Source organism: Varanus komodoensis, unplaced genomic scaffold, assembly GCF_004798865.1.
Source record: "Varanus komodoensis strain SLA01 unplaced genomic scaffold, ASM479886v1 scaffold7_1, whole genome shotgun sequence".
Lineage (NCBI taxonomy): Eukaryota > Metazoa > Chordata > Lepidosauria > Squamata > Varanidae > Varanus > Varanus komodoensis.
Genome location: NW_025336479.1, coordinates 9,227,992 through 9,299,219, shown reverse-complemented (window position 1 = coordinate 9,299,219; position 71,228 = coordinate 9,227,992). Strand labels below are relative to the sequence as shown.

At 46.1% G+C, this 71,228-nt stretch overlaps 3 protein-coding genes across 3 annotated transcripts in view; all 3 read right to left on the bottom strand.

Annotated features, from left to right (window-relative positions):
- Positions 1-2,604, bottom strand: part of CCDC42 (coiled-coil domain containing 42) — an 8,085-nt gene extending 5,481 nt beyond the window's left edge. The window contains exons 1-4 of the mRNA XM_044454083.1: positions 2,528-2,604; positions 1,506-1,611; positions 758-862; positions 1-186 (exon numbers count right to left, since the gene is read on the bottom strand). The exon at positions 1-186 is cut by the window's left edge and continues 12 nt beyond it. Coding sequence (XP_044310018.1) covers positions 1-186; positions 758-862; positions 1,506-1,611; positions 2,528-2,604 — 474 coding nt within the window. The remainder of the gene's footprint in view (positions 187-757; positions 863-1,505; positions 1,612-2,527) is intronic.
- A 21,542-nt stretch (positions 2,605-24,146) lies between these two features.
- On the bottom strand, positions 24,147-53,742 carry LOC123035482 (bMERB domain-containing protein 1-like). The gene is made up of 7 exons (XM_044453725.1): positions 53,557-53,742; positions 49,846-49,966; positions 39,747-39,820; positions 38,237-38,351; positions 37,191-37,264; positions 35,235-35,392; positions 24,147-24,235 (listed from the first exon to the last, which is right to left on the bottom strand). Exons 1-6 carry the CDS (start codon positions 53,633-53,635, stop codon positions 35,274-35,276), a joined length of 582 nt encoding a protein of 193 aa, XP_044309660.1. The 5' UTR covers positions 53,636-53,742; the 3' UTR covers positions 24,147-24,235; positions 35,235-35,273.
- A 6,801-nt stretch (positions 53,743-60,543) lies between these two features.
- Positions 60,544-68,209, bottom strand: MFSD6L (major facilitator superfamily domain containing 6 like). The gene is made up of 2 exons (XM_044453716.1): positions 68,173-68,209; positions 60,544-62,651 (listed from the first exon to the last, which is right to left on the bottom strand). Exon 2 carries the CDS (start codon positions 62,615-62,617, stop codon positions 60,683-60,685), a length of 1,935 nt encoding a protein of 644 aa, XP_044309651.1. The 5' UTR covers positions 62,618-62,651; positions 68,173-68,209; the 3' UTR covers positions 60,544-60,682.
- Positions 68,210-71,228: the final 3,019 nt, after the last annotated feature.

Sequence of the window (71,228 nt, the reverse complement as noted above, 5' to 3'; positions counted from 1 at the left end):
AACCACCCTCTCCAGGTACTTGTTGAAGATGGAGTAGCGCTGCAGCTTGTTGTACAGCTTCTGATGCTGCTGCTTCAGAGTTGCCATCTCCAACTTGGCCTTGGCCAGCTCCTTCACTCGCTGCTTCTTCAGTTCCCGCTCCTTGTTGGCTTTCTTCAACGCTCTGATCCTTTTCTGGTCATTCTCCTAATGCCCACCGGGTTGAAGCCCCCATTCCCAGCAGAGCAAATGGAAGGAAACAATGAGAGGAGGCAAATAGTGCTTGCCAGGTGCGGCTGCCCATGCAGACTCTGCGGGCTCCCTCCCTGGAGAGCTTATGTGAGAGGTGCACTGCACTCTGGTCTCTTATGCCAGGTCAGACAATTTGCCTGTGGAGCCCAGGATTGTCTGCACTGACTGGCAGCAACCCTCCAGGGTCTCAGGCAGAGAAGGGTTTTTCCAGTGGTGCAGTGGTTAATCTCGATGTGCAGGTGCTTCTCATGGCAGTCCCCATGGCAAGCAGGGAGCCCAAAATGCAGTGTTGAGCTACATTAACAAAGAGCAGGTCTTTAGTAAAGCTGGTTCTCATTCAAGGTCCAGCCTGACCTATTTTGTGCCCTCATCCAGGATATACCTGGGGGCAGATACCCTATCACCCCACCTTAATGATACTACTGAATGGAGAAAAGCCGCCCTGTGCGCATGTTTGGCTTCAGGGAGAGCCAGTGAGGATCTGTAAAGACAAAAGAGGATGTGGGCATTGGGCTTAGGAGCGTACCTGTATGAATTGCTCAAATTTCCGGATATATGCTTTCAACTGGACCTCCTTTGCGCCAAGTTCCTCCCAACGATTGTTCAGAGATTCCATTCGAGTCTTAAATGCCTGGCAAGGGAGCAGACCAACCTGTCGTTAGGTTACAGCAGACATTTCACCTCTGTAGGGGGTGGGAAGACTGGTTATCCCAAAATGCAGACACGGTCCCACATGGGGCAAATGATCAAAGAGGGTGATGCATTGGCCAGATCAGCCAGGAGGTATTTTGGTGCCAGTGCATAAACCAAGTGGTGTGTGATTTACTGGCAACAAAATGCCAGCTATGAGGTGTCTTGATCTGGAATTAGTAATGTCAGAAAAATCTGGGATTCATGCAAATGGGTTTGGATTTCTACCACTCTGATCTGCAGTTGCTGCAGGAGACCAGCTTTTTCTGGGTCCTGAAGATGTTTCCAGATTACTTGGACTTGAACTGTTTGTCTCTTTCAGTGGGAGATTTACAGTAATGCACACCAGTGCTAATGGGAATTAGTGCTATTAGGCAAATTTCTTGTTTGAAAAACCAGATACCACAAACCAGAAGAGAACAGAACAAAAGACCATGGCGCAGCCATGAAATGCAGGTGGAGCAGATTCAGCAAAATCCTCCCGTCCCTTCTTGGCACTGGCTGGTAATAAAGTATGCTAGAACTGGCCAGCTGGGATACAAAGGCAAACAACCAGGGCATCTCCTCCAATTGAAGAATCTCACCTCCTTTTGGGCCTCCATGGCCTGGTGCACCAACTTGGCTTCCTTCTTCTTCTCTAGGAGCCGAATGGAGGGAGATGGTGACTGCTCCTCTGATACTGGGAATTTCCTAATTAAAGAAGGGAGTCATGTTCCCATGATCAATACAGAGACATTAACACATTGTAGGACCCATAGGACGGGAATGTTTTATGCTATACACCCCCTGCCACACACACACACACACACACACACACACGCGCGCGCGCGCGAAAAGGATCAGATGACTGAAAAAATCTTCCTGTAGAAAGTTGAGGTCTTGCCTAAATGATAAAATTATGGATCTGTCAGTCCATGCACTGATAAACTGGTAAAAAAAATCTAGTTTTAACCATGCCTTTCAACACACAGAAGAAAAGACTTGCTGAGGAAGTATCAGCATGCCTTCTGCAAAGGGAAGGGTGTTTTGTTTTTGTTTTTGCCTTGCCAGCCTGTTAGTATTCCCAGACAGTGATGGGGTGATACATTAAAAAGTGGGAAGCGCTTTACAAAAGTCCTCATTAAAGCTCCTTAAGGCCATATTAGGTGCGACATAGTGATCCTTGATCAGGATACATCACATTTTAAAAAGAATTAATAATAGCATACAGAGGGGTGAATTATAGTAGGCCAGAGAGCTAGGGGAGAGGGTTAACCCCCTTCACACACTCACTCCATCTCCCCATTCTGCAGGGGAACACAACTGCCCTACTTGCAGGCTTCTCCAAGGAAACCTGGTTGGCTATTACTGGAAATAGGATGCTGGTCTAGATGAACTGATCCAGCGGGGTGTTTGCTGTGAAAAATGGGTGGAAAAGGGATCAGTACAGAAAACAGAAGGAGGGAGAAGTGGAAGATACCAAAAATGGGGAAGCAAGGAAGAGAAGCTAGGGGGGATGAATGGTAGAGGAGAGGGAGCCCAGGTCAAGGTCTCGCTGTGAGGGAAGATGCTGAAGGGCACAGCACAAGGGATAGGCAAGACATTAAAATAGGCATGTCTAACTCACATCAGCAGTTTCAGTAGCTTCTGTCCATATTGCATGCGGAAATACTCCTTCAGGTCCTCTTCATCCATGGTCGTCATGATGCCTGCGAACTTCTGAGCCCACCACTTTTCACAGACCTTGAGATGCCCCTTGTCACCTCCCTTGGCTATGGGTCACGAGAGGGAAAGCAAACACCTGCACAGCTGTCAAAGCCCAGATGCAGTTGGGCCCCCGGAATCTTCAGGTGCAAATATGGAAGATGCAAATAGTTGCTTAGCAACCACAGGGATGCTAAGGATGTCTAAGAATGATGAGGGCCCTATAGAAAACTATTGTTCCCTTCCCATGTGATGGGAACTGGTAAATCCAACTGCAGCCAGGTGTGCGCATGCGTGTGCACGCATACACACGCGCACACACTGTTGTTTCCTTTGAGGGCTGGACAATCAGAGAAAGTGTGTGAAGTGGTTGACCAAATGGCCCATGTCCTGGTATGCATATGGCCAAAATACACAACAGGGGAAGGTTTTCTTTTAGAGGATTTATTCTTGAGAATAGCTGGCTACCAACAAATTGTTCCAGGTGGTGCACCTGAGAAGTCCTCAGTTGGCCCTTTCACACACTGATCATTAAAGGGTTACTCATAACACAGTTAGCACTTTCCAATAGGTTACAGAAGTAAAAAGTGACGATGGAGTGATCTTTCCCACTTGCATACCAAAGAAGATGCTCCAAAGGAGTAAGGAGGATGGAGTCCTCGTACATAGAAGAGGAGCAGGATGGGGTGGGCTGATGCAAATTGCCCTTTGTTTGAGTTGCTGTGATCTGTCAAGTGCCAACTAGCTTTCTCTGGCCTGGTGCCTGGTTAGTGTCAGCCATGTTTCAAGGATGCACACATGCTGATTTCTAGAAAAGAGGGTTTTTCTCTGGCCCAGTTGTGTGTGAATGATGGCATGATTATACCTGTGTAGGTTGTACCTATTGATTTGTACATCAATTTCCCCCCTTCGGAGCTAAGCCACACATGTGGCTTTTGCGTCGCACTTTTCCAGCTTGCATTTCATAGTATTCTTTATATACTTCATGCAAGTTTGGTTTAAAGCAGTCCCTAAGGACTTGTAGTAAAGGGGTCCACTGGACACAACAACAGTGGAAACGAGCGCAGCTGCAATTGCAGGAACATAGGCCAAGGCCCGCCACAGCCACGCAAAATTAGGAAGCCATGAAGGTAGCCAGTCCCAGGCATCACCTGAAGACTGAATTTGTGTGGGGGGCTTGATGCTGGCCGTGGCCAGCCAGTCTCCTCACTAAGTCCCCGTTGTCATCAACCTTAAAACAGCAATCAATCCAGTTAAAGACTCCATAGAGACCACTCCAGCTCCCCAGGCCAGGGTGCAGTCTATTCCCAGACTATTTGTGGTGGAGGGGGGGACAGCCCTCCTTAGTTGGGAGACTTCACTGATAGTCACCTCAAGGCCTCAGAGGTGTCATTTGCTAAGATTTCAACCACAGCCTGGAGTCTAGTTACAGCCCAGGCTATTCTGCCCATATCGTAGATCGGAAAATCCATCCCTCCAAGTATTTGATCCTCTTGAAGGGCTGCGGTTTTCTGCCCAATTTTCTCTGACCCTGTAGCCCTGTCTGGGCAACTGTGTGGCAGCTCCACAAAGCCTGGGTGATAAACAGGGTGCGTACGTTTGAGAATTTTGAAAGGGGCATAAATCCTCCCTACATATCAAGTCCTATACCAGCTTGGGGGCAGAGTGTGATAAGCTCTCGTTCCACAAATAAAATAGTGTCCCACCTTTGCTCTCTTCCCATTTGCGAAACCTCTGGGAAGTTAGTCCTGGTTGCCCTCCATCCTATCCCCGTGTGGAAGTGGCCTCCACTGAATGGGTCCTAGTCAAGGCAGTTTGGGCAAGTCTGGCCCAGAGCAGTTTGGGTTTGCTTCTGCACAGCAAGGACAGTGCAGTGTTGCACCCAACCAAGCATGCGGGCCATGTCCGTTTGCTGAAACCCTGTGACAAAAGCTCCATTCTTGTGTCACCAGCCTGTGCCGGGATGCCCTGGTCCCCAGGCCCTGTCCAGGTGCAACATGCTCTTCCCACGTCTAGGCCAGTCTTGGCAGATTTCTGTCTTTTGCAACACAGCTCTCCCTCCTTCCATTCCGCATCCCACCCTTCCCCATCTGTCTGTCTGATATCCAGCATCCTGTCAGGTCTGATTAGCTCTCTCAGCATCTCTGGAGAGCGCCAGAGGGCTGGCTAACTCTTCAGCTGTCAGTGGATGGACCTGAAGAGGGAACACTGATCCTCTCCATCCTCTGCTGCTATCAGACACAACCAACGTTTTGTTAGATTCAGTGACAAGGTTAAAGCCCTTGAAAGAGATTCAACAGTGCTTTCATAGCAGTCTATATTCAAATTTGTACTCCATCCATTTTCATTGATTTGGAGGGGCGTTAGGGCTCCTGTTCTTATGGCAATTATGAAAAACCTGTAGCGGCCAAAGAGGTAGGCTCCCACCCATTTTGTGACCCCCACATTTCCTCCCCTTTCCTGATTTATTTAGATAAGATATGTATTGAGTGTGTTAAAGAAGCAGAGACAAGAACATCAGAAACAGGATAACAGGATAGGGTCATTAGGCACTCGTGTCTCAGTCTGTCTTTCTGACAGAAAACAAAGATCTTCAATCAGCTCTCAGGACCACGTTTGCTCCTGAGGACGTCTTGATGGTCAGGAGCTCCTGTGGCGGCTTGTGGCAGCTTCTGGAGCAATGCTTGCCATTCAGATCACCCTGCACAGTCCTCTTGGGTCTCTGGTGCAGCTTTAACCCTCATATGGGGGACCCAAGATTTTACGCCCTCAACTTTCACTGCCATTTCTGTAGTGAGAAGCACTAAGAAGTGACATTCCACAAGGGCTACAAAGGCCTAGTCTTCCACTTTCTCAGCCTTGCACTTGTAGCTACTTCAGAACTGCCAGGCTACTAAGAAGTAGCTGGCATTTGGGAGAGGAGGTCCAATTAACTTCTTCCGAGACTAAGACAGCAAAAGAATTAAACATGCATTTTTTTTTTTCAAAATTCAGAGTCAGGCAATCCCTTTCTTAGGAACAGTTAGATGCTCACAGCATTGTTTGGGAATAGTATTTGCCATTTTATTATTATGGATCAACATGTCTTAATTTTAATGTTGCAATACAGACTGAATCCTGTCCATAGATGAAGCCCTCTCAGGAATAACCTTGGGCATTTCTTTGAGAAACGGTGCTGATTAAAAAGAGGAAAAGGGGGGCTGTGTTATCCCCAAGGTAGGTTGCTTCACCCAGCTTCCGAATATTACCTGGGAAACACTACATTATACAGATATCAGTAGTATGAAGACAAAACTAAACAAGCTATAACAGCGCTGGACACTCAACATGCAGATTTTAAAACTTCCACTAGTGGTTGTTGGAGTAAATGGAGATACTGACCAATATGGCTTTGAAGTTTGGTCTGATTCTCAAAGTTCTGGGCAAATGCTGTACTTATTGGTGTGAACAAGGCCATGCTGATTATTTACTGTGAAAATCAAACAGAAAAAACATGTTTTGTGAATTCACAGTCCATAGCAAATGGTTTTTACACTGTGTTTTCTTCTCCCCCGCAAAAGCCCTCCTGTAAGCTACCCCTGTAAGACAATACTTTTTAGAAGAGATAATAGAATCTCTTTCCCCCACAAGTTCCCTTCTCCTCCTATCATCCTTTTCTCAGGTACACATGTCCATTATCTTTCATATAGTGCCTATTATATAGCATATGTATATTCATGCATATTTAATTTTCTCTTGACCAACATTTGTATGGATTCCTTCTGTCTTCATGTCTCCATATTTGTTCGTGCCTCCATATTTGTGCTGCCCATTTCCCCAAGTGGTGTAAGCTCAGGGGCAGCAGTAGGTGGGTTTCGGCTCCCTTTACAGGAGAGAACATCCCTTTCTGTAGTATTTGGCATACTTACAAAATACAGAGCACAGGGGATGGCAGGTAGAATATGCACCTTGTGTCAGATCCTTGGAGACAAGTGGGGAATGTTGAGATGCAGGCATCCGTCAGGACCATCTCCGTGGCCACACCCTGGAGGAGATGCAAACCTCCAGGCGGCTGTGCTGACTCACCTCAAGAGACAATTTCGATGAGCTTCCATCTGATGGGCATTGGTGAAAGAGTAAATTTGAGCAAAGTTTCCAGAGTTTCCCCAGCATTACATGCAGACTGCTCTGCAAACAAACCGATCTTTGGAATCTGCACTGCTCAGAAAAGCTGGTCTGCTGCAGCGTTCCTATGTCAGATCCACAGATCTGAGGCCGCTGCAAATTCCTCAGCCGTCCCTGCTCATAACTTGCTCCCCATTCCCTAAATGTGTTGCCAAGTAAAACTGATCTTCTGTTTCACAGGATCAGAGATGAGGCATTTGTCCGGCAAAGAAGATTAGAAATCAACATCATGAAAACTTGGCTTCAGTTACTCTGCAGCCCAGTTTCTTTATTTCCAGCCCGAGCTAACGCTCTTCCCACTTCCCAAGGAGCTGTTGAAGGGCTTGTCAGTGCTTGTTTAGAAAGGGTTGCCAAGACATTCAGAGAACCTGTATCCATGAAACTCCGAGAGGGATTTTTAAAAAGGAAAGAGGTGGATCTGCTTTTACCAAGGGAAGCCTTGAAAAAACTACTTTTCAACCGCTCTTGCTTGTGCTGCAATTCTCCACGGCAGGGCGGGAAGAGCGGGAGCAGGCGCTTTCTGCTCCTCCCCTGCTTTCCAGCCACCACGGCTCTGTGCTGAGGGTACAAAGGGCAGCCTGCCAGAGGAGCAGGGCTCAGGGACAGCCTTGTCAAGATGTGCCACAGGAAGGCATCATTCCCAGCCCCGCATCTCTTCAAACCGCTCCGTGCAGCAGGCTGTGCTCAGAAGACGTGGCTGTGCGCAGTTTTGCTAGGATCAGAGCTTCCCTTTGAGCAAACCTGCACCGATGGCATCAGCACATGGCTCCCTTTACATGGGAAGCTAAATGTCCGTCTGCTTGACAGAGCCCACTAGGGCTGCTTGCCCCTGATGTGAGTCTAGATCACTGCTAGGGACCTTCTTTCCAGCTGGGGGCCAGAGGCAATTCTGAAGAAACTCTCTGGGGCCAGATTCTGTTGGTGGGCAGAACTGAGGGCAAAGCCAGAGGGAGTGGGGACAAGGGCAAGGAAGCCCCAGAAGCCGCATTTAAGAATGAGAGGAAAGCCGCCCAAAGCCGCCCTCGGGTCAGTGACTGGGACAGAGGAGGCGGGGGCCAGGGCTCCCGCTAAGACGAATCCGCATCTCTCCGTTGCTTCCCGGGGAAGAGAGACACTTGCCAGTCAGTGCCAAAGGCAGCTTGTCGTCTCTTCCACATCCTGCTGAAAAATCGGTTCAAGTGTCAGTGCTCTGCTAGCTCAAAGCATTGATTTGTCTGATTGGAACACAGCCCAGTGGACAGACCCTTGCACACACGTGTGCATCCTCGCACACCGCACCACCTCCACGAGAGCCAGCGTTCGCGTCTTGCTGCACTGCTCAGCCCTTTGGCCCTCCTCACGGTGCCGCCTGAAGCAGTTCGCTTTGTCCCGCTGCTTGACCTGGGCAAGGGGCTGCGGGGACGGGGGGCCTCGGGGCCCTTTGGCTCCTGTGGCTGCCATGGCACGCAGCCGCTGAGAGTCCTGGAGCAGCAAGCAGAGCATGGCTGGTTCTGAAAGGGGGGCGTGTAATGCGCTTTCTAGACGTGCTCTTTCCTGTCTCCTGACTGCGTGCCACTCGCGTGGCAGAGTCAGGTTTGCTCCCTGAGGGCCGGGGGGTGGGGGCTTGCGGGCTCCGAAATCTGAACCTCCTGGAAAAATCCCTGCCCAATAAATATCCTCCTCAGAGGGAGCCCATGTCTCAAGCAGTGCTCTTGTGCCTCTGTGAGTTATGCAGGAGAGGAAATGATTCACGGTCCTGCTCATTACCTGCGGAAATTCCTCTTTCCACATAACGATGAAGTCAGAGCAGTCCTGCTTTGGTCTACATTCCAGAGACAGCGCCAGTTTTCTGCCTGCCGTCTTGGATACTACTTAATGTGAACTCCAGCGCGGGGAAAGGAGGGGTGAGGATGGGGTTCGATTGCTATGGCCCTTGCAAACCTGGGCCCAGACATCTCTTAGCCACCATGATACATCTTGGTTCATTAGTAGTTGCAGGTTTTCCTATGGCTAGCTTGCATTTTATCAGTAACATGAAGCCAGCTATTCCCTCCATTGATCAATATCTCAGTCTTTTATTATAGTTCTCACTTTCCGTCCTGCAAAGGCTCTAAATAGGACCAGGAACAATGGGTCTGACACTTATTCCGTAATTTCCAGAATGAAAGGAGAGTTGCCAGTGACTAAATAAGATAATTACAATTTCAAAAGACCTGCTGGTTGGCCAGACAAGGCTGTGGTGCTAAAGGCTCGTAAAATACCACTTACATTTTCCTCTAAGAAGAGAAAACCTGTGTTGCATCTACTGTATATCTATTGGATTGAAGTTCCCTGGTATTATCTGCTGGGGCTGGGGATAAGATGCACATGTCCTGTACATTGTAAAAAAACGGTGCTGATTCTTTCTTTTAAAATAAAGTCAACCATACTTTATTGTAATACTTTAATAGTAGTATAAAATTAAAGTAATACTTTCTCTAATAGAGTAAATACAACAAATAATTCTTTATTTTAAAATAAATATTTATTTGAATATGTTTTATTGTAGCAGCAGCCAAGAGCCTGCAGCCTGGTCAACACTGCTCTGCAGCTCCTTCTGGCATAGTTGTCTGGTAGGCGGGGTACAAAACCCGAATTTCAGGTGCTACTGTGAAACCCAAGCAGTCTGTTTTAGTTCTTCTGCATTTGAGGTCATGGGTGCATTTCATGTACCTCCTGGAAAGTTCCATTAATCGCAGCCAGAGATGCATGAATTCCATGAAATCAATTCCATTTTCTGGATGGTCAGATGTTTTTGATTCCTTCATCCACTCATGGATGGTAGTGGATTTTCTTTTTAGGACTATATGAGAATATTCTTCCACATTTACACATTTGCATTAATGTGCAAGTACAAATTTGCATAAACCCCCTTAAGAGTAAAACAAATATACTGATCCGCAATCTGTAGAATGCATGAGATTCAGAGAAAGCCAGTTCCCCACAAAGTCCACAGGTTTGCATAGCTGCCGTTGAAACCACTGCAGTTTTCTCTGACAATCCCAACTTGCAGAAGGCCTTACTTTTGCAGGCTTGCGTATGATTTGTGCTGCCAGTTACCCCAACGCATCTGCGTATGAGAAATGACTTGTGGCAGGCTAGGTTTCACGCAGCCTTAAACTCATTTGCCTCAAAGACTTTCAGGACATTGGGGTGCTCATAGAGTCAGATCAGTCCACTGCATTTCCCCAAAGCTTCTTGGGGGAATAGTAAAAGTTTAGTGCTGTCCAACAGGTCAGTGGGTCAAACGCTTTTGCAAGTCCGGGTTGCCTGAAGAAAGCACACGAATGGCTCCCATGGCGGCAGCTCTGAAGTAGTGTCATTGTGACTCTGTTTGCGCTCAGAGAGCAATCCCAGCCGGATCTCACAGGTCCCCAAGACATCAGTGAGCGGCTCATGACAGACAAGTCGCTGCTCTGCAACAGAAGCTGACTCTCCAGATTGGAGCGACCTCAGTCCGCCTGGAATAGCTCCTGTCCTAGGCTGAGGTAGAACAAAGGCCTCTCGGACTGGTGTGGCCCTGCTAAGAACGCCGGTCTTTCCGCTGGTCCGCGATCAAGCCAGCCGCTTCTTCGCCCTTTCTCCAGCACTAAATGTCAATTCCCCATGTCCCGTAGCTGATACCTCCACGGTGCTCTTGGCTGCTCTTTATTTACTTTTTCTTTTTTTAAACTGGGGCTCTTTGTGCTAGAGGAGTGGCAAATCCTTCCAAGCCACGTGTGGATTTGCCACGTGCCGAGGAGTGTGGCCGCCAGCTGCTGAAGAGGCCCTGGAAAGCAGCTGCCATGCCACCCATCGACCTTCTCCATGCCCCCCTCTGCACACCCGCTCTGGGCACACACCATCAGTGGGGAAAGCATGCTGCGCCTCCCAACCTGGCCTGAGTACTTTGGACTTCAGCTCCCATCAGCCCTGGCCAACATGGCCAATGGGGAGGGATGCTGGGAGTTGCAGTCAACACTGCCCGGAGGACTCCAGGCTGGGGAATGCTGCTCTAGAGACTGCCTGAGCACCCCCGGCTGAACTCCAGCTTCCGGTACCAGGTTACTTGTGCTGTGGCCTCACTGGCCATGCTGACTGGGGCCGAGGGGAGCCGAAGCCCAGGGCCGCAGGCTGCCTCAGCGTGGGGAAGGTTGCTCTCCAGGGCTCACTGGGGCTGGTCCAGCCTGGGCCTTCCTGTGGCTGCGTGGGGCTCCCTGCAAATACCTTCACAGGCAGGCTTGGTTTGCTCTCCTTGCATTTCCCAAAGTCAGTGGTGGAATGGATTTTGGACTGGCTGCTCCCCCCTCCATTCAGTTCCTGACCTCAAGATGAAGAAGAAACCACTTGCGGATCATTTTAATTGATCACTCTCTGCTTCTCCTTTCTCTTGCAATATCCTTTATTCCTCCCCGAACACCAGCCTCCTCCTCCTCCTCCATACATTCATTGTCCGCTTCAAAAGCTCAGCTCCCCCCTCCTTTCTCCCTGACATTCTCCATGGCAACTGCATCAGCCACCATGAATAAATTACCCCCGACACACCGTCACTTATTAGAATAGAGAAAATGCCATTTCTGAGTCACATCTTCCTGACGGGGATGCTTCACCCACACCCCGCTCGGTCCTCCCGCCTGCCCAGTCCTCCATCTGCGTGAAGAGGCTGCCAGTGCGGCATTCGCATGGCAGGCCCGGGAAGAAGGCGCCTCTGGGGCCAAGGCAACTTGGGGGGCCGAGGGGGTGTTCCTGTCCTGCCCTCTGGGGGCTGCCAGAGACGGAGCAGGCTGCCAGGGGCTTGCTTGGCAGGGGCCCCTTTCTTATACCAATGTGCAGCAGCTGCCATTCCCCCCCCACCTGCCCCCTGCCCTCCCACAGTGGTCTCGGTGAATCCCATCCAAATCCCTCTCCGGTGCTGGCCTGCCACAGCGGATGAGCTCAGACAAAATGATAACTCGCACTCAGAGCTGAGCACGGGTAGCCAATGAACTGCAGATCCTCATGCAGTCTGAGCCCAGCCGAGATAACAAACCGTGGCGAACAACTCGCAGTTGATACCCCAACAAGAAATCATGCAGCCTCTTCATGGATTGTTCATGGTTCACAAGCCAAGGCTTATTAGAACTGCTGGATTCAGACAACACAATGACCCACAGTCCAACAAGTAGCACCCGTGGTTCAGCCCTTGAATCAGCTCTGGGGCACAGGCAGCAGGAGTCTGGGGCCGTCGCGGCAGGACCGGGGCTGATGGAGCACTTGTAAGGCCAGAGGCAAAAATGAAGTAGGAAAGCAGGGTCAGTTACTGACTGGACATGGCAGGGCCAGAAATAAAGGCCAGGTCAGGAACAGGCAAGGGCAGATGCATGGCATGAACAGCCACAAAGGCGCCGTCAGGAACACAAAGCCGTGGCCACAACATCGCTGTGGCTAAACTGGGCAGGATTGAGAAGCTGTGGCTCCCACCTGGTCTTCACGATTGCACAGTTCCTCAACCTGCAAGTACCTACAAGTACCTCTGATGCACATCCTGCTAATACTTGCGGGGTGGACCAGGTGCCTTCCCTGTCAGGCCACCGGGAGATTCCCTTCAGAGTTAATTGCATTGCTGGCTGATCTTGTTTGGCCACCTGTTCTCCTGGGGATGCTTTCAGACATTCCATCCTGTGAGTTCAGCAAAAGCAAAGAACACTTTCCTGGGAACCGATTCAGCATCTTCTTCTGGGTTTTTGGCTCCGGCTCCCCCGTGGCCTCCAGCAGCACCTGCTCCCCTTCAGAGGCAGAGCTTTCTGAAGAGGATGTGCTTGTGTGGCTGCTTCTGTCGGCCTGTGGGAAAGGGACTGCAGACATGCACCTTCTGAATAGGTTTTTGATCTGACAGCATCTTCCTAGCAATCTTCCACAGCACCCCATGACTCACTTGTCCTGCCAGACCACACTGGAATGGTGAACGATCATGCTTACATCCAGTGCCCCACTTGTGAGGAGGGTGGTGGTGGAGCTCTGGGTTCAGTCTGGAAGTCCCCCTGTCCCACCACCTAGTTTCAGCCAAGGTCCTCCTGCTGCTACCTGAGAAAGATTAGTCGCAGCAGGCACCAGGACAGATCCAGCCACTGAACCCCCTTTACCCGGCCTGGGCTTTGAGCACTACCCAGCTCTGAGCCCAGGTTCCCCCAGATCCCAGCCTGGAGGGCATGCAAAGTGGCTGGGAGGGGAAGCCTGGTGCGGCCAGGCACCTTGGTTTGTGCCAGGTGTGGCTTCTGGGGCTGCCTGCCCATTGCAGGAGCTGGCACTGCAATTCAGAGAAGTTCCCAGAGGAAGGGGAAGCCTCATCAGGCACCTCTCCCTCATGCCGGTGCTGCTGAGGCTGTGGGGAAGCTGGGAGGAAGCAGAAGCCCTCCCCTCTGCCTGTGTCCTGCTGAGTCTTTCACCTGGATTTGCTTTACTCCTCCTCCCTCCCAATTCCTTTTCCTTTTGTGTCAATTCTTTTAGAATGCAAGCCTTTAGGCAGGGACTATCTTGTTTCTTATCTTTGTAAGCTGATGTGGCAACTTTTGGTTCTAGGGCAAGATAAAAGTCCTGTAAATAATGGACCTATACAAAGGATCCTGATTCTCTTCTGTTCCTAAAGATGACCCCAAAGTCTGAAATCACACAACCCTGGGTAGTTCACCAAGGTAGGCCACAGCCTCAGACCCCCCAGCACTGAGTTCAGATCCTGGGTGGAAATCCACTGCAGGGTGGCCAAGGGCCCTCCTTTGCGGTTGTCAAGGAACACTCACCTGTCTGAAGGAGTCTGGCTGGAAGGCAACAAAGTGTAAGGAAGAAGAGCAAGCCTCCCCCACCCCCACCCCGGGGCGGGTGGGGGGAGATCTCCTGTATTTGGAATTTCAGTACACTGGTTTCTGCATTTGCATCTACAATATATGCAAATCTGAATAGCTTCTCTCTCTTTTTGACCCTGGCCACCTCCCTCACTTGGGCACCCAGCAGAAACACTTGGCACCTTCCTTTCTTTCCAGGGTAGCGCCCTGCCCATCATTTTCTCCTTATGGACCCTTTTATTCAGATGGGGGGTTAATCTTCCATGAAGCAGCACCCTGCTGGGGGCAGTGTGTGGTGTGCGGGTTGCTGCGCACACGCATGGACTGGCACAGCGGCTGCTGCCTGGGGGCTTCCTCGGGAGAGGAGGAGGGGTGGCCCCTGCTCCAGCCTCTCCCGCTGGGTGGCTAAGCCCGGGAGCCTCCAGCCGCAGGAGCTCAGCTGCACGTTTGCCCCAGAGCCTGAAGCGAGGGGTCGCGCTTCGAGGAGGGCGACTAGCGTGGCATCAGGCAGCAGCCTGCACAACCAGGCAAGAGAGCTGGGCAAAGAAGGCGCAGCATCAGTTGGTTTGCTGCCCACCTCAGTCAAGGGCCCGGCGGTCCAGGAGGCAGCCCACCCCCACGAGGTGCCCCCCGGCCAGCCACGAGCCTTTTCCCACCATGGTCAGGCAGATGCATTCCTGGGTGCAAACCTATGGCCTATGGCCCGGGCTGGGACGACTCCGAAACGTCACTGAGAAACTCTGCACCGAGAATGGTCTTCACGGAAGAAACAGTTGTCTGTAGAAAGAACAATTTCTTTCCAGATCCAAAGCTCCTGCCAACGCCGAAGAGGAACAGGAAATGGGGAGACGAATCCTGCAATTCTGCGGATTAAATGTCACAAGCAGCACTTCAGTGACTCAGCCTAATTGTCTGATCAGCATCTGGGGCCATTAGCTGCTGGGGGGTTTGGGGGGGGTGGCTTGAGTCTTAGTCATCACCATGGAAGAGCCATTTGTTTAAAGAGAGTCTGCCCTGCTTACATATACAGAGGAGTGAGGAGGAGTGAGGAGAGGAAAGCACTGCAGTGGCTCCAGGCAGTCCATTCACTGCTGGCATGTCCTCAGTCTGCCCCTCATCCCCCAGGCCAGGCCCCAACCCCAGGAGAAAGCCTGCCGACCCGGGGCAGGGCGCCAGCAGGAGATGAGCTGGAGATCCCTCCTCCCTTCCTTGCGTGTGCATCTGTTCTGCAGTCCATATCAGTGATCAGGCTATGGGAAGAAAGGCGGGCGATTCCTGAATGGGAAGCAGGAGCCTGACCTCTGATGCCCCACCTGCCCTCCTATGAAGGGTAGCCAACAGTGGCTGGTGACCCCAGTGTCTGTGGGGTGCTGCCTCCACCCCAGGTTTCAGTCCAGCCTTTATGGGTGCTGTCAGGTGCTGAAGCTATTATAAGCTTTAAGCAGCTGGGGATAGCTCCTTAAAGTTCAGGCTGAAATCTAGAGTGGATACATCTCCCCACTGAGACTGGAGCTATAAGCAATTTAAAGGGGCAAGTCCAGACCCCCTCTAGAGACCCTGCCATTTACCCTCCCCCCAAAAAGAGAGCCAGTGTGGTGCAGTGGTTAAGAGCCTGGGACTGGGACTCAGACGATCTGGGTTCTGGTCCCCGTTCAGCCATGGAGCCAACTGGGTGGCTTTGGGCCAGTCACAGCCTCTCAGCCCAACCTACCTCACAGGGTTGTTGTTGTGGGGACAAGATGGAGGAGGAGAATGATGTAAGCTGCCTTGAGCCCTTTGTAGGAAAAAGGCAGGATATAAATCGGAAAAAAAAAAAAAAAGGTCCCACCCCCTGATTGGTGCAGGGCAGGATTTAAATAAAGAGTGCCCTGCTGTCATGTGTAGTTTGAGCCTTGGATTCATCTCTGTGGGAAATGACTAAGCAGCCTGGATGGCCTCCTGCAATTATCCTCGGGCAGACTGGTGAGAAGGAAGGCATTTGGACCTTTGATCTCTGCCCCTGACTCAGATTCAAGAAGATGGTAGCAGAGGAGAGAATGCCAGGAAAGCTCTTTCCGCTACGACATTATGCCTATCAAAAGAGTCCTCTAGGCCTGACTCAGAGCATTTAGACTGGTGGGTTTATCTTTGCTTCTGTCCGCAGTTCTTTTCATGCTCTGCATTGCATTCCTTACAATTTTGCACCATGATACCTCGGACAATGGGTTGGATCCAAAACTGTGGGAGAAAAAGGGGATGTGCTGTTAATTGCTGGTGGCTGTGTTGGGATATGACGCTTCATTCAGGACGTTTGGTGGAGCTCGCCACCCCTGAAATGACCGGGCTCCTGGAATTCCTGAACGCCAAGCCAGGGCTGCATTTGTTCCACAGTTTCACAGAAGCAGGCAAAAAGGAGATGACGAAGTGAGTGGTGAGTTGCCTAGATTTAGAAATCAGTGGAATGTGACAGCGAAACTCTCTGCAGCTATTGCAGGTGCTCCCTTGGTGCGCTATGTTAAAGGCTAGAAGTCAGAGCTTAGAGGGAAAGACGCCGGGGGGGCAGAGACAAACGGTTCAAGCTCTAGTAATGTGCAGGGAGTAAATAACCACGAGGAGCAGGGAGCCCAGGAGGGCTTCTTTTATCGTTCCTTTAGAGCCTGCACTGCCCAAGGGTCCCCCAAGCCTCTGCGTCCCCCAGTGCCCCTCAGACTCCCGCTGCACACTTTGTAGGTGGGGACCTTGCCAAACCCACTGGGCTACGCAAGACTGGAGCGAGGCTAGACTTTGGAGTTGCCCAGCGAATTACCCAACATGGAAGAAACACTAAGGACCACCGGAACTGGGTTGTGGACAACCTATTTCAACCTAACCCAACCTGCTGCCTTCCAGATCTGTTGGACTACAGTTCCTATAATCCATGCTTGAAGGGCTTCCCATGCCCACTGAAAATCCAGACTAACTAGCATTTGGTCTGATCCATCACAGCTTTGCCTCTGTTCCTGTCTTTCCAACTGGCGTTGTATTTGGATTACCAATTGTTTAGAGCACTCTTTCTTTAAAAGTAGTTGGGAAAAAATCGGGAAAGGTTTAATTTTCACTGGTGAGCAGTTCAGTCTTCCATTATTTTTGCTTCAAAAGGACAAGGCAAGAGGCCATTCAGGGGGCCTAGCTCCTATCTCCAAGAGAGACGGGAAATTTCAGACATCAACCCCATGGCAAAGCACCTTTCTTACTAATCGGGGCTTCATCTGCACAAAGGCCACATGGTGGAGCTGTTGCAAGGCAGGGGATGATGGGCTGAGACAGGCACTTCAGGCTTTTCGCTCAGCATGTGTGGAGTGGGGTCGGGATCTTCAGCGATGGGGGGGAGGGAGGGGGGAGGGGGAGGGATTCTGGGGATGCTTTATGTGATGTGACATTTTCAAGCTCTCAACCTCGAGCTCCAAGCAGCAACAGGAAGCCCGAGTGAAGGAGTGAAGAGGAATACTCTTGCATTAGGAGAGGGGGGTGGGATCCCTAGCGAGGGCCTTCTGTGCTGGAGGTGGGCTGCAGAGCCCCCGAGACCTGCAGAGTCCTGCCAGCCAAACACATCAGCTCTGCCTTGGCTAATCCCCACCCAGGATCCCTAAGGGGGGGGGGGGCATGAATCCGGTGTGAGAAAATGTCCCCAGCCCCCCACATTCATGCAGGGAGGGTGTCAGGAGCCACTCTGACCAGGAACACAGAGGGACCTTATCTGAAGAAGGCTTGCGATTTCACAGAAAGCCCCAGTGCAGCCGCTGAAGCCGTCAGGCAGCCCAGCCCTCCTGACCACTAGGACCCCTTACACAGGGCTTGGCAACTCTCGCAACACTTTCACCTCCTTCCCCTCCCAGCCCCATGGACCAAGACCAGGTGGCCCCGGTGGGAAGCACCGAATGGGGAAGCGGCACCCACCCGGCTGCAAGGAGGCTGCAGGCCAGAGTCTACGAATCAGGAGGAGGCCCCAGACCCTTCCTATCTGGTTGGAGGAGCGTAAAACCCCTCCATGGCTGGTTCGCACATCACACTAAGCCACCCAGAGGGCTCACTGTGGGATGCTGCCCCCTTCCTCCTCCCTTCGTCCTCTTGTTTGCTCCAGCACTGCCCCAGTTCTCTGCACATCTTGCCTTCCTCCCCTGCTCCAGTCACAACCAACTACGTATAGTAGGGGCCCTTTCCCCCGAGAGGCACATCATCCCTTGCAGCTGTGCACAAATGAGCTTTTATGCTTTGTACCAAAAAACTAGAAGTGCATATCAGCACAGCTCCAAAGGACTGGGTAGTATCCATGTATGTAAGATGCACAATTTTCAGAGACTGATTTTTTTTTTTTTTTAAATGAGCCCAACTGCAATTCCTCTGCTCTAAAAATTAGAAAAAGGACAAGAACAAGTGTTTGGCACTGGGGGAAGGGCAGTCACTGCCAGGCTCATAAAAGTGAGTGGCAAAGGCTTTACCACCCTTGCTGAGTGACTTTATAGCCGTTCCCGACAACCCATGATCAAATTGCCCTGCCTGGCTCAGATGACACAATAACCCATCATGGGCTGAACAACTAGAAGAGAATGACTTGTTTCTGAAAAGCGGACTACCCTGTAGGCCCTTCTCGCCCCTGCCCTGCCACTGGGCCTGGATTACATGGCAACCTACCACCCCTGGTTATCCATGGTGGCTGTTGTGCCGCGAGAACCGGGGCGATCTCTGCTTGGCCCTTGATGGTACAGAAGCTCTGCCACAGCGCGGACAGCCCTCCCTCCAGCGGCCGTCTCCCTTGCCTTGGCTCCTCTCTGTCTTCACGCCCAGCTTTTGTGCCCAATCCCGGCTGAATCTCCTTCAGTAGCTTTCATACCCTGTAAGCTTTCTTGGCCTCAGATCGCTTGGCCCCTGCTATGAGGAACCAACCTCAGATGGAGGGACTAGCCAACCTGCAGGCTTCGTACTCCCCGCGAAGCTAGGGGCCGATCAGGCCCGCCCTTCCCTCCCTTCTCTCCTGTAGCCAGAGCGGGACTTGAAGCATGAGCAGAAGAACCCAGGGAACCCACTAGGGGGCGGCACAGCCTGAGGCGCTGAGGCTGCCCCCAGTACAGCCTGGCGTGCCTCACCCGGGAGCATTCCCATGGCAGCACTGCCTGGCTCACCCTCCAGATACTTCAGAAGCAACGGTGGGCAGCCCTTGAGACTGGTGGAAGCATGAAGCTGGGGGGTTGGCAAGGCCTGCTATAAAGAGCCGGGGACGCATCTTCTGCATGCTGTACTCCTGGCCAGAACTTTTGACCTCAGGGACCCTGCACTGAAGAGACAGACACCCCTGGACTGGATTCAGAATGGGATCTAGGCACCCTTGGCGGAAGGCACCATGGTCTCTTTGTAGCTGCTAGAAATCATACCTAAAAGCAGCCCTCAGTTATATGTCATTTTCCTCCACCGACTTCAGAATGCTATATACCATATTGCTGTCCCCCAGATGTTTTGCACTATAGCTCCTATGAGCCTTGGCCAGTGTGGGACAGAACATCTGGCGGCACCACACTGCAAACGGCTGCTGTATAGGCCTAGTTAGCAAGTTACAGCTCAGGTCCCTGGATCCTGTTGCGAAGGCCTTTAGCCGGGCGAATGCAGTAAAAGTTACCTGAGGTTAATCAGCCTAGATGTTGTAGAGAAACCTCATAAAGAGCTGGTCTGCAGCTCACAAAAACTCACCCTGTGAATAAGCCGGGCAGTGTGGGTTGCTCGTGAAGCAGCCCATCGCATGCCCAGCAGAGGAGCAGGCTCACCGTGGGTGGCCCCTCCGTCCTTTCCCACTTGGTCCCCAGTCATATCCCAGGGGACTCGGCTGCCCCGTCTCCTCTCCCTGGTGTGACTGGGAGCCAATCCGCCTGCCTGCCTGCCTGCCTGCCTTCGATCATTTCTCTTGAACTCCAAGCTGAACACCAGCCACAGTTCCTTTGGCTTGCCCAACACTTTTTGTTTTGCACTCTGGGTGAGAGCAAACATGTTCTTTTCTCGTGTACTGTCTGTCGTCAGATTTACACAAGCGCACGCTTGCCCTTTCAGGAGCAGCCTCACCCAGGTGAAGTCCTGGCTGGAGCTGGCTATCACAGTCACTCAGGAGACTGGCCTCGAATGTGAGAAAACCTGCTGCATTTGATGCCCTAGCTCCTTCTGACACCGATTCTCACAGGCACGTTGTCCCTTCTTAGCAATCCTGGCAGATATCAGTATAAAAGCCCTGCAATGATTGGCAGTTCTTTGCTGCTATTACAAACGTGCTACTTCATCCTTTGCTTACCTTTCTATCAATCCGGCACCTCACCTCCTTCTTGTGCACCCCAGGAAGATCAGTGATAAGCTCCACAAAGATCCCCAGCTCCAGGTTGCTGAGAAGACGCACAGGGCACCTGCATCAGAGGGAAGCGCTGCTGCCAAGATGTGCATTCGTGGCAAACAGGCCTAGTTTGCTTTAATGACAGCCTGGCTCTTGTCACAGCATCAAAGGGGCGAGGCAGGGAAAGTGTTTGCTGCCTCTTCCCTTTATACTGCTGCAACATGGGAGGCTCTCAGGGTTCAGGAGCCTGCAATCATTATTTCCCTTACCATAAAAGCTCTGAAGCTTTTCACACAAATATTGTGAGACCTCTGACCTTTCAGAGCACTGGCACTGACTTCATTCTTCCTGCCCCAGCTGTTTCCTGCAGCAGACAGTGAAGCTGCTGGAGGCCCGGCGGCTCCTTTTGTTGGCATTAACAGCACGTATCCTCTTTATCCCCGATCAGGTGGAGTTAAAATAGCTCATAAGAAAACAGCGAGTGTGTGTGTGTGTTTGTGTGTGTGTTTTATTGGAGGCAATGAGCAAGGTCCTTGCCAGAAGGAAACAGTTCAGCTGTAGTAGAATCAATGGATTTTCTTTGTTTACACTAGCCACAGATCCAGCTGTGAGTGGATAAGCCATGGTGCATCCAAATAAAAAGGAAGAGTGAGAGTTCATCTTTGTTTTGAAAATAGATCCACTACATGGGTTTTACAAGGCACCGTTCTTAAAAAAATATTATACCGAGATCACATAGTCAAGGTGTTGTTTGCATAGCAGCTGCCTGTGTCTCCAGTTTGCCTGACTGCCACCGGAAGACTTCTTTTCCGCTGTGACAGATCCCCTTGCAACTACGGGGGTGAGTGCAGTTCCACAATGACCACCGTGGGCCCCGAAGCTGCAGGACAGCTGAGGAGGCAGGCAGGGACCATTGGAAGCACAGGCACGCCTGGCCTGCGAACAATGCATCCAAGCAACCCTACGCCAGCCCAGCGGAGAGGCATGTGCTAGGGTGGAAGAGCTGCTGAGAGCGCAACGTGGCCTGGTGTCCTACTTTACAGAGGGCAGTCCCCTAGTCAAGGGCTGCCCAAGCCAAGCCCAGTTTAGAGATGTAGAAGATGAGGAGGAGGAGGAGAAAGAGGCTCGGAGAGCTGGTGCATGTGCACCTGTGCAGCAGAATGACCAGGTGGTGCACGGGGCACCTGGGCACAGTCTTCCACATGATTGTGAAACAGTGTCCTTCTATTTAGGTTATAAAAATAATGTCTGAAATTGCATCTATCATTTAGCATATGCACATTTTATGCTAGTGGATGTCCTCTTTTGTTTTCTTTTTTGGTAATGCCTATCATCCTTCAATTCTCAGTTCAGTGGCAAACAAACAAGTTGGTTTAATAAATGCAAACACCTTAACTGGTCTTTGTTTCTTTCATGGAAAGTTTTTGGTTTTGTTGTTTAATGAACAGCAAGCTTTGCTGCCTGCTCACTGATAAGACGCTCCATGGCTTGCAGTGACACATCTTTGAGGCTGCTTCAGGCAAGACTCTCTGTGGTTCCCAGCCTCTGGAAGGTGGTCTCTGCGATGTCACCTCTGCTGACCAGACGCCTGCTCACCCACAAGCCGTGGAGCCCTTTATCTGCTGAGCCAATCCCAGCCTCCTTCATGACCTTCACAGGCTCCGATCTTATATATATTCAGCACAAACCCGAAAGCCACCCAACTGCAATTTCCCTGTAGGACTGATTTCATGAAGAAGCAGTTAGTGGGCTGGATCTTGACTTAATCAAACTTAGAGTTGTAAACCAGCTGAAATCAATTTAGTGGTGAAAACTTAAATCTCATTCATTTCAATGGGTTTACTATAAGCATGACTGAGTCTGGGTATAACTCAAAGAAGAATGATTGAGTGATGGATTGTAATGATTTTAATACTGTCCTAGACTAGACATTTGCAGGACTGCTAGATTTAGAGAGAAAAGGGGGTAATGGTTGCACTAGATTCCATTCCAGCTTTCTGAATTTTGTGACCTGAAAAAGATGATCCTTTCTCTGGCATGCAGCCTGATCCTCTGTATGTTTCCTCAAAAGTAAGACCCACTGTGCTTCACTAGGCTTACTCTCAAGTCCACCTGTGCAAATCTATGCACACTTCTGTAGAAACAGACCCAAATGAGCCTTACAGAGAGCAACAAATTCCTCCAAGCAGCACAAAGCAAGGCAGCTTTGATTTCTGATTCTGTATCCAGAATCATTCACAGATGTGGCCCTGGTCAAGAATGCAAGCAAGCTGCCAGGTGTTTGCTTCCAGTGGGCATTAGGCATTGCCGGAGGTCCATGTGCATGGCCAAGCATGCATCAGGTGTGCCCGGACTCCAGACATGGATGTTGCAGCACTGAACAATGTTGTCACATAGCGCAGGGGTGGGGTGGCATGTTCAACACATTTTGAAGTTACAGAGCGAGAGCACATAGTTCTTGGCATGGCAGAGTTACGAGTGGGCACCACTGCCTTAGAGAAGCAATAACGACATTGGATCAGATCAATGCCCATTTAATCAGTGCTCTGTCTCCCACACTGCCCAGTCAGATTCTTCTGGGAAGTCCTTGGAGCGGCCATGACGTTGATTGTCCTACTTCACGAACATGGGGGATTCACTGGGAGGAGGCGCTGGTGGCTGTTACAGTGCTGACCATCGCCTGTGAGGCCCTGTGCAGGGTGGGAGTGGGATACCCAAAGGTGGCCTGTCTATTCACTAGGATATTTTCAGGTGCCATCCTTGTGGCATGGGGTGGGCATGCTGTGGTGCTGCTCTGCCTCTGCCTCCCAACAAGGAATGCACACTGCTGCCATGCTGCTTCCTCCACTCTTTCCAGGAGGTGGAGCAGAGTGCCAAGAGCGGGTGCTCAATTTTAAATGGAGGAAGGGAGGGAAAGGGAGGCCGAAGTGCCCAGAGGTCCAGAGACCAGGCTGCTCACCTGGAGTGAAGATGGGCCTGAAAAAACTTGAACAGTAGAATGTTTGTGTTGTGTTTTCTATGGTTTATATAAGCTGCCTTGAAATTTTAGAGAAAGCAGAGGATATATGTTTTCACAGAAAGAAAAACATCTTATTTTCAGACTGGTTCTTCTCACTTTCCTCATCACAGAATAATGAGAGCTGCAGCCAGTTATATATTGCAAAATGCACAAAAAGAAAAGAGGAAATGCATCACCACAGAAGACAAAAGAAGGCCCTGCTTTGCAGTTTTCATAATCTCATAGATATGCATGGATGCAAATTTAGAAATGCTTGTTATAATTTCAAAAGGAATGCAGTGCATGTCCTGTAGTGCAGAAGCCCATGGCCAAGGGAGCTGTGTGCCTACCTGTCCAGTCAGCTGCCCAGGCGCTCACTGATGATGGGCAGCTTCAGGGTCACTGTTCTCCCTTCTTACAGTTCTTTAGTTTTACTCTGAACTTAGACAGAGCAGCCTTTCAAACAGCGGACACCATCAAAACAGAAGTCAGTCTTCTGAATACAGGCATATCCTCTGCAAAAGAGGGTGCTTGGCCATCCTAGTCAAAACTCTACAATAAGATGCTGGAGGGAGGCTGGACTATCGACCTCACTATAACACCATGTGAGATTCTGGAGAGGGTGCCATATTCCTGTATTCACTCTCCATCTTTATGCTACTCAAAAAGAGCAGAAGATAGGAGATGCTTTGGCATTTCATTTTTGGTGTGAAAATGTCTGAGATCAGCCTCAGGCACTAGTTCTTGGGATCTTGGGATCCTCATGTGATCCATTACGAAATCTAATCCCTTCCATAATCACAAAATGAATCTTGACCTCCCTATAAAAGATCGACAATTTCCAGAAAAATAACATCAGAGTCCTGACTCCATGACAACAAAACCTGGGTGTGGGGGGCAGTTGCTTTGACACCCACCAGAAACATTAGTTTCCTTTCTTTTTTAATGTCAGAGGGATGAGAGAGGTGGTGAGAATGTTAAAATACTCCTACAGTTTGTTTTGCCTTGTGCCAAATGAAAGACTGCAAGCACAATATTTTGAAATGCCGTTTATTGGCTAAATCAAGAACCTGACAACATTTATTCCAAAGTTCTTTGTGACTAAATAAGCACGTGGGAGTGGAATGGCAATTAATATATTTTCTGTCAGCTGATACAGAGTATAGCTCTCTCACGCCTCTTCTGCCAAGCCTGCCTTGTTGGAACAGGCCATAGCATCTTGCAGCCAGTCTGGGTACAAAGCAACGTAGACTGAATTCTTCAGCACTTGTGAGCTCCTTGTGGGAACCACGGCCTATTCAAAACTACACTGGTGGTCTCTAGCTGCATCTGTGAATTCAACGCATAGCAAAACGACATGTCATCCATACTAATGGTGAAGAGGAAGCAGTACCGTGCTTGTGTCGTCTTCATAATATGGACAGAAAAGTTTATCCTGCCGAACATCTCTGAACACACATTATATTTTGACCAGCAACCAGCTTACATTACCTTATGAAACTTCACATTGTATGGTCAGTTAATCCAGACTGATTTTTGGTATGGAGAGTCTGGGGGTTCGGTCCAAAACTAGCCTTCTTGAAAAGTGGGAGCTCTGTCTGCAGAAGGCACTTCCTCCTGATTTTGGCAGATTCCCCCTTCTGTCCCCACTCCCTGCACAACCACAGATTATCCCATTCAGTACAGTCTTCTCAGCCTAGGTAGCACTCTCAGGGGGCAGGAGGGACTGCAAAGGAGAGGAGGGCTGGGGAAGTCCATTTCTGCCAGCGTCAGTCGAGATGTCATGTCACTCTGGATGCCACCCGTGAGCCTGCTACAAATAGCCCAAAGCCCCCTGAGTCCCCTGAAGGAATGTGTGGAGAGTGATTCAGAGGATTATTATTATTACATCACATTTCTATCATTCCCATGGCTGAAGCTCTCTGTGCAGTTTAGAACATTTAAGTCAACCATCCAGACTTCAAGCAAGCCTGACCCTGCTTAGTTTTCAAGATTAGGCAGGATCAAGCACTTCAGGCCATACAGAAGCATTGCTTAATTTTAGCCAGCTTTTCCTGGGTATGTCAGTAAGACAAGGATTGTCTTTTTCTGTCGTGCCTGACTATGAGAAGAGAACATGAAGCTGGGAATCTATTTCCTGTTTCCACGAAAAGCAGCCAAATCGCACAGCAACGTCTGAATGGATCAATGGGTTGAATGCACTGGGCGGTGCAAACAGGTTTACCATTGTCATGGGGCTGGCATTCTCTTGCTCCCAGACCCCATAAGATCCTTTGTCCTGCTTGTGCCAGAAATGAGACACCAGCAGTATCTGGTGAGCTTTTCCTGTTCCGATTTCTACACCAGGCATTTATTGAGCACTTACAAATCCTTGCTCACAGTGTTCTGTGGATGCTTTATGCCATGCTGTCACCCTCCAGAGCCTTTCCCGTGTTTTGCAACCATGATAGCTCCCCCCCCACCCCATGAAGACAGGTTGATAATCTCTGTGGAACAGGGGCATGAAACCCTGGTGCATGAGTGCAGTTCAGCTATACCACAGCGCCACCTACTGGTTGTGTAATGGACCATAGAGAAAGGCAAAGGGAGAAAATCCATGGGGGGGAAGACCCATGCAACTGGAGCTGCTCTTAATCTCACAGAACATCTGGAAACAGAAGCCCTGGTAACATGGCAGGTTAAAAGTCTCTTATGGAACAGCCCTAATACTGGGTGTGATGACTGCTGAAAAGGGACCCTAAGTATGCCTTCTTCATAGTGCTGTTACTAACCATGTTCCTGCAATGGGAACGATGATGCTCAAGAGTAGCGCTGAAGAGGCAAGGAGGCGGAGCACTGCCAGTGCTGCAACCACTGCTGGGGTGTTGCAATGCTCCCACTCCCATTTTTTAGAGGGGCCCTATGCCTCCTTCCACTGGGTAAAATTACATATTCTCTCACTTTTCCTGTTTAGAGCTGGCCAAACTTGCCTGTACCCATTTTGGAATTAGTTTGGATGAAGTCAATTATTTACCAGGATGTCCACCTAATTTCCAGCATGAAATGGCAGGCATGGGGCTGGTGTGGCACAGTGGATGGTGTGCAGGGCTGGGATGCAGGAGATCCGGGCTCCAGTCTCCGCTCACCCATGAAGCTCACTGGGTGACTCTGGGCCAGACATAGACTTTTAGCTTAACTGACCTCACAGTTTTGTTGTGAGGGTAAATGGAGAGGAGAGGGACCTTGTTAGCCACCTTGCATATCCTACAAGAGGAAGAAAGGCAGCATATGCAAGGGTTTAATGATAATCCAAAAGTCCATTCCTGCTAAAAGCACATCAAGACAAAGAATTGCCCTGCTGGATCAGAGCAAGGGTCCATCTAGTCCTACTTTCTGTTCCCATGATGGCCAAGCAGCTGCTCACAGGATCCCACAAGCAGGGCATGCATGCAACTGCAGCCATGGTTCTGCCGCTTACTGATCCTAGGAGAGTTGGAAGGGGCCTATAAGGCGATCAAGTCTGACTCTCAGCTCAGTGCGGGACTCCAGTTAAAGCATCCCTGACAGATGGCTGTCCAACTGCCCCTTGAATGCCTCCAGTGCGGGAGAGCCCACAACCTCCCTAGGTAATTGATTCCCTTGCTGTACTGCTTTAAGAGGAAGTTTTTCCTAGTGCCTGGCCAGCATCTGGCTTCCTGTAACTTGCGCCTATTATTCCATGACCTACACCCTGGCATGACTTAGAAGAGATCATGGCCCTTTTGTGTGTGATAGCCCTACTGATGTTTGAAAGGTGCTATCGAATCTGAATCTCCCCCCAGTCTCCTCTTCACAATGCTTAACATGCCAAGCTCTTTCAATCTCTCTTCATACGTAGGGCTTTTTGGTTTCAAGACCCTTGATCATCCTTGTCACTCTCCTCTACACCCCTTCAGCTTGTCCACATCCTTCCTGAAGTGTGTTGCCCAGAACTGGATGCAACTGATAACTGCTCCTATAAAACAACTTCCAATAGAGAGAAAGAGACTTTGGGGAAGGACTGTATGGCATCAGCTTGAAATACCAGACACTGTCCTTTCGATGCTGGGACTGCACAGATATCCGCTGCCCTGGGCCATGGTGTGGATTGCAATTTGTGTTGAATTCCTCTGCTCAGAGGACCATGGTGAAGCCTTTTGTGGTGTGAGTGCATCTGGTTATGGCCAAGGTTTCTGCTGAGAAACAGCCCCATATGCTTCCCATTGCTACTTTAAGACCCAAACAGCTGTATATCTCCATGTTCATGCCCAGCAATTAGTACCCCTTTGGAATAATAGGCTTTATTTATAGGCTTGATTGAGAAAGCTGTTCATCAAAATGTGTCACCCTGCTTTAGGGTGCAGTAAGCGTAGATGCAGAAATATATAACAGATGGAATGGCATGAAAGAGGCAGCATTGCATTCTTCCTGGAGAGCTGTACAGTCCAATGTGTGCTAAGCAACACAGAAACAAAAATAACAAACAGGCTGCTTCACTTTCATCATGAACCTCACAGAGATATGCTTGAAAGCAGTCTCTGGCAGCAGTTAAGTCGCATCACTTTCCTCTTTCAGAGAATAATCAGATAAAAACAGCAGCCTCCTTACCTAAAACAGGATCTTCCACCAGGAACCCTTGGCCAATTGCAGCAAGCAGGGTTGGCCTGTCCATGGAGCAGAGTGAGGCCTCTGCTCAGCTGGTGGGCTGGGGAGAGGGGCAGACTGAGCCAGAAATGCTGTCTCCTGCAGCACCTTCCCATTAGGCCACTGCACCTCCCCTTCCAAACTGACCGCAGCAGGCGCGTCTCAAGGAGCAGCTGCTGCTCCTTTTGGTCTTGGAGCTGTGTGAATGCTGCCTGTTGCTGCCTGCTTCCCTGGCCTGTCCCCCACGACCCCCACCACAGGTTCCTTCTGCCTGCCTCTGATCTCTCCAGTCTGCCTCCTGCCTTCTCTGCTGCCCTGGCTGGGGGTAAACACTGGTGCGTGTGTCTCATTGCTCAGGTTGCCATTGCTGGGTTGAGGGGCAGGGGCAATTCTGTGCAAGCAGAGGGGCCCTGCTCACTTTTCAATGGGTGTGTCTAATTCACAAGGCGAGACTACGAACAGGATATTAACAGGGTGATCCTATGCTTGCCTTATCTTGTTTCATCATTCCCAGGTAAATGGGCAGAGGCAGACTTAGGGAGTGGTCCACTAGGGCTGGAGCCCCAAACCTTTCACCTGGAGCACCAGGAGGCCCTCTGCCCAGACTCCTCTGTCCACGGGCACTTGCTGAACTAAGCACACGGGCCCCCCAGTGATCTCTGTGGAATCTCATCCCCCTGGATTAGCCAGGTTTTTGCCCACATGTGCTTTGCCTCCTGCTGCCCCCCACCCCCCAAATCTTTCTGCTTGTGGTTCTTTATTCTGGGTTTTAACCAAATGTTCTCCACTCCCCTGTCCACAAATCCCTCTTGCAAATCCCTCTTTTTGCAGCCAAATGAACCTCACAGGGTTGTTGTAAGGATAAGATTATGTAAACTGTCTTGATTCCTTTAAGGCAGGATAGAAATATAAGAAATAAAAACAGGATGTCCTTAGCATGCAGGCTCCTTTAAAGCCACACCTGGAGAGACTTTACCGCATATGTAAAATAGCTTATGCAAAGTTATGCATCTTTTTCAGGATGCTTTAGGTACCTAGTACTTCCCCTACAAATGGATATGGGCTCTTTGGCAGCCTAAAACAAATATTAGCCCTATGAAATTGCTGGCATTCATATTTAAAATGTTACATAGCTGATACAAATGTTAATTCTGGATATATAAGCCACTGCCACACTTCACAATTCCCATAGTGTGTCCCAATCCTGCTGATATTTCTGATCTTCCTACCCCATCTCACCCATCCAATTTATGCTTAATTCAAAGAATGCTACTATGAACAACAATAAAAGGAATCATAGTTGTGGCATGGAGCTAAAAACAACAAAGAAAGGACAGAAAGAAAATTGCAAATGTGAACTCCAGAGAGCATAGTGGAACAGCTGCAGTTTTTAGGGCTCCCCGATACCCCCACCCACTTTACTTGTCAATGTTTGCACTGAAAACAATGCCCAGCTCACAACTCCTAGATCATGACATATGACCAGAGTGAGCATTTTCGATGCATTCCTTTTTCTTCACCCCTTTACATGTCTCGTTAGGAAGTGAGGGTGTAGAGCTGTGAGTGGTCAGCTGCCTGGACATCATAAAACTGATTTACATACTCTTAACTGAGTGCTCTCCCCCTCATTACTGAATCACTCTTGAGGGGGTGGTGGTGGTGATACATGCATCCCACCTTTTCTCCTTCAAGGACCCAAGGCAGCTGACGTGATCTTCCTCCCCTCCATTTAAGCACTGAGACTTGTCCTTGGCAGTTCCCTGGGCTGCACCCCACCAGCCAGACCCAACAAAGACATTACCTCACCATAAGAGAGCCAGTGCAGTGTAGTGGTTAAGAGCATGGGACTGGGACTCAGACGATCCGGGTTCGAGTCCCCGCTCAGCCATGGAGCCATCTGGGTGACTTTGGGCCAGTCACAGCCTCTCAGCCCAACCTACTTCGCAGGGTTGTTGTTGTTGTGGGGATAAGATGGAGGAGGAGAATGATGTAAGCTGCCTTGAGCCCTTTGTAGGAAAAAGGCATGACATAAATCGAAAAATAAATAAAGACAACACCAGTCTTCTGGGTTCAGACAACACGACATGCTACCCTGGCTTACAAGCCTCCATAGCTCACTGTGTGAAGTCACTTTAGGGTGGTTGCTTTTCGGTGCCTTACAGCAGCCTGAATAGAAAGTGTGCTTGTATCTGTGGATTCACTAGAGACACCTCTTGATTGTAATGCAAAAGATAAGAGGCATATGGGTGGTGCAAATGAAGAGCAAGCTTCTGTCTTACTCAAATACTGAATTTAGTGTATATTATACAAGTTTGTCTGACTCAGTTTTGAGGATTTACTACACATTCTGTTCATGCTCTGTGTCCATGCTGCACATTCTCCCATTTTATTCTCTGTTGCCTGGCCAAGTTGCCCTGGGTATGGTGGCGGCATGGCCCTTTGGTTTGCCTCAGGCACCAAACGCTTGGCACTGGCCCTGGCAGCCAGCAGCAGGTCCAGTCCTATTCAGCAGCCTGAGGGGACCACTAGGGATGCTGGGAGGCAGCGAGCATCGGCGTGGTACTGGAAGAAAAGCTTTGCGTGCTGTGTCGCCTGCCTGGCACCGCTCCGCTAGCCTGCTGCCACCATGCGCAGTAGGGGTACTGCCCGCTGCCTGTATGTAAGTATGATGCAAAGCAACCGGTTCTGCTCAGTGTGTCCCAACTGAACACAGCAACTGTGCATACGGTGGACGCCTTTCTATACTGCAGCAGCAGCAGCATCACTGGGGTATCTTTTCCACTGCGGCATCCCATAACACTGCCAGTCATCCTGGCATCGTGTGAGCAGAGCCAAGCATGCTGATTCTTCTCACTGATGAAGAAGATACATCAATGGCTTGGCTGACCTGATACTGGGCTTGTGAACATTACAAGAATGATGTGGGAGGAAGCCACAGAAAAGCAGCTGCAATGTCAGAAGGAACCCGGGGGTGAGAAGGCATTGATTTAGGAGTCCAGAAACAGGTTTCACATAGGAATGAGAAGATGTTAATGATTTCAGACATCTTGGTGTAGCCAGGAAGAAATAAGTCACAGATTTTAATAGGTTCTTACATGGTGTCTCCATCACAGAGAACAGAGAACAAATCAACCTGATCTACAGAAGTAGGTCCAAAGAGCTGGCCAAATACAGGCTGGGTAGAGGAACTGGATATGTGCAATCGTCATTATTTTAGGGTGGGCTACAAGCTACGTGAAAGTTTTCATTAGGGAATAAAGATGGTTGAAGCGCTTCTCTGGTACCTTTCTGGTACCTATTCTGTGTATCTCCTTGGCCTGTAATTCTTTTCTAAGACTGTTTCAAATAGTTGAAAGTGAGATTAGTTAATCTTAATTAGTTTCTAAAGTAACTACTATTAGAAAAAGAAAAGAAAAGGCAGCCATGCTGGTCCATGTGATACAACTGAGTTACATAAGAGATTCCTGACCTACAGCCAGCCAGTAAGACTAATTCCTTCCTTCTACACACCCATGTGCAGAGAAAATCTCTCTCACACACACACACAATGGTCAAAGGTGCTCTGCAGTTGGATGAGTTCCAACTTAGATGAAAAGCTGAAATAAATCCTACACATTCTGTACTGACAGTTTGTTTTTCTAACAAAAGTGGAATAGCTATGAAGAAATATACACACATTGGTCACAGTCTCATGCACAAGAATGTGGATTTAAATTCCATTGAAATCAGTGGAACTCAAGTGTGCATAATTTTGTAGAGGAGTGCAAATGCAAAGAAATAATCTACTTTTAAAAAGCTCAAACTTTTCCAATGACTTCAGTATGGGCATTCTAGGATTGATTTTTCTAGTCCACAGATCAGACTCCTGTGAGGAAAAGGAATATAGGGGGTATCTCAGGCCAGGGGTAAAGCCACACAAGCTAACCCAACCCCAGTAGCTAATACAACACTAGGTGTCCTTGCACAGAAAACAGATAGCATTTGAGCACACAAGGAACACACTGAAAAAGATGTAAATCCAACAGATCACAAGTTGGCCTTGGCCTGCTTCATAAATAGCCAGAGAAACGCAAATCATTCATGACTTTTGAGACAAGTATGGGGAATATTTCTTTGGAAAGACTTACTCAGGGGTTTCCAGCCAAGTCCACAGATGATTAGAAACAGATCGATACTTTATGAAAGACTTCCTCACAGGCTTCTTTGAAATAGATTGGCAGTATTTAAAGATGGCACACACAATAGGATGCTGGAATCCCTTTAATCGCACTGAGAAGGCAGTAGTACCTAAGCTAGAGAGGGGTTGTGTATGCCCTGCCTGTACAGGCTGAGGTCTCCTGGCTTTCTCTGTCATCACCACAGCAGTTGCTCTGCTTTCCTCATAATCACTTCCAATTCATCCCGCTTTATCATTGTGTCATTCCCTTTTTGCAGCTGCAATTTTCCTGAACCCTTCTAACTGGAGTATGAAGCTATGAATGCAGGTTTCTGATCTTTGAACCTTTGATCCAATTAGCCCTCAGGGCTTGGATCCAAACTGTGGAGAGGCCAGCATTTATACAATGATCTACGACATCCATTCAATGCCTATTAGTCACTGCTCTCCAAAGTATTCAGACACCCACTTACTTCAGAACCATGGCCTCTGACCTTTGGAATGTTACCCTGAACCTTGTCAAAGGATTCAGTAACAATAGTTCTTCAATCCCAGGAGCCCCACAAAGAATATAAGAAAAGCCCTGCTGGATCAGGCCAAATGTCCATCTAGTCCAGCACTCCATTCATATGGTGGCAAACCAGCTGCCCACAAGATTGCTCAAGCAGGACGCGTGCAAGATATGGGCTGCTCAGAGGGCCTATGGCTAGTGGGGTGGCATACAAATAGAATACATGAATAAATCTGCCCAAGCTCCTCAGGAACTGGTATATGTAGACACGTCACAGAGGTAGCTAGCAAGACTAGTAGCCACTGATACTTCCTCCTCCAAGAAGGTGGCAGATAGGAAACCAAAGGTGGGGATGGCAGTAAGGCAGTGGGGGGAGGGGGGTCCTAGTGTTTATCTGGCTAGTCACAGTGCTTTACATTTATTTATGTATTTACTACATTTATATCCTGCCTTTTTCCTACAAAGGGTTCATTGCAGCTTACACCATTCTCCTCCTCCATCTTATCCCCACAACCACCCTGTGAGGTAGGTTGGGCTGAGAGTCTGTGACTGGCCCAAAGTCACCCAGTTGGCTCCAGGGCTGAGTGGGGACTAGAACCCGGATCTCCTGAGTCTCAGTCCCACACTCTTAACCACTACACCACACATGAACACTCAGTGGTGCAGCTGGTTAATTTCAGACCCTGGACCTAAGGATCTTGAACCTTGTGGAATTCTATGACAAGGTTTCAAAGTGGCTAGATGGAAGGGACACTGTGGGTGTGGTTTACCTGGATTTCAGCGAGGCCTTTGACCAAGTACCGCGTGATATTCTGGTTGAGAAATTGAGGCATCTGGGGATAGACCAATGCACTGTCCGATGGATTAGGGCATGGTTGAGGGACTGAAAGCAAATGGTAACTATTAGGGGGAATCACTGGGATGGCAGCCGGTGATGAGCGGGGTACCCAGGGTTCATCGGCCCCATTGGTGAGGGTGTTTAAGGACAAGCTGGACATGCACGTGGTAGGCATGTCATGAGTGGAGCCAGCTGGAGCTGAGAATCAGACTAGCTGGCCCAGGAGGCCCCTTCTGACTCACGTTGTTTCTAACTTATGGTGAAGAGATAAGATCATATGTATTCCTACACCTGTGAAGCAGATGAACAACATTTCTCTGCCATTCCATTCTCAATCCATGATTTACAACTGCTTCTAAGCATCAGCCCATGTGCAGTTTTGCCTTTTGAGCTTGCTTAAAACTTAGCTACATGATATGGGGCGAAGTGGAGTTTCCTTCAGCTGCTTGCATTAGCTGCTCTCTCTGGGTGGTCGGTCAGAGGAAGCCAGGCAGCAGGGCCCTGGACTTCAGTCTGAGGACAGGAATGACCACACAGAGACTCTGCACAGCTTTGCTTCCACATGAGAATGGAAAACACATTCTCCACTTGAGCTTATGGCCTGACCCTCCCCAGACAGGATCAAGTGACTTTCATTTCACAAAGATGACAACCACACACCTGGAAAAGAAGCTCTTAGCCTTCTCTGTGACAGCCATTTTGGATGTATATTCACAAAAGCATGAGGGATGATGGGAGTTGAAGCTTTCAGAACTGCCTTTGTGTCTGCCTGTGGAGACCTGCAGGACAGGGGTGTGGAGAGAAGGGCTCTTTGCGAACCCTTTCTCCTGAGAGATTCCATCCCTGACATTCAGCCAGACTGTGAAGAATGTGAACTAAGTCTTGGCACTTAGCAATAGGATGAAGCACCTCAGGACTGACTGAGGAATGAAAGGCATGAAGCATAAAAGCTCTTTTCAAATATATAAAAGCCTCCTACAAAGAGAAAGAACAACCATTTGCTACAGAGGAAAATGCAGGAGTAAGTTTTAGGGGGGGAGCTGATTTAAGGTGCGTATTAGGGAAAGCTTCTTAATCTTTATTTTTAAACAACTACTGAGAAATGGATCCTGATGATGTTGAAGAAGTATACCCTAGATGATTCAAGAAAGAGGCTACATATGCTGCTAGGGATGACTTAAGGTTGGGAAATCCATAATTTCTGGGACTCTTCATATGCTTAACAGACATCTTCCCACTCAAATTTGCATCCCACTGTGCTGTGCAATGACCGTGCATGTGTCTACTTTGCTATATTGTGCTAGTGGCAGCAAGTTCCTGACTCAGGTATACAAAGCAACATAGAAATGTGTACGCTCACACATGACAGTGTATATGCATACATTCCACTTTCACCTGTGTACGAAAACCATCAACAGCTTTCAGTTAGCCACCTCTCTTAGCAGTAAGCAGGACAAGAATGCGGAGCTGATCTCAGTGAACAGGACTGCTGCTGGGCAGCCATCGACGAATAATGCTGTCGCATAAGCAGACTGCTGTCATTCTGCACATGGAAGCAACCTTTGCTGAGATGCTATGGAATGGCGAGAGGCTCTGTGCCCTGCAGTTGCTAGGCAACTCTGCTGGATCATGGCAGTTTGGATGTGCCTCGCTAACTAGGGAAGAAATGCAGAGGAGCAGCATTCTACTTTTATTGGGCAACATTGACAGGGATAATAGTTCTGGTATGCTTCCTGCTTTTAGGTAGTCAGAAAACAGGGTGAAGGGCACAGTCTTCTGCTCTCTGTGCTTGTGTGTTCATCTATCACGCTAATAGTTCACTCCTGCTCCACTAAGTCTTCACTGGTTTACCATCCTGCAGCCAACCTGCAAATGGCATTATGATCAGGGGTCCCTGTTACCTCTTTCATCAAGGGGAAGGAAAGGCAATGGCATTAAACCTTTGTCCAAGTTTTGGCTCTTTAGCTTGCAGTACACCTGCTCTCTGTCTGTGCTACCCGCTGAGGCATGGATTAAGAAGGCTGGTTTTGATAGCAGGTGGGTGGGTGGACCTGCCTGTGGGCACAGGATGGCTTTCATGTGTGCGTTCAATTCCCCCGTTGCCTGCAGATGAATCCCTCATTTCATCCACTCCATTGGCTTGTGAATCTGCTATGATTTGAATGGACCCAGTTGAGTGTACCTTGTGTTTGGGGGAAGGGATTTGGGCAACAGCCCCAGCCTACATGACTGAGCAGGTGAAGCCGCAGCACTCTTTCAGCAGGGTGAGGCCTGTCTTCGTGACATATGGTGTAGAGGTCTGTTGTCCCCTTGACGTCATCTTCTTCTCTTTTACAGGAGCTGCGAAGGAACAGCTGGTTATTGCCATGGGAAGAGTGGCTACTCTAGGCCCTGAGTGGAAGCCACTAATCTGCCTGGGATAACAGGGGTGTATCGGGTGTCTCTGCAACACACGTGGAAAGACTGGGTTCGGGGGTTCAGCCAAATACAACTAAGCACTAAGGGCTGTTTCACACAGAATGTGGCAGCAGCAAATGCCAATGCGCAATCCAATTCCCCAGCAGCATTTAACAGACAGAAGCTGCCAACCTGATGCTGTCTAAATAGATGCTTTCTCTTGACTTTACACTTTGGCTACACTGATATCATAAGAAGAGCCATGAGCCAATGGTCCATCGAGTCCAGCACCGTGTTCACACAGCAGGCAACCAGCTGGTCAGAGGAAATACACCAAAAGCACAGGAGAGCAACAGCACCCTCCCACTCATGCTCCCCAGCACCTGGGTATGCACTTTAAAAAGGAAGTGTGAAGTGGCCTTGGGGAGGCAGCAGGGTGTGCTCCCTAAATGCCCACAACCAGCACGAAGACTCTTGAGATACTTGAGGCCTTGAATGGGCCAACATCGAACAGGAGGCCACAAGCCTGGCTAGTTCAGAATGCTGTTCACAACAGGCCCTGGTGGGAAGCCCAGACACAGGGCATGAGGGCCAGAACGCCTCCCACCTGTGCTCCCCAGCAACTGGCTGCCAGGGGCTGATTTTCTGTGATATTCAAGGTGGTATGTAGCACTCATGGAGAGTTTTATTCTCCGTGAATTTGTCCAGTTCCCTTTTAAAGCTGATTAGGGTGGCAGCGATTCTTACATGCTGTGGTCATGAATACTATAAATATGTACTATTTCCCACATGGTCCTGCACCACCCTTTCTGCTTCACTAGGTAAAGAGATGGAATATCATGAGATCACAATGTAAACTTCTCTCAATCCTTTTTATGAATCTTTATTACTGGGTCTCCAGCAGGGTGCTATGTGCGCCCATGTGCCCATGCATGCTTCTGTTCCCATTTGTAGCCTGTTTCACTACTTTGATAACAATGTGCATGCTCAATTTATTCCTGTCATATATGGTGATAAATGTGCATGCATGGATATGCGCACAAGTGCTCACCATCTGTTGAACAGGCAGTGACCGCACACATTTTCCCACAAATTAACGAACAAAAGAGGACATTAAGGCAATGCTGGCTAGGCAGACCAGTGCGACCAGCTTGATTAGGGAAGATGCTTGGCTTGCTGTTTGTTTCAACTGCTGAAAGAGCACGAGTGGATGGGCTGGCAGGGACGAGGTCATTTGCAGGTGCAGGTGATGGCTGGTTGCCTGGGTTGCTTACTCATACATGTAATCCAGTCCATACACCATGATTTTGCAGGTGCACAAGAGAAGCAGAAAATGTGGAGAGATATGCAGACACCTGAGAATCTTAACTTCCATTTTTTAAAAGACGAAGGGATACTAGTCCACATAGCCTCAAAGGTGTGCTTGAAAGTGTGTGGACAATGCCTGAGGAACTCTCAGAAGTCAAAAAATAAGCTCTTCATGAGTTGTGAGTAGTACTTCAGTGTTGCTGCCCCTCTCTTCTCCAAAGCCAAAAAATGGCAAATACCTCTGAACATATCTGCAAGGCTGCATGAATTCTGCAACTTGGCTCAATTTACAATTAATACTGATCACAGAATGCAACTTTTCTTGGTGCGTTTTTTTCTGCTTAGTGTGACGAACATGCAGCCTTGTCAATAACACGCCCACACCCATGCCCCAGAGCAGTGGTAAGGAAGCTCCCTACACCTGAGTACCTACCTGTTTTCAGAAGGCAGGTTTTAGACAGCTTGGTCTTCAAAAACTCTGCCATTTCCTTGTCTTCTTCTCGTTCTCTGTGAAAGGAAAGGGATTGGTTACTGCCCTGTGGGTGGGAACTGAATCATGGCAAGACCAACCATTGCTTGTTAAGAGTCATTGCAATCCAGGTGGATGCCTCCACACCATTGCTTTTTGGCCTGTCTTTAAAATATTTCAGATCTCCAAATCCTCCAACACTGTCACTCAGAAGCATAGACTCAGATAAAGATGGCTGATGAAGAAGATTGGATTCCTTGAGAGTGGACCAGCCTCCCCATGAGCAGATTAGGAGAAGCAGCAATTACTTTCCACTGTCACTGGGAGGGCTGAGGGGTGCACTGCCAGCACTGGTACCTCTTCCCTGCTGTAGCAAATGCAGTGTAGGAGCAATGGGCAAGCAGGGCTCCTTGGAGGTGTGTGTGGAGGGAAGGGAAGCCACCAACACCACAATCTCTTGTGCTGAGCCCTCCCCCAGAGAGAGAGAGATCAGGCACGTAGTCTCCCTGGAGAGACATGGCAGCAGTATGAAGCAGCTGATGTGTCTCTCTGAGGAGGCTGGTATCCCACTCTCTTGTTCAGAGGGTTCTCCTGCCCAACCTCACAGCGTGTCCTTCTATATGTGAGCACATAAAGAGTCGCAGCTGGAAGATACCTTGGCCAATCGCCTTTGAGGGGTCGTTCCTTAAAGCGAAGCATTGTGAGGTGGCCCTGGAGACTGCCTGGACAGTCAGAATACACATTGAGGGGTGTTTCAAAATGCCTCCCAGCACAAAGAGCTGGTGAATGCCAGGTTGAGTACAGATCCCTTCTCTGCAGTTAAGCTTCTTAAGTGACTCTGGGCTGGCTACCTTAGCCTCATGGCTCATTGTGGGAATTAAATGGGAAAATTTTATGCTCCCCTGGCTTCTGGGAAGAAGGTTAAAAGAATGCAAACACCAGCAGTGCTGTGCCTCTGGCAACACTTGCTTGGAGACAGGAAACTGGCATGCTTGCTTCCATAGGTGTACCTGAGCCTTTCAAATTCCACATCATCCACAAGGAAATCCCGAGTCTCCACGAGTTTGTGAATCTGCTGCACTAGCTCTTCCTCCTGTTGCTTGTCTTCTTTTGATTTTTTATTCTCTGTAATATGGAGGGGGAAATCATGCAACAAAGCATTCATCAGGCGGGTGATATACTGGGGCCCACAACGTCTGAGGCAATGAGTGCCCTTTCTGGCACTTCCCCATGTGCCCCCCAGAAAGGGTTTGCTTGGCACCAACCTTATTGTCCTTTCAATGATCAGCAAAGTTCTCTTTATTGTCATCAGCTTTTTAGATACAATTTGAATCCCATGGCCTGATTTAACCTTTTTAATGGTTTATTGCATTTCACTCATTGCATTTTTTCTGTATTTACCTTTTAATTTGTTCATTATTTTTTCTTAAATTCCTAGGGATTGTGACAGTGTTCTTAATAAAGAAATACTTGATAATAATTGTCCAGCAGTGGTACATAGCACTTAACTATCCCCTTCATAAGGACACCCCTTCTCTAGATCTTTGCACATTGCTTTCATTGTCTTCCAGGTTCCGGTTAGAAGGATGGGAAACAGAGTCAAGGGAATGCAGGTTGCCCTTCACTGCAAATGACAAAAAACCAGTGCGGTACAGAGAAATCTGTCTGTTCTACTTTCTGTAACATTTGAATTGTTTGAAGCACAAGGTCATCCTTGCCCAACCCTGCATCAGTTTGCCACTTTCATTTTCAAAAGTTCATGCAGGTTTTTGTGCCTACAAATATTGGAAGACATATCAGCACACAATTTCCGCTAATACACACATTTTGTGCAAGCGAATTACTCTAATGTGTGCATTCTTTTGTGGTATTTTCTTTAATGTACCCATTCTGTGCACCTGTATATTATGTGAGGAACTGCAAAGTGGGCCATTTCATACTAAAATGTAAACCAAACATGTTTCTCCAGAATCCCTAAGGGCAGCAGAACAATATTGCAGGGCACCATCCCACGAACAGGAGGGGAACTGTTCCTTAGTGACATCATGCAGAAAAGGACTTGCCACACCAGGGGTCTGAGAAACTGTGGCAAGACTGTGGCTCAGGATACAGGGATGCCAGAAGATGACTCCTGTGCAGCAACTCACAAGCTGCCAGGAGGAGGTCTCTTCCTCCCCACTTCGCTCCCCTCCAGCAGGCTTAGATGAGATCTTAGAAGCATAGTTGTTTTATTAGAGCATAACAGGTTACCAAAAAAACTTTAATGAAGGCAGCAATCTCTTTGAGATACAGGCGAAGCATCTGCCCATGTGAAGAGTGGAATTCACACTGAAACATCCATCCCCTTTGCCTTTGCCGCCAGCCAGCACTGGAAAGTGACCCTTGAAAGAGCCAACATGGGATTCAGCTGTCAGGCTGAAACTGTTTCAGCACTGCTCTAGAGGATATGGCACTGATAGAGCTCTAGAGGGAAAATAAGACCCTAAACCACTCTGTTCCTGGAGAGTTGCTGTGTCTTACCAGGCAGTGCAATCAGTTTCTGCAGTTCCTTTTTCAACCTGCTGATTTCCTTACAAAGCTGGATATCATCCATCCTGCAAAGACAGAAAAAGAAATAAGCATTCCTTTCTCCAAAAGCCCATCAGTTGTTTTCAGTATGCTTCTAGAAACAACTCTATGGTGGGTTGAACAGGGTTAGGGTTAAGGTTGAGCAGTTTTGCTAAACTGTGAGCCCATAATATTACCTCGCAAATTACTTTGGAGTATTTGTTGCTGATTAATTTTCACTTTCTGACACATATTGCATGCCTTTTGCATTTCAGAACATCTTCTGAAATATTTCCACAATCACCTAATTGCTGGAGAACTGCAGTTGGAGCAAAGCACATTCCCATACATGGACTACAGCAAAGAATCAGTTAAGGACCCTGCGGAAGAACATCATCATTGGAGGGAAGTTTACCTGTGGTGGAGTAGGCACCAATCCAAAGCACCGATATTGTGGAGATCAGACTCCACCAGTCTAGTAAGATGCCATGGACCAATGATAGGGACTGGATGGTATTGGACAGAGAGATCTGCCTACACAGATAAATTATTACAGAATCAAGGGCAGTCTTTGGGAATTAGGCAAACCGGGTCACTGTCTCTCAGCCTAACTATATTACTAATCTGTGCTGTATGCTGAAAACTGCTATAGAAACAGACAATGTTCTCTCTCTGCGCCCCTTAGCAGGGATCAGCCAATGGGATTCAAACAGTTTTGTTCCTCCTCTAGATAAATAAAACCATGGATTCCTATAATTCATCTTGGTCCTCAGCAACTGTATCAGAAGGCCACCAAATCTGCTGGCACCTTTTGCTTCCCCCTTCAGAGTAGACTGGATTGCCTTGGTGATGCAGAATGATCCATTTAGGATTATCTGAAGCATGCTTGGGTGCCGTGTTTCTCCTAAGGTGAGCTGATAGCCTGAAGCACGCTTTTTCTTAAGGAAATATTAATTTAAGAATTATATGGTTGTTTGGTATCAGGAACTGAACAGCACATGGGCAGAAAAAGTAAAAAGCAAAGTTCAAGGATTCAGCTTAAGATACTGAATTCATCTTTATGAGAGCAAAGGTAGAGGAGACTGGTTCATATACCAGATAGGGAGCTGGTGGATTTCCATGCAAGCACAAGCTTCTTTCAGGCAAGTTATTTGAAATTTTGGGTGCCAGTTCAATAGATATAAATATAATTCCTGGTTGGGTTCAATTCAGAGCTGCTGCAGGCAAACAATATCTCTACTGATCTATGCTTGTTAGCTCATGGTCACACTAAACATTATCTGTGGCCAGCAAAATGTGACAAAAATGAAAGGTCTGTATGCTGAGAGCAAATAGGATGGCTGACAGTCCAAGTTTGCCATCTCAGGGGCTTCTAAATGATCCAGTTTTGCCCTTGTCACTATGCAAACTCTCCTGATCTGAGGCAGGACTATACCATATTTCAAGCAATTTCAGAAAGAATGCAGCAGCAAGACATGCTTAGCCAAACGGCATGTGGAAGGGTAGGAAAAGGGAAGGGCAACAACTACTTTTGTGGCCTGTAATGCTGCACTGCAAGCAGACGGTTTTAATTGGACAATTGTTTAATTGGACAGTCTTTGCATTTTATTGTATTTTACTTGACTTAATGCCTTCCCTGTTTTTGTCATGAATTCTTGGGAGCTATTGCTTTGAACAAGTACACATTGTCCACCAATGAATTTGGTGCAACCCTTTTTATTGTGTGGTTGTATGTGTAGTTGGCTTCCTGCTGTCTGCTACAGAACTACTGCGGCATTAAGAGAACTCTGTGTGTGGCATATATGGGTTAGAAACACCACAAAAGTGGCTCTAATTCTATCATATTTTAAAACTTTCCCGCTGAACTCTTTTTTCCAGGGTATTCACTTTTTCACTGGTCTTTTGATGTGCCAATTAATTCACCCAACCTCATTCCAGCCATCTTTAACAAGCTGTGATAAACACAGAAGGCCTAAATGAATTACCTATCTAGACACTGTTTAGTTCTGAAACCTTTTAAAGTCACCTTTCTCGTTCTTAAAGGGCCCCTCTCCCACTACTAGTACCTTAAGCCAGGCCTGAGAATTCAAGTTGCATCTGATCAGATTTCATGATCCTTTGCAATTAACCTAATCAAAGCCAGAAATATATCACTGGCACACAGTTGACTTAAGAGTGCAACAGTTCTGAAAGATATACTGGTTTGGGAAACCGAGTGCCTGAGACTCACTGAAAGTATTTCTGGGAATATCCCTACAAACCAATCTGTTATTCTGAAGTGGCAAACTTCTATAAACCTTCTATAGCCCATTCTCAGCTATAAAGTGCAAGGTAATTACATTCAGATTTAAGGGCTTTTCTACAAATGTTAAAGCCAAATAATTCCAAATCTTTGTAACATCTTTCCTAAAATGTTGAGCTTCTATTGCAGGGGTAGTACACGTTTCTGTCCTCAAAGTGCAATAGCTCTTAACTGCAGAGAGAGTGAGTAAATCTCTCCCCACTCTTCTCTACTGTGAAGTGCAACTGTGAATGCTGTTTGGAATATGCCTGTGCAAACATGTGCCAGCTGGAGAAGATTGGTGACATCACTGATGAAAACATGGCACTTCCTACCCACTGGTTCTATTACTGGGATAAAACTTTTCTCTTTTCTCTACCTTTCTTCCTTTTTTTTTTTTTTTTTTGCTTTTTAAAACAATATTTAAAGGCTGACCACTATCCTGCTTCTAATTGATAACTGAAAAAAATAAGAAGAGCACACTTATGAAAACTATTTTTTAAAAGTACAGAAATCCATCTCTGCTATGTCTCATGAACTCTTTTCTTGCATTGCATTGCATTTCCCCTTCCAAGCACTGGAATGCACATCTTTACATTAATTTATTAAAAGTGGTAATCAGCAGCATGGTAATTACTACCCCTGTTCCATTACATGCAACAACATACTTTGCCACTCACTAATAGCTCCCCTACTTTTACAAATGTATCAGCAACGAATGCGGGGTTTCTTTTGTCAGCCAAAAAGGGCCATGAGCTGACTAAGAGAGCTCTCCATGGTCTTGCCATCTCACTGAACCAGGAAGATGAGCCGTCCTGAGGCTATGCAAAGGACAGCATAGAAATGTTTTAGATAGATAAATAAATAAATAAAATGAACACCCAGGCATCATATCTAATGAAATTACCCTTTTCAGGCAGTGGGGCTTGGTAACTAATGTCAGTGGGATGTGTATCCATTCCAGGCAGCATGTGCCATGTACTCCTTTTAAGGTGCTGTCGATGCTGAATCTCCCGCACCCCCCCCCCGCACATGCACACACAAAGCAATAGGTTCAGCACTATGAACAACTTCTTTAAAGTTCAGACTATAACCCAAAGTGGACACATGGCCCCATGGACATTAGAGCCATTAACCATTTCTGCTTTCAGGCATTGCAATTCACCATTAAAAACCAAAGAGACCAGTTTTCATGCTTACATTTGCTTTTAAATAGTACATTGGCCAGAATAAAACTTTTAAAAGTGCCTTCAATGTGCATTGATTTCCCAGCTTTTGTAAAAGTGTGGTTACCACCATGGTTAATGTGCTTTAGTAAAGAGGAACAAATCTCCCTGGCAGGGTTTTTTTTTAAAGAAATCCTGAGAAGGCAGCAGCATGGGATGGAGTGAGGGAGCTCCTGGGGAGGGGGATAGTTTATATTCTGCTGGTGTAGGTGCCCCATTTACTTTTGTCCAGCTCAGCCACCCTCTATGGATTTCTTTTTTCTTTAATGCTTGGGAATATTTGTAGAAATTTAAAGGCTGGGAAGTACATGGAAGGGAAAAATGCACACTTGCAGCAAAAGCTCTGAAAACAGCTGTGAAACCAGAAAGACCCGGTATTTCCTGGATTTTCTGGAGATTCAGAGAAGTGGTGACTGGGAACAGGACACAGAGAAATGTCAGTTCAACACTTAAAAGTGAGAGGATTCTATTATTGTGAGGGAAAGACTTTTCCCCTTGTGATACACGTACTGCTCTCACTTTCTTCCCAATTTTCAGAGCTATTGGATGCCTCCTTCCTTACTGCTATTTCTCCCCTATTCCTTCACAGGTGTGCACAAATTAGCCATGACTAGGCAAGTGTACACACACACTAAACAGGTGAAAGTGTGCTCTTGTGCGCTTGTGGAAGAACAGAAAAATATTAAAGTTATGAAGACTGATATCCTTCAAAGGGCATGCACACACATAATTTAAAGACGGTGAATGCAAAGGGGGAGCAGTTGGAGGAGGAAGGCAGGTGAGGGGAGGAGACAAGACTGGTTTCTGCTACTAAGGCCTTTGGCTATATCTCAGAGCCAGCCCAAGGACTGAGAGGGAAGGAAGGGAAGAACAAGCCATGGCAAATTCCATCATCTGTCAGCCATACCATGGGTTGTTCAGTGAGGGATTAGCATGACATCCAAACCCGCCCACTTTCTTAGGAATGTGCCCAATAGAGATTCAGAATATAATTTTGACACTGGCTGTCCATGCTTCATTCCTGCCTCTGTACACAGCAGTACACAAAAGGCTTATGTTGCATCCCTGCACAACACCACTCTTATTGATGTTGGTGCCATAACTTCACGAAGCAAAGGGTCTCCCCTCTCCTGCTAGTAGCTGCCAAGACTACTCCATAAATATTTCTGCATAGGAGAGAGTGCTTTCAAGGAAGAATCTAAGGCAGCATTCTCATGAAAGCAGTGACCTGGAGTGCCTCACTTCAGTCCATAGCTGCGGAATGAATGCTCCTTCATAAAAAAGGACAGGAAACACAGCAGATCCCACTGTACAAACCCCAGGAAAATGTTTTTATGAGCACTGTCTCAGACATACTAGTTTCAATGTTCGAGAATTTGTGTTTAAGTTTCTGTGTATTTGTGTGATCAGATCTGTGCCTCTGTTTCTAGCTCTGTGCATGAATATGAGTGCGTGAGAAGAGAATGGCAGATTGGAAACTGTATCTGACACTTCGCATCTTGTGGAATCAGATTTTTGATCTGAAAGACACACTGCCATCTTAACAACAAAAGTGACACCTACAAAGAAGTTGGATGCTCCAACTCTGCAGCTGTGTTATGCTGTTCCAAGGGCCAGACTGTTTCCAGAGAATATAAAAAGAGCTTTCCACCATGGGCAAAACCTTCACCGAAGAAGGCAAGGATTTTTTCCTGCAAGCTTTCTTTCTGGTGGGAGGACAAGACCAGGCTGCTTTGAAAGTGGTTTCTTTGTTAGAAGACAGAAATGCACAGGGTCACTTGAAGAGTCTCCAGTGTGGGCAGCTGTGTGGGATCATTCATTAAATGTCAGGAATACTTGGGAGGAAAAGGCAATTAATGCATTAGCAGGACTGCATTGTCGTAACACCAAATTCAAAAATGCTGGTGGATGATTTTGCTAAATCTGTAACGACCTTGCAGGTGGGCAGACACCAACCAACAAATCTGTTTGGATGGAAGAGACAAGAACTGTGAACAGTGGGATTTCTATAACCCACTGCCATCAGATTAAGAGCCATGGCATACTCCTGGGCCATGTATTCTGTATTCTGAAAAGCTAGTTAGAGCTGTTATCAAATTTATCTTTTTCTACTTTCAGTCTTTCCCTTTTTCAGACAGATGAAGCCTTACTACATTGAGCCATGCTTCCATAACATCCAGGCTTGATTGCTGCACTGCAACCTATATGAGGCTGCCCTTGGTGATGACTCAGAAGCTTTGCCTGTACAGGACGTCTAATAGGCACAGAAGGAGATTATCATAATCAATTTGTTTCATGTCAAGACAGTTCCAATGACTGTCAATTTGCTTCTGAGTTCAATGTAAGGCATTACCTTTTACATGCTTTGGGATCATCATGCCTCATGTACTATCTCTGCAATGCATTTGCTTGTCAAGGTCTAGTCAGCAGCTTTTCAAGTGTGAACATCAATAGATCAGCAGATGATACTTTACAGTAGTCACTCCAAACTGTAGAGTATTAAAGGCAGGACAACACTCTTGTTCTCTTTTTGCAATGTCTGAAAGACCTGTTTTAAAGATTAGCTTTTGAGTGATGATATTTTGTGGCTGTTTAGTTTGGATTGTTGAATGGTATTGTAGTTGCTTTTAACCTATATGTTTTTAATTTCTTGTTGTAAGCCATTTTGAACAATGGAAAATGGTCAATAAATGTTTTAAGAAATATAGAAATTAAACTTCTAAGGCTAAGCCAACTTGAGATACTTGACTTAAGATAATATCTAGATCTAGAAAAAGGCCTTTCTCTGCCCTTCTAAATAAGGTCTCTTATTCTCCTTTCTCTATGCCAAGAGTACTGTTATCTGGCGTCTGAAGTCTGTGCAGAACATGTATCCTTGGGTACAGTCTCAAGGCCTCAGTCAGTGCTACCATGGAGTGATTCAGTTCTTGGAATAAAATAAAGACTGCTCTGGCTTGGAAATCAGAGCTATAGAAATGTCTCATCTCCCCGCTCCACTGCTTTGAAAACACAACTCCTGCTGTCGGGTCAAAAATGGGGGGAAAAAGGCCATGACACAAAATAGAATATGGGAGGTCCTTCCATCCATCACAGAAGGGCTTGATGCTACAGGTGGGTTTATCCTCATCTGACTGACTGTGTTCTATCATGATTCTCATTTCATAATTTTTTAAAACTTTCCCAAAAAGGCAAAGCTCAAGGAGTCTGGCTTTGGTTCCTCTTGAAATTCCAGACCTGCCAAAGATGCCTATAAAATTGTGGATGCTTCTACCCTGAGATCATGGCCCATGTTTGGCTTTGTAATTGATAACCATATGAAGAACTCACATTTTCTACCAGACAGGAACTAGAATGGAGTCACTGTTAGCAGAGTTGAGGCAAATGGCCTCTTGAAAATTCTCCACCCTATTTTTGGGCAGACCAATATGGGAGGACAATTGCACCAAATTATCTCAGGGAGAAATGAAATTCTTCAGCAATTTCTCACAGGCATGGTTCACCAGCAAGATTTGTAGCACAGCTTTCTTTTTTCTTCACTTCTCTCCCACCCCAGTGTTTTTATTTTTTGCACTTTCAACTGCATTGGCAACCTAGCCCCCATTTTGCATCCCCCATGATACCCCAGAACTAACATGCTTCTGAGGGTTTGTGGAGAGGTAATACAGTCACCACAAAAAATAATGGAGAAGAAAATGTGGAGAAAATTCTTACAGTAGCCTTCTATTTCTAGCAGGGTAAGAAATGAAAGGCTCAGGATCTTTCTGAGAAAAATGTCTGAGAAAATTTGTCAGTTCCAGTCGTTCTTCAGGATTCAGCACCTTCTCCAGGCTCTTCCAAATGCTAAACTTCTGAGGGTTGATTGTGGATCCATCTTGTCTTTAATGCAGATGTGGATTATACTGCTCCATTCCTGCAAGCTCTGCAGCAGGTGTGAGAACATGGCGCTGTTGCATCCAGCTCTATGGAAGAGGCTGAACTACTGCAGTGCCAAAACCTGACCTCTAATTTCCTAAAAGTTCTCCTCTTCCACTTTTTTGTCCTACTCTCAGGGCATTTTATAATTTACGATGAATTAATTTTGGTGGTGCTATTGATGTTACCTAATCCCTGTGAGGTGCCACAGGGAACTTTGTGTGTTTGACTCTCTTTTGCACATTTCTCCATTGGTCCTCTCAGGCTGCCTCTCCTTCCTAACCTGGAACAGCCCTATGGAAGGAACTTCCTCATGTAGTCTCCCCCTAGGTGGGAAGCCGAGGCAGCCACAGAGTTTATTGTACAATGAAAGGCAGGGCATTCATGCAATTTCCTCATATGTAAGGCAAGTGAAAGAACCCTCAGCATTTCTCCAACATGTCTTCTCCTCTGAAGTTCTTTTTAAAAGAAATTTCTTTTCTTTCAAATTGAGTGATCACAAATATTTGGAAGACTTGCTGGCACATCACTAATTATTTTATCACTACTACTTCTGTGATTCTGATGTCTGTGCCTTGCAACTGGCCATAAGAGCCCAGTGCATTTGGCAAGAGGGCCATGGCATTCTTAAAGGGCTAGAAGGGTGGAATGAAAAAATGCTTTGAGAAGGTAAAATGAAAGAGAGCAACACCACCTCTGATGAAGACCATGCCCCTCTCTGACACTGGGACAGGAGTGCAAAACTGCAGTCTACCAGCTTTGCTTAGCTGAGTCATTCTTAGCTGCAGTAGGTTTGGCACAGGCTAGGCTAGCCACATGCATTAAAGCTCAGAAGTTATCATGTGCATGAATCAATGCAAAGAGCCTTCTCATTGGAACAAGGTGAGCATGAAATGCTTTCCCCATCTCTGCACTGAACTTTGCAGTCTCACAGACAGGTCTGGAAAAAATGCACAACAAGTCTTAGCGTTTGATATTCTAGCTAGGTCATCAGCTTGCATGTATTGCCCTTTCCCAGTGCTTGGGATCATTATGTCCCCAGAGCAGGAACCAAAGCTGCCCCAAAAGACATGATGATGGGCATGCAAGAACTCTATTGGTGCCTTGTAGGGATGGATGAAACTTGGGTTCATTTTCAGTAATATCCACATCACAAATTTGTTTTGTTTCTATCCCATTGCCCATTCATTTGTGGGGAAGGGGGGATATGAGTAAATTCACTCAGTTACAAGAAATTCAGGGCTGAAAAGAAAAGTTGTACTGTCAGATACTGTGATGGCCACTAGCTTAGACGGCAATGGCTCAGTCAAATTCATGGAACACAGACTGTCTCAATGACTGTAAGTGCACAACAGCCAACTAGAACAGCCATGGTCTACCACCACATGCATCTAGGAGTGCTGGATGCTTTACCTTCCAAACCCATCTGCGTTAGGACAGGTTCTGGCATCCTGGTTTTCAGGTTGCTTCTGAACAAGTGGGCAGGGATTGGGTCAGGGAAAGCCCTGAGGCCTTTCTGAGGGAAGGCACCTGTCAGCTTACCAGCAGTTATAACTTCCTTCTCCACCATGGAAGTATTGAAGATAATCAGAATGACAAGCTTTAAGAGGAAAAGTTAACCCATTTGGAAAAGAATTTCACAGGTCTGATATGTTCATGGAGAGAGGGTGAGAGAAAGCACTAAGAACTAGAAGAGCTAATATGGATACATCGATGAATGACAGGGAAGAACTCCCAAGTTAACCCACAGCTTCCTCTGGACTTAATTTTGCTCTTAAAGAGAAGGAATTGTCCAGTGTGACCTGGACGGAAAAATATTAAGTATGTCAGAATACTAAACTCTGTGGCTCATAAACATGGAAGGGGTCACCAAATAATTTTAAACATGCAGGGGAGAGGCCCCAGGTACAACATCCACATGATACAACATCTCTGGGTGTGCATGCACAGGCTTTGTGAAGAGGTTCAGAGAAACACGTAAAGCAGGAAAGAGCAATTTGTGCCCCTCCCAGTGCTTTGGCCTACAAATTCCATTATCCCTCACCACTGGCTACGCTAGCAATTTTCAGATGTTTTGGTATACAAGTTACCCACTTCTGATATATACCAACCCACTTCATGTGTTCGTAATCCGCAGAATTTGCATGACTGAAGGGTGAATAAACTCTCCAGTTCTTTTCAAACCTCTCTGATCTCAGGAGACTTTTCCACAGAAACTCCTATATGTACTTCATTGCACAGGTTGCCAGGCTAAGATCAACATGGCCATCTGACATTTTGCTGCGAGGAAGCTGGCATATGTAACCTAAGAAAACCAGCAGACAGAGAGAGAAAAGGAATTTATCTGGTTCTCCTGAGAAATTTTCTCATGCAACAAAACCTGCAGCCTATTTAAAGAGAGTGTTTACAGGCTCAGATATCTTTGGAAAATGTGAGAGTTTGAAGATGGTGAGACAGAAACTGCAAGTTCAAAAGTGCAGGTGGGATACCTCCAAGGAAGCTGAGCAGAGCTGGAAGGAAGGACCACTCCCACAACTACCTACCTTTTGCTAATTTACAGTTTAGTGGGCAAGAGATAAGATTGCACCTGCAGAAACTTTGCTCCTTGCTGGACCCTTTCATTTACACCCTGTTGTCCTAATTGCCAACTCACATGTATCTCAGCTCTGACTCTCTCCGCACCAGGACTTCCCGAATCCTCTCAATTTTGAAAAGCTCTCCTTCAATGTCATCAATGGTAGCTGTGGAGTCAGCCATGCATACTATTTCATCCTCTGAATGCAACAAAGAGAAAGTTCAGTTAGCAGAAGAAATGGGAAGGGGAAGGAAGAAAGACCCAAGTGAGGGAGTCTGGAGGTTCAGCTGAAAACATCCTCAATGAGTATAATGGCATCGCTTCACATTGACCCAAGCACAGATAAGAGATGCAGGCTGGATTATAGTCTGTTCAGTCCCACCTCACATCTTCAGCAGGACCTAAGATGAGGTGCTTGCAAAGCAAATAAAAATTATTATTATTATTATTATTATTATTATTATTATTATTATTATTATTATAATAACATTTCTATGCCGCCCCTTGCTGAAACCTCGGGGCGGCTTACAACACGATATTATTATTTCAAGTAATAATCATCCATGCATGAGATAGTGCTGAAGAATCTTTTCCTATTGCCTGAAAGTTCATCTTAGCCTTTCCCCCCAGTCCCACTGCCCCTCTGCCAGATGAACTCCCTCTAGTAGCTGCACCTGGAGGGTTCACATGTCCTTTGAAAAGTGTTATTCCTCCTAACATCTTGACACATTTGTCAAGGGATTGGCAGTCATGCCAGAGCTTCAGCAATCTTACAATGATCGCAATGTTACATGCTGATGTTCATTTTTGATGATCACCACCACCCCTATCACCACCCCCAAATGGGGACTCTCAGAAACAAAACCAAGGTTATTGGAACACCTGCGCATGGCTTTTCCTCTCAGGGAGGCGGCATGGGGAAGAACAGCAAAGGTGCCATTTCCTTTTTGTCTAAAGACCAACAAAGCAGCAAGGAAAGCCAACAGAGAGGGGCAGTTATCACTGACCTGTCATTTCCCTTTGCAGGAAAGGGCAGGTCTTGTGGCTGCTCTCCCCATGCAGTCTCTCTCTTTGAGTTTGGAGCTGCTTTTTCTGGAAGGGACATAGCTTAGTGGCAGAGCGCTTGTGCTGCACACACAAGGTCCCTGGTTCAATCCCCAGCGTCACAGGTAGGGCTAAGGAAGTCTCCTGTCCAAAACCCTGAGAGCTTCCGCCAGTCAGTGTTCATAATGCTGGGCTAAGAAGGACAGAAGATCTGACTTGATTCAACTGATCTGCCATGAGTCTGCACTTTGTGTCCCTGCCCCCGTGTGCCAATATTGTTATTGAAATTGTTGTAAAGCACCCCAGAATCAACTTTGACAGAAAGCGGCATATGCAACCATATAAAATTAGCAAAATACTTATGCAAGCAAGTAGAATCCACCCACGTCCCCAAACTCAGCCCACCTCACAGTGTGTTCTGCACTACCTGGCTCAAGTAGTGCCAGATATGATTTAGTTAGACAGAGGGGCAGCCTTGCAACTGCATCATGTTTATTCAGACCGATGAGGCCAGTTGTGCAGCCCTCCCCACTCCGTCCCCTGGGAAAGCTTACTTGGCACCTTCGGGCAGAGCAAAGTGACAAGATCAATACTTCATTACTAGAGCCAAATGACCTCCCAAAAGGTCTGTGCCAGTGAGTCAGGCCAGAGGAAAGAGCAGGGCATTGAGTTAAATGATGCTGTGATCATTGCCTGGAAAAAGAGTATTGCTAATGGAGAGAATGAAAGCTACGTACAAACAGCCATCTATAGCTACTAATAGCACAGCACAGCAAAGCCTTCCCCAGCCTTCTATCATCCAGATATTTTGGACTTCAACTCCCATCAGCTTGGCCAATGGTTAGGAAGGCTGGGTTTTGCAGCCCAAAACATCTGGAGCGCGGTTTATAATTCCTGAACCATGGCCAAAGAAGAAGTACCCTGTCTTGGGTGACTTCATTGAAGGTGAGTCCCAACCCAAGTGACTCTTTCTAGTCCAAACATTTTAGTGTGAGTCCTCTAAGATGCCAAGAGTTGCAAAGCTCCTACTGATACATATGCAGCTGAAAAGCCCTCAATCCCAAATCAGAAAGGACCCATGCATACACAAAATAAAACTAGCAGAAATGTCTCATCTCTGCTAACAAATGCAACTGGAATTCTCTCTCAAAGCATGCTTGAAAAGAACACACCCTTAAAAGATCCACCCCACAAACAAAATGCTAACCCCATAAAGAAGGTATCAACTAGCTAACCTGGGGGAAAAGTTATTAAACCATTAGATGTTTCTGTTGCTGTCCCCAAAGTCTAGGCCTCAAAGCTATTTGCTGTCTTACCCAGGATAGGGTGGAGGCAGAGGAAGAGCATTCTCTAGGTGAGTTAAGAGTGTGTGCAAGAATCCCCTTGGACATCCCAGAGGTGGCTCAGGGCATTCCCAACTTGTGTGACAGAACAGCAGTGCTGCTTCCAAAATGGGAAGGAGATGGTAGAATATGAACTGAGCCCTCCTGGATGACTGTCTTATCCACCTGTAAGGTTGAGTTCACCCTGAACTCAGTGGCTCCTGTGTGGAACTGCTGCCACTCAGCAAGGTGCCCAGACCCCATTGAAAATGGCAGTGTGGAATGCATGCAGGGTCTTCTTTGCCACACATCTAGGTGAAGGAAGTGCATTAGGAAACAGATTCCAGAATTATACGTGCCATTTTACTTTCACTCCACTTCTTCATATTTAATTAGCAAGACAGTGGATGCATGGGAGGGGGCAATGAGAGAAAACCCAGCATGCAGTACTACACCACAGCTTTAACCACTATCCCACACTCCCCTGAGGGGTCCACTGAAGGAGTTTGCTTTGTGTTTTTAAGGCACAGTTACTTCTCTGTGACAGAGGGAGAGACAGATAAAAGCAGAGGTGCAACCATCAGTTCTGCACTGCCATTCAAGAATAGGAAGTCTTGCATTGGCTCCACGCTGCCTGTTGTCAGAGCTCCCTTGTGGCTTGCCTGGTTGTGTCCATTCACAAAAACAAGGAGCTGGCACTGAAGGTGCTAAGCTGCGTTGCAAGGAAATAAATCCTTGCCAGTGTCTTCCCTGAATACTGCTCAAAAGCTACGTGTTAAGTAAATGAATTCTTTTTAGAGAAACACAGGTTTAACCTCAGGGTAGCACAGTTTCATCCATGAGGATTCTGCCTTTCCTGGAGACACAAACTCATTCGTTTTATCTCCGGAGGCAATCATGGCATTGCTCACTCTCCCTGTGTCATCCACATACCTTCCCCTCAAGGCATACCCCAGTGAGCTGCTGGGGCTTTGCCAGCTCAGCATGCCCAATACTCCATCCTGCAAGAATCCATGCCAGATTTTTTTTGTTTTTGTTTTTTGTGAATGAACAGACTCAAGCTCTTGGTCCCCAGCCAGATTACTCTGCTCTGCATGTCACTACCAGAAACACACTCAATTTCTGCTGCCAGTGAATTAGGCAGGTGGCTCTCCTTACCCCAGTGGGCATCCCCAGGAACAGGGTGGGGGAGAAGGACTGAGCAATCAGTCTTCGCTCCACTGCTGATCAACTTTCAAGGAAGATCAAAATAAGCAGATCATGGGCTGGCAAATAATACATCTCTTTTACACATGGATACAACACAGACTTACATGCACTCATCATGCAGAACAGCCAAGATCTGAGCCCCACTGAAGAGGGTAAGAAGTGACAAGGAGTTGGGAGTTGACCACCACTCCCCAGGCATGCAAAGTAATCTCACCTGTGCCCGAACTGACTGCTGTCCACTTGGTTGACTCCAGGGATCCATACTGGGTGGATGCTTTGCTCTCCTTTTCCATCCTCACCCCTTGCTTTGGTTTTTAAAATCCCCCTTTTTTCTTTTTGTTTTAATCGTCAGAAGTCTCTGCGGAGCACTTCTAAGGAAAACCACTTGCCAGGAAGCTAGAGCACATCCTTTGAATGAGAAATTAGCATTTAGAAAAAAATCAAAGCAGCACAGAACACAGCTAAGTCCTGGTACCTGCCTGGCAGCTGCCACCGCCTGCCAGTTCCACACCAAGATGCGTTTGCACAGCTGCCTGGAGATAAAATAGAATCAGAAGCTGCAGGAGTCTAGATATAGGTCCATTTGTGACACAGAGGGGCGCCCTCTGGCGGAAGCAAGGGCAAACAGCTCAGTTTGACCCTTTCCAGACCTTTAGAAAATGAACACCAAAGTAAATTTTATTACCACCTCACAAGCTTCATTTACAAGGTACTCAGCTACTCATGCTGAATGTTTCCTTTCTCTATGTGCAACTGTGCTAGGTATGAGCTGAAACTATATTACACAGTTCTTTCAGAATAAGCTTGGCATCCTGTTTCCCAGAATGATCAATTCAATGGATGCGGAAAGCCCACAAGCATTTCTGCTTCCTACTCCCTATGTTTTGTTTACTCAGGTGTGTTTTTCTAAATATGCTTCCCATTCAGATTGGAATGGCAGAGGGATGTCCATTGTTTCAGTCAATTGCTTCCTTTAGTTGATGGTATGTTACCTAGACTACACTTCCATGTCTGTTGTCTGACTAGAGTAATTTGAATTCATTAAAGATACAGCAGTGCAGACATTATTAGCACATATGGTGTGCTCCTTCTTGTTACAACCAATACTTTAGAAATTAAAACCAACTCTCTGGTTTTATTTACAAGAGGCACATTTTTAAAGGTGCATCTCATAATGAGCTGGAATAGTCCCTGGAAATGCCACACTACTTTGTGTCTTCTCTTCTAACTTGCTATTATAATCAGTTTGGTTTTTCCAAGGGTGATTTTTCAGAGTCCCCTACAATGCAGCCTGACTCATATATGGTAACTGTTCCAGCTAAACTGGTGGAAAACATAGTTAAGTTGGCTTTGATAGGAAATTAGGCAGAGGATCAGGCTCTCGATGGCATTAGCCATGATGGCTATATGCCACCTCTAGATTCAGAGGCAGCAAGCTTCTGAATACCAGTTGCTGAGAAACCACAGTGGTTGTGGGCTATTGCCTATTAGATTCCAATATCTTTCTAGTTGGCCATTGTGATTTTTGGTCTGATCCAATAGGATCTTTCTATGTTAAAGATCAGAGGGCATCGTAGAAGGGACCAGAACTGAGCTCAGTACTTACCATGCTGCAATATGCTGTCCTTGAAAAATTTTAGGATGGAGTCTTCTGGAAAAGAAGGCTTAAAGCAATAGACGATAAGTTCCTCACAGGTGATCTTTAGCACTAACAGCAGAATTCCAGCCCTGAGCAGCAACTTGAAATCTTCCCAGAACATCCTATGATGTCTTACTACTAATTGAGCACACAGCTGTCTGTCTCCATGCCTTGATGTCTCTATCACTTCCTGCCCTTTCTTATATTGTTTGCTATTTTTTTACCCCTAATGATGCCTTTGAGAAGCAGCAGTTCAACCAGAACATCTATTCCTATCACACACTTTCCATGCTGGGGAGAACTGCAGCTGGCGAAGTTCTACATGCTATACTGCTCTGATGCTGCTAGCATCAGGATACAGGACTCCTTAGCAGAAATATTGCTAGCAACTCACACCAGAAGCCATACAAACAGACCAGTGTCCTAGTGAGGTTCTTGAACAGGTTCAATGGGGATTTCTTTAGTTGATCCAGCAACTCCTATTACAAGATATACTGTCTCTGAAAATGGAAGTTGCACGTTCAACTATCATGGAAAACAGCTCAGGCCTGACAACTTCCTTATATCCAGTACCTGCGGGTAATCACATATGCTAAACATCAATCGCATGCTTTGGGGCAATGTCCTCCCCAGGATGATTGTGTACAGTGTGGACTATTTGCTTTTGTATGTACTATTCTGCCTTTCTGTTTCAGAGAACCACTAAACCTATTTTCATTGTGGGAGGGAATGATTACCCACTATTTAATCTTGCCGTTTGCTAAGAGTTTGTAGGCAGTGGAGCATGAACAGCTGAATTACGTTATACAAGGCATGGCAGCATTTTAAAACAGGTATTTCATGCCAATCATGCGAAGTCCAATGTGGGAGGAACCCAGGTTCCAGCTCAGGTTCAGAAAAAAAGTTGATTCTCCACTCACCGTTAAGAGTCAGCCTGGAAATAGTAGTGTGGTATTTATCATCCATTTGCATTCTTAAAAAAAGAGAGAGATCTATAAATCCATCCTTAGCATAGTTACTAAATTTAATACAACTAATGTAGACAATATAAATCCAAAGTACTAACTGCATGCACGTGCACACTCTACGAATATGTATACACACTAGCAATATATAACCTCTTCATAATTAGTAAGAAAGGGCGCATGTAGTATTTTGGGGAGAAAGTAGGAATTTGGAATTCAGAAGTTCTTGTACATCTGCTATCACTTCTTGATTCGGTTCAACATATACTGTCTTTTGACTTTTATAAGAATCAATATTTACTTTTTAAAGTTACAATTTCTCACATTATCAGCAAAAGGAATTTCAACGTATCCAGCTTATCAGGAAGAATGTAAGGAATCCAGCCATAAATTCTCTAAAGAAATAGCCAAAATCCTAATACTTGAATACCAGACAGAAATTCTTCATTATTTCACATAATGAAGAACAATCCATATAAACTTAGGTTCCAGTGGTCCTCATCACAAGGGCTTCATATACTGCTAAAATAGAGTGTGACTCTACAGTTCAGTAGCACTGAATGCAAGGATTTAAGTGGCAAATAAAAAGCATGTTCTTTCACATTTTAAAAATTCCTCATTACAATGTATTGACATAAACCAAATGGAGAAATTACACATCTGCTTTCAGGTGTTCCAAAGAATGAAACCAATTTGCTAAAAGCAGAACTGGGGAAAATCTACTTATCCAGTATTCATTTTCAGGTTTTTTTTTTTTAATTTCCTACTGAATCTCTTTTGTGGAAATGTTTTCTGATTATGTCAGATCTTTTGAGGAACCTGGAATGATTCATACACCTTTAGGACAAATGCAGAGAAACTAAAAATCTCTCCTCATCTACACTTGTTAACACATTTCTATTTGTTGACTTGGTATTAAGACAATCTGTGAAACTCTAAACAAGTCACAGAATATTTAAATCCCACAATAAAGCAAATCCAGTGGAAATACTTAGTGAAACAATACGTTCAGCCTTGCACAGTTACAGTAAAAAGCCAGAGAGAAAGCAAATACCTGGGAAGTGCTGCAGAAGGTGATTTCTATCGTTACAAATTCATGCATATGCCTTGGTAGAAGATGATACAACATATCGACCACATTATAATTTGGTTAAACTGAACTCTAACCATACTCAAGAATGTTTTGCAATTTGGAATCAAAACCAGGTATACTTAGCATAATTTTCAGATACAGTGGTACCTTGGCTCACAAACTTAATCCGTTCCATGACCCTGGTTGTGACCCAAATTGGTTGTGACCCAAGTCAAATTTCCCCATAAGGTTCAATGTAAATAAGGTTAATCCGTTCTATAACCATTCTATAACCACAAAGAACAACAAAGATTGTGGCCATCCCCCCCCCCCCCACCCCAGCATGATCATGGTCATCTCCCCCCTCCCCTGAGCACGACTGTGATTGCACCCATGCAGGGAAGATGGGCACGATCGTTCCCCAATGCGGAGTTTGCGACCTGAGGCAAAAATTTTCTGAAATTTCTGTTCACAATCCGGTTTGGTCATGAACTGAGGTGTCTGAGAGCCAAGGTACCACTGTACAGAGCAGTGTGAATAGATGACAATTTACTTGAAAAGGAGCTGAAGTAATTCGGCGATAAAAACACAACTGAATTAAGCACATATAATCAAGGTACAAGACTAGAATAAATTCAGAATCAGGATGCACAATATTTATGTCAGTAAGTACTGAAAGGCCTTGTGATAGGGGAAAATGGGTCAATTAACAGTGAAGGGAAGTATGGAAAAGGTGATTTGAAAGTGTCTTTACTGTTTTGGAAGCACATACATTTTTAATGGCCTGAAGCAAGACACAGAAAGATGATTCTGCATATTTCTAATAAGCTGGAAATAAGTCAGAAACTTCTTTAAAGTTCTTAGCATATGAGCCATGGACACTGACTAATACCTGTGAGAGCGGCAAAGTAATAGCTTACAGTTCTTACTGTGGTTTTGTAACTATTTAAAACACATTTATATCATATTATATTCCCTTCTATATATAAATTTGGTCAGAACTATCAACACAATTCAGCTGAACTTAAGCATTTTTAAGTTCCGCTGACTTCCTAAAGAATTAACCATGTGCTCTGCAGTACTGCACAATCTTCTGCATGTATACCCAGAAAAAAGTTCCACTGTGCTCATTAAGATTTACTCCCAGGAAGGTATGTATAGGATTCTCTGTTCTCCACTGCAAAATAATAACAATAATAATAAATCTGAAAAATTTCTACTGGATCTTTCCCAAATATTTTTGTTAGTTAAACTATTCATTTTGGATGGAGAATGCTGGGAGCTGTAAGAATTTTTTATCTGTCTGAACATCCATACAATTGCAACCTAAACCAATGTAAGTCATACTAAATATACCAGTCATACGTTCGAACACAATAGTCATCTTCTTCAGAATGCCTTCTGAAATTATTTGTATGGATGGATAAACATGAAAACATTTTATGAGAATGAGTCACCCTGCAATTTGTTTGAGGATGCATTCCTACAGCTTGATACAAAAGATCCAATTCAATCTTTCCTGAACATACAGGGTAGATGATACATTTCAACAAAATATATGTACTCACTTCCCAAATTAATGTCAAAAGGCATCCCATGGACATAATGTAAGAACTAATTAACACTTCTCATATTCCACTATAACTAAGACAGAACCCTGGGGTAAAGTTATGTCAGTGAAGGCCAGGTTTAGTCATACAGGGAAAGCTTTGGTTTTCAAGAGCTCCCACTGAATTCCATGGACAAAGAAAATCTGCCACAATCTGGAACACAGCTGATAGGGAAAAATCAAACATGGGGTCATAGATACTTAAGGCAGGAAACCATTTAATCAAGAACTATACAGTAAGACAAAGTAAATGAGTGCTATTCAATGGGAATTTTGAAGAGACTAAAGTCTGTTTTCTGTCCAATCTGTGAAGTATACTGCTGAGGTTTCACCATAAAGATCCATGGGATACAAGCCAGGAGTGGGCAGCAGTACTTTGGGAAAACAAGTCACAGCAAGCTAGTATCTGATTGTCTATGGGAAATAACATGGGTTAGGAAGTGAACAACCAACCCACTGTGGCTAATATTCACCATGGCTTATCATTATGGGTAAACCAGCTCAGTATGATAATGATTTTACATTATCGCAACCCTAGGACAAATCTATTCAAAAGAAAACTTTTGTGGATGGCAAAAGTAATTTGTGTCAGAGAGAACTCTTAAATAGGCAATCTGAAATGTGTTTCTCTTACTGATGAATGCATTAAAAAGAAGATTGCTTCCCATCTCCCCTAAATACCATCCTCTGTAGCAACTTTTAATTGAAAACATGCCATCCGAATTTCCTCCAATCAAAAGGCAGTTTGTTGGCAGTGGTGTACTTTTTACTAGGCAAACAGACTGTGCTTATTTGCTACTAGCTGCAAGATGGGGGCAAAAGGTGAATGCTTTCTGTTGTGTGGGTTTTGAAAGAACAGCCTCCCTTCTATAATAGCCCTCTGAATTTTGATTCCCCTGTGAAATGACTATAGAACCCTTCTCCAGCACATATGCACATATACCTACTATCAGTAAGAGTATATTCTCTAATTAGAACATCACAGTGGGAGTCAAATGCCTTATTGTGGGCTTTGTAACATTTTCCTCCCTTAAAAACAATAGTGCTTCAGGCAAGCCTCTTAAGTTTGCAATCTCATTGTCTCATTCACATAATTTTACAAAGGTGTGGGTGTTTCAGAATCACTGTTTTCAATTTATAGCTCTCTCATGTTTTCCCACTGCTTCTTCCATCCATTTTAAATTGGAAAAAATCTATTAAGAAAAGCTGTACAATGCCTTTGGATTGTTAGTGCTGGGAGCCCTCCATTTGGAAGTGCTCTGTGTCTGAGCCTCTTTTATGTACTTACACTATGCATTATACAAGTGATTCCTAATATGAATCAGCTAAGTGAAACTAAGTCATACATCCTAGAAGCCTCCCTATCTCCCTTCTGTGCCTGTGCATTTTCACACATGCTACGTAGATTTTATATTTGTTGCAGATATGTGAAATGATTTTTAAAATGGCTTTCAGCCAATAAAAGTTTTCTGACTGATGATTGGCATTTTATCTTATGGGGTTTTTAAAAAACTAAGCAAAAGAAAGCTGGCTGGTTTGGCAAAAATAAAACAAACATCTTCCACTGTAAAATCCCAGCCACTTTCTTAAAAGTGCTTTGTTATCCCCAAAGAACTTGGCTCAGCAAAAGGCAAGCAGAATATTCCTTCCTTGGCAGTCACTGCCCAAATTTTAAGAGTTAAAACATTATTCAGTTGCTATGAACCTACACCCTGAAGTACGGCTAGCTATGATTTTAAAGCTTAACAAAACATCTGGAAGACTAAAATGATATTAAATTCAGCAGAAACAATTTGAAGTCCCCTTTGCCTGAATCTTGAAAACATAAATTTTAGAAAGCGAAATTGCTGCAAGTACTTAATAATAAATTAATCTTAAGAAAATAAAGTATTTATAAAATCTTTATAATTGCTTCCTGAGCAAGTATATACACCAAAAGTATCCCACAGTTAGCAGAATACCTCCTTATAATTTCAATGTGCATCATTTATAATAACTTCATCCTATTTCTTTGAAGTCTGTTCTTTGGTCTGTTACTGATGAAATGCAAGACTTTTACCAATTCCTATTGAAGTTCTCATCTTTCATAGCTTTTACCAGCCAGTCCCTTTCCTTATCATAATAATCATCATCAGAGTCACTCATATCACTAGAATCCGCAGCTAAGAGACGGGAGTAATTAATTCTTTTCTGGCGTGGCAACTTAGATTGGACAATCATGAACAAGATTAACCAGAGCATTAAAGTAATGGAGCATGCCCTGTAGAGTACTGCTAGGCCAAAACTGTTCACAACAAACCCCCCTGCAAAACTTCCCAGACTGGCTCCACATCCACAAGAGAGGCCCTGTAAGACAAGATGCAGTGATCGCTCTGTGCCGGGAGTGGCAATGTCATCTGCCAGCATGTTCACAGCCCACCACAAGGCTCCATTGCTGAAGGCACAGAAGATCTGGATTGGCAGCACTGCCCAGGCGTTCCATAGGAATGAATAATAGAGCAGCTGTGCTGCTAGGCAGCTTAAGCTCATGGCAACAGTTCCACCACCTGAGAGAGCCCTTAGTAGTTTGCTTTTGAAGAAGTAGAGCAGAATTTCAGCAATCAGTCCAATGGCCACTGAGAGGCCCATGTATAACTCACTGCTGCCTTGGTCTTGCATTTGCCAGAAAAGAAAATTCTGCACAGTTGACCCAATGGCACCTGTGAGGAAGACAGTGACAGCAGACAGGATGGTTCGGCCATCACTCCCAATAAGGTTCAAAGCTTTGCCTGTTTTATTGACATGTTCATTTTTTTTGGACACATGGACTGGAAAGAAAACACTAACAAGTAATGTTAGAGTTATCAACAAGGCATAGCCATAAAAATGAACTGAAAAACGTGGAATATTAGTGCTCAAAAAACAGTCTAGTTGATCCACAAACACTGCTATGCTGCAGACTCCCACAGATGCACCTAAATAACTCCAGATCCAAAGGTTTCCATATTTGTCTGCAGCATCAACAAAGTCAAGGTATTCATAGAGGCTGTCATCAACCATCCAGCCAAGAGGAGCAGCTAAAAGCTCCCAAAGCACAACAGCACCTAGCACCATAAGGAAGACCTGATGCTCACTGTCCAAGAAGTCAGTACCTTGCAGTAACTGAGAGCTTTCATCCTGTTCTATTTCCCAGCGTCCTGAAAGGTTTTTTAATATATATGGTGCCTCCATTGGGGGTACTGGGGCTGTGTGAGATACGAAACTAATATTTCTTCTTGATGAGCCATTTTTCTGAGCATTTTCTCTGCTATTCATGATGTCTGTAATTGAGCTTCTAGCTGCCTTCACAGGCACAGGTGCCTCTAACATTTGTCCTCCTGGGGAAATTTCTTTCCAAGAAGTACCAGATGTCAAGCCTGTGAATTGCTGTGCACCTATAGTAGTATCATTGAGTCCACTGTTTATCGCAGAAGGAATATTTACAGACGAATACATATTCAATGGCGTAACTGTTACAGCTGGTTTTCCAGTACTAACCAGGTCCTTTGAGACCATTCCAAGCAATTCAGTTGGTGTCATTTTGTCATTTGGAGCAGGACTGATATTCAATGTACTCAGACTGATCATACTTCTATCAGGTACCTGAGTTGCAGTCAGTAGTTTACCTGGATGTTGGCTCATGTTACAATAATTATGGACAATGTTCTTGCTCAGTGGTGGGACAAGACTAAGAAGTAAACTAGCTCCAACTGAGCACAGCAGTGATCCACTTATGAGGAGTTTCCTTTTATTATGTGTTTTTGCTAGATAGGAACAAAGTGGAGCCCAAAGGGAAGTTATTAAGTGCTTAAGTCCTATTATAATCCCTACTAATGGTGCAGTCAGGCCAAGCTGACGAAAGTATAGAGTTAAAAATGGAAGCGTGCAGGCATTTCCTGCACTGTAAAGAAAATGGAACAAGGTAGCAAGCGTTACAGCTTTGTTCACATCCCACTGGCTGTTTATACTCATGGCTTCAGCTGCAGCCTTGAATCCCAATTTTGTACTGAAAATAAAGAAAGAAAAGAAAAACTTGTCAGCATAGTGTAAAACAGATTAGAAGCATTAAAAGAGACATTTTTTTCTTGATAGTGCTGCAAAACGTAGCATTAGTAATCCAACCAGAAGTGCAGTTTTAGCAACTAATAACAATACAACAACAGCTGGTTTTGTTCATAGAAAACTCCGAGGTTTTAGGAGTTTATAAACAAGTTAAAAATCTAAATCAAACAAATCCTTCTTTACCTGCTGGTCCCCATAATCCATGCATACACACTTATTTGAACATAAAGCCATTTAACTCAATGGGATGACTTCCTAGTAGTCATAGGCCTGTGCTGTTAGAGCCTTTCCAGATAGCTTAAGAAAACAATTTACTTTTAGCATTACATTCATGCTAAGCAATATCCATTGACAGATGAGTGGCATCCCTCTCTTACAGAATGAGTCAGGGAATAATCATTTACCACTTTTACACAAGTTTTTAAAAATCAAATGAGATCTAAACATCCTATGTGCAGGACTGTAGTCTAAAACTTTTAAGGTCACAAAAGGCTTAAAGAGTCCAAAAGCAAAATACAAATTTCAAAATAAAAACCCACATTCTACAGTTAAAATTGGGAAAGAAATTATACCAATCATCTTTAGTGATGGCATAGGAAGTATGTCCATACTATTCAAGAGCAATGGATATGCAAATGAGGAAAGAATCATACTTTCACTGCTGCACTGAAAAAAAATGATCATGCAACGGAAGTAGTGGCTTAATGAAACTATCTGGATTCTATACAACAAATGAGAAAATATGTATTGTATGAGAAACATATATGATTAAACTAAATGCCTGGAAAGACCCAAAGATTTCTTAAAGTACACATCCAGGCTTTGATAGTGCTTGTATTTTAAAGAATGGTGAGGAGTGGACCATTCTGGTCCCCCCACCTTACAAAATCTGGTTATAGCAGACATATTTTAGAAATTGTGTTGGGTAGTATGATACTTTTGGATAATTTGCATGCTTAAAAAAGTAAAGGTAAAGGTTTCCCCATGACAGTCCAGTCATGTCTGACTCGTGGGGGCAGCGCTCATCTCCATTCTCTGTTTCCTAGCCAAGGGAGCCAGCGTTTGTTCGCAGACAGTCTCCATGGTCATGTGGCCAGCATGACTAAACACCGAGGTGCACAGAACACTGTTACCTTCCCACTGAAGGGGTACCTTTTTATCTACTTGCATTTGCATGCTTTCAAACTGCAAGGTTGGCAGGAGCTGGGACGGAGCAACGGGAATTCACCCCGTTGTGCAGATTCGAACCGGCGACCTTTCGATCAACCAGCTCAGCAGCACAGCAGTTTAAACCACTGCGCCACCTGCATCCTTATCAAGAAATAAAATGATACATGTTAGGGGGAAGAAAGGAATGGCTTGGGAATATAACAGAACTGCTAAATTTAGGTTTCGATGTCTATGGCAGAGATATTGTACACATTTTTTAAAGAATTCCTGTGTCAGATTGGGAAATAGCACAAAGTCCACATATTAGTCAGCAAAAGGAGCTTGAGTTATACATTGCCAATGATATAAGAGAGGACATCAGGTGTTAAAGGAAAGAGTACACTGGTACCTCGGCTCATGAACTCCTCAGTTCACGACCAAATCGGGTCACAAACAAAAATTTCATAAAAATTTTGACTCAGGTGACAAACTCCGCATTGGGTGGCAACCACAATCGTGGCCATCTCCCCACCCCACCCCACCCCCGAGTGGGGAGATGGCCATGATCATGCTGGGGGCGGGGGAGAGATGGCCAAGATCGTGCCCGTCTTTCCTGCACAAGTGCGCCCATAATTGCGCCCATCTTTTCTGCATGAGCACAACCGCGATCTCGGCCATCTCCCCTCCCCAGCACACCCGTGTTCACTCCCATCTCTCCCTTGCCCCCGCCACAGTGCACTGGGATGACTGGGCATGCAAGGATGATGGACACGATCACGGTCATGCTGGGGGGCGAGGAGATGGCCGTGCTCTTTGTTGCTCTTTGTCACATTGCTTCACATTTTTCTGGTTAAAAAAATAGTTACAGATTAACCTTATTTATACATTGAAATTTAACTCGGCTCATGATCAATTTGGATCATGACCAGCGTCCTGGAACGGATTAAGTTCGTGAGCCAAAGTACTACTGTATTTTCCAATCTTCACCCCCGCCCCTGCACCTCTCTCTCTCAGGGGAATCATTTTAGTTTTATGTTTTGTGTGTGCATCTCCAAACCCAGAAGACCACTAGCAAATATCTCCTTCCCAAATAGGGTTCCTGAATGGGCAATGGCCAACCAGCTCCAGGCATTCTTGGTTGAGACATTATCTGGATCCATTTTAGTTGGGATTGAAACCAGGTTTTGGCACAGAAAGAGCTTTGGTTGCCCTGTATGATGACCTATGCCAAGAGATAATGAGAATGTGTGACCCTGTTGGTACTCCTGGATCTCTCAGTGGTTTTTAATACAATTGACCATGATAACTTCTGAGATGGCTGACTGCAATGAGAGTAGGAAGTGTTGCCATGTAGGTTTACAAGTGTTATAAGTGTAGGTTTCATTCCTACTTGGACAACCAGATTCAAGAGATGGTGACGGGGATGTTGCTCTGCGCCTTGGATTCTCCAGCATGGGGTTTCGCAGGAGTCTGGTCTGTCCCCCATGCTATTTAACATCTACATAAAACTGTTGCATGGGGTCATCCAGAGTTATCAGTATGCTGATGTCATGCCACTTTATTTCCCCTTTTCATTTTCAGCAGGTGAGGTTGTGGATGTGCTAAACCAGTGCCTGGCTGCAACAATCGACTAGAAACTCAAAGCAGACAAGACTAAGATGCTGTTATTGGCAGTTCTGACAAAATGTAGAGAGTTCAACCTATTCTAGATGGGATCACATGCCTCCTGAAGGAGCAGGTTTGTAGCTCATTAGTGCTCAACATTAAGAAAACTAAGATCACAGCGTCTGGTCATCCCACTTTCTGGCAAATAGATGGGGAAGAAAGGGAGGTATGACAGATTTTATTTTCCTGGGCTCCAAGATCACCGCAGATGGGGACTGCAGCCAAGAAATTAAAAGATGCTTGCTCCTGGGGAGGAAAGCTATGGCAAATCTAGACAGCATACTAAAAAGCAGAGACATCACCCTGCCAACAAAAGTGCGTATAGTCAAGGCTATGGTTTTCCCAGTTGCAATGTATGGCTGTGAAAGCTGGACCATAAGGAAGGCTGAGCGCCGAAGAATTGAAACCTTTGAATTGTGGTACTGGAGGAGATTCCTGCGAGTCCCTTGGACCGCAAGGCGATCAAACCGGTCAGTCCTAGAGGAGATCAACCCTGACTGCTCTTAAGAAGGCCAGATACTGAATATGAAACTCAAATCCTTTGGCCACCTCAGAAAGACTCACTGGAGAAGACCCTGATCCTGGGAACAATAGATGGCAAAAGAAGAAGGGGACGGCAGAGGATGAGGTGGCTGGATGGAGTCACTGAAGCAGTTGGCATGAGCTTAAGTGGACTCCGGAGGGTGGTGGAGTACAGGAAGGCCTGGAGGAATTTTGTCCATGGGGTCGCGATGGGTCGGACATGACTTCTCGACTAACAACAAGTGCTCTTTAAGACACCATTATCACCTGAGGCCCAGGTGGCTTTAGTGGCACAGAATGCCTTCTACAAGCTTCAGCTGGTGACTCATCTATGCACCTATCAGGACAGGGATAACCTGGTTTCAGTAATCTATACTCTGGTAGTCTCTAAACTAGATTAGTGCAATATGCTCTACATAGAACTGTTTAGGAGCTGCAATTTATGCAAAATGTAGCAGCCAGATAAATAACAGAGGCATATAACACCAATTCTGGCCTACTTGCATTGGCTGCCTATATTCAAAGAGCTGGATTTAACCTATAAAACTTTATATGGCTTGGGACTGCAATACTTGATCGAACACCTCTCTCTACCACAATCTACCCGAATACTGTGATCAGGATCTGGGACCTGCCTCTGATTGCCCCCTGCAAACGAGGCTTGGCTGGTGGTAACAAGGAAAGTAGCCTTTTCAGTGAAAGCTGAATTATAGAACAAGTTCCCCACTACAGCCTGCCTGGCTCCAGGTTTAATATCTTTTTAGCACCAGGTTGTGAGTGTCCTCTACCACAGGACATTTAATTAGTTTGCTATTATACTGGGGCTTATGTTAGCAGCTTGAACAGGTCTTATGATTTAATTTGTTTAAGCTATTATAGATTTTAGATCTACTTTATATTTGGCTTTTAAATCTTGTATGGTATTTTTTATGTTTTTATTGTTGTCTGCATGTTATATTGTATTTTATGTGTGTTCTAAACCTCCCAGAAAGTCCTAGCTATTGGGCAGTACAGAAATAATATTTAGTAACAAATATTTTGAATGGATGCAAGTGAAAATTAGAAGAGCCTTCTAGTTATAATTTGGTTAAATTATACTAGGGTTTTAGGGAACAGCAAAGGAAGAATTAAAAGAACTGAAAGATGCTGAGATTTTCCTTGATAGCATGCATAGCAGCTGCAATGTGTAAAATATTGGTGCCAAGAAACCCTCAACAGCAGTAGTTACACCTGTACTCTGTAAGTTTTGGCTGCAGGCAGAGCACTATCTTTTACAAGGCATAGAAGAATTGAAAGCAAGTGCAACCCACACCTATAGCAGATTTTCTACTCCAGGGAGAAGTCGTGGGACACTGCAAAACTATTAGGCATAATCTCCCTTAAACGTGTTACCTGTTCATAATTATTAAAAATAATTCAAACGTCAGGAGTTGTGCACTTCAGAAATGGAAAATGTACAGGCAGTTTCTCCATTTTCGTGTTAAGGCATACAGGTATCTGTAAACCTTTCACTCCGTCCCTCTTTCAGTTTCAGACATTTAAGTTTCAGAAGAAAGGGTTCTTTAAAAGTAAAGAGTTTCTAAGACTAGGAAAAGGGGAAGGTGTTTTCTAGAAACGTACTGAACAGTGTAACTCTTGTCCGTACTAACCATTCTGAAAATTGTAATGTTGTGCATAACAACAATATTGTTGTGCACAATAACGACAGTAGTAGTAGTGATAACCAACTGGCTCTAATGGCCACCAGGCTTCAGTGCCCTACTTCTCAGCTCTCCGCTAGACATAACCAAGTTGCTGCGAGCGGCTGAGCCGCTGCTATTCGGCCTGGCTAAGAGGCGGAAGCCGTTGCGGGGGTGGGGGCACGGACATGCGCTATTCACACGGGCGATGCGTTCAGAAGTACCAGGGCAGGCCGTTAGGGTGGCGCTCCCGCCGGCCAGCCATCACGAGCCGCTCGCGCTCCGCGGTCCGGCGTCAGCAGCGCAGCACGACGGGCGGCCCCCTCCCGTTCATGCCGCAGCAAGCGGGGCCTGGGCACCGTGAGCCGCCCATCCTCTCCCCGCACCGCAGGACGGCTGCCATGGCAACCGCGACCGCCCCTCTCGCCACGCGCACGGGGTCTCCCGTACCTGAGGGGAAGGGGCAAACTTCTCCTTCCGCCGTCCCACGCGAACCACAGCCGCAGCCTACTGGTAACTGAAGATGTGCATCGCGCATGCGCCAAGGAGCACCTGCCCGTGCCGAGGGAGGCCCCGCCCTCTGCACCTGTAAGGCTTGCGCTTCGGGCTACCCCCGAGGGACCGTCCGCCGGCTCTCTTCTCGGATGCCCTCCTCCTCTTCGAAGGCGGCCAGGGGCTCGGCCCGGGCTCCTAAGGGGGAGGCAAGCTGTTGCTAGGACACGGCGGGTGGCCTTCAAGATCTTCCAGAAGGCTTCCCGGACGAGCCGCTGCCCACCATCTCTGGTCGTCTGAGAAGACCTTGCCTCCGTTCCACCTTCTCCATCCCGCTGATTGCCTCTTTTTCCGTACTTGGCAGAGACCGGCGTCCCTGTCCAAGTTGTTCTAGGGCAGTCGGAATTACAGAGAAAACCTCTATGTGTCTACTCAGAAAGCCCACTGGGTACAGCGGGCCCTCCAGAACAATGGATATAGCATTGCAACCTCAAGCCTGCAGGGAGAGCGGCTTTAGGAATGTGCCTGGTGTGCTTTCCCGGAAAAAGGAACCATTCTGTGCATGTTCTAGGCACACTTGACAAAATATGTTTAGCCTTTTCCTTTAAAACAGGTTTTCATTTCATTGGATATTTACTGCACAATCTTAGGTATACCAGGACACCTAAGCAGTGGTGTAGTGGCAAATTGAGAAGTGGGGGGATCCCTTCATGATAGAGCCGCACTCCAAAGCCACACCCGAAGCCTATCCAAACTATGATTATACAATAAAAATGAACTTTGTCACTTTGTTTGAATTTCTCTTGAATAATGAATGAAAATCTGATCAGATCAGTCAATCTCAAAGGAAATCAGCCCTGACTGTTCTCTAGAAGGACAGATGCTGAAGCTGAAGCTCAAATATTTTGGCCATCTAATGAGAAGGAAGGGCTCATTGGATACGACCCTGATGCTGGTAATGATTGAAGGCAAAAGGAGAAAGGGATGGCAGAGGGTGAGGTGGCTGGATGGAGTCACTGGTGTGGTGGATGTGGGGTTGCTGGGCTCCTGGGGATGGTGGAGGACAGGAGAGCCTGGTGTGCTGTGGTCCATGGGATTGTGGAGGGCTGGACATGTCTTTGTGACTAAACAAGAACAAATGAGTGCGAGATGAGAGTATCTTCTTTTTGAGGTGAAACAATAACAGCTTCTAGAAGTTATTTCTTAGTTATTTTTAAACATCCATACTCTGCTCTCCAGCCAAAAAGCTCCCAGAGTGACTTATGTGGAATTAATAAGGCAGTTCCTGCCCACAGACTTACTATCTAAAAACATGACATACAAGGGAAAAGGTACTGGGAAGGAAGAGGAAAAAAGGAAACTCAGGCAATAATTACCCCATTTATAGAAACATGTATTTATTTCTCTCAAGAGCAGCAGTCTGGATTGACAGTTCTCTATTTGGTTACTTTTAATTTGTGTGTGCAAATGTGTGGAAGAGTCAGAATATGAGTCAGAATCCATAGTTTAAGGGTTCCAGTTTCTCAAAATAATGATCTTCTATTGTACTCCCATTGGATCCATGCAGAATCATGCATAAAATATCCAAACTGAAGTAAGAGGAATGTATAGCTATAGCTAATCTTGCCCATTGATTCTAGTGAATATACTCCAGTTACAATACTTTTTTTCCACTTTAGCTGTTATTCCTTCCAAATAATTGTGGTGCTAAGAACTTCTAGAAAACACCTATTCACCTCACAGAGCTACAGTTTCCAGAATGGTTTATCAGTCCATGCCTCCTCCCCAGGAATTCTGGAAAGTACCTCTCCGTGTGAGGAATAGGTGTCCACTAATGACACTCAGTACCCTTGACAAACTCTGGTCCCCAAGAGTCTTTAGGGAAATAAATCCTGTTTAAAGTGGAGTAAAAGCATTTCCAAATGTGTGGTGTGAATGTAGTGGTGATGGGAGGTCATTTTTGGAGCAGTAAAGGCAAGCTGACCATGAGGGAAAGTCTCACATAAAATACATGTGCACACCTGGCAGGCCTCTCCAGACAGGTAGTTCCCAGGAACTGTTAGGAAGTGCTGAAAGAACGCCCTGTTCTTAACCTATTAAATTCAGGACACTGACACAGTGGCAGCTGTCAGCCACAAATCAACAAAATTAAGTCTCTTGAGAGGCAGTGGGGGAAAGACAGTGACCCTGGCTTCAGAGATCCAGCAGCATTCCTGAGGGCTCCCTCCAAAATAAGTGGAGGCACTTCATTACACCCTTGCACCTAGCAAGGGCCAGTGTGGTTTAGTGGTTAGCATACTGGGACTTGGGAGAATCAGGTGCTAGTCCTTAACACTGTGAAGAACACTGAAGAATTTGGCTAGTCACTGACTCTCAGTCTAATGTGCCTCACAGTGTTCTTGTGAGGATAAAATGATGAGAAGAAGGATTATGTAAGCTGCCTTGAGTTCCTTGCAAAAAAAAAGGGTATGAATAAAGTGAATCATGCTAGTCATCATTAAAACAATACAATGAAGACCAAATAAAAGACAACAAAGAGCAAATAGAAAGTTTCCACAGTGGTTTAAAGCATTTTGAAAGACTGAGAAAATTAACAGGTCTTTGCCAGGCATCAGAATGGCAATACAGGGCCCTGTAGAGAAGATTTCAAAGTCAAGGTGCCACAGCGAGGTAGGAAACTGGGACACCTGAATTTCAGATGGTTTAGCTGGAATAAGGAGCTACACTAATTCTGTTTTTTCCTTCAGCTAAGCATAATTACAGCAGGCTTTGAAAACATGAAACTTTATGTCATCATACCTTTGATTCATTTAGAGAATTCTGCAGTAACTGTTGCTGCTTTATGTTTATTATGTTTATTAAAAATGTTTAATCTTGTAAAAGCAAGGTTTAGGATCAGGTAGTAAGGTACAGTACAGTACTTTCTGTTTCAGTGGAAGGTCCTTGTAAACTTTCCAGGGTCAAAATTCCTTGGGCACAAATAATTTGTTTGGAGCATATTCACCAAGCAATAC

Coding starts and splice junctions, on each gene's coding strand:
- LOC123035482 (XM_044453725.1), bottom strand. CDS start 53,635: ATGGAAAAGGAGAGCAAAGCATCCACCCAGTATGGATCCCTGGAGTCA. Junction 37,265..38,236: donor GTGGAATTTGAAAGGCTCAG/GTACACCTATGG, acceptor TTCCTTTCACAG/AGAACGAGAAGAAGACAAGG. Junction 35,393..37,190: donor AACCTGCCTTCTGAAAACAG/GTAGGTACTCAG, acceptor GTTCCTTCGCAG/CTCCTGTAAAAGAGAAGAAG.
- MFSD6L (XM_044453716.1), bottom strand. CDS start 62,617: ATGAGTATAAACAGCCAGTGGGATGTGAACAAAGCTGTAACGCTTGCT.